Source organism: Benincasa hispida, chromosome 3, assembly GCF_027475165.1.
Source record: "Benincasa hispida cultivar pf3 chromosome 3, pf3_genome.v1.1, whole genome shotgun sequence".
NCBI lineage: Eukaryota > Viridiplantae > Streptophyta > Magnoliopsida > Cucurbitales > Cucurbitaceae > Benincasa > Benincasa hispida.
In genome coordinates, this window is record NC_143480.1 from 14,218,915 (window position 1) to 14,291,003 (window position 72,089).

Consider the following 72,089-nt stretch of genomic DNA (forward strand, 5'->3'; position numbering starts at 1 on the left):
GATTTGTTGATTGACTTTATATTTTTCCTAAGGCAATTTCTAGTGGTTTTCACAGTTGTCACAAATGTTGTCTTAACATCTGCCTCCGACAAGTCATTATCTTGTAGAATATTTTTCTTTCATAATATGAAATTTATTTGTAGAATTTTTTTATTTCCTAAATTGGGAAATCTCAGCAGAAGTATTTTGATGGATATTTTCCTTTTCATGGTGGATCTTGTTTTGTCAAGAAGGGACATATTTTCTAAACATCCTTTACTTATTTGGCTACAGTTTTATAAGAAGTTTTATGGCTCTCTCTTAGGGCCGCCGCTTTTGTTCATTAAGCAAGACATGTTTTTTGTTCTATGGACATATTGTGCATCATTGTGTTCTTGCTTGTTGCTCACTATTCCACCGTGCAAGTTCTTCATCTGTTGAGTGCAACATATTGAAGATTAGCACTGTCTAAGGGGGAGCCTAAGATTTAGTTTCGGAGAAGGAGTTATTCATCTTAGGGGGATCCTAAGATTCATCGGTGAAGGCAGTTCGCTAACTAAAAGGAAAATATCTCAGTGAGAAGAATCTCACACACTGTTCGAAGTCAAAGTGTCAAAATACTAATATTATCAAACTTAGGGGGAGCCTAAGTACACTTAGAGTCTCACATCTAGGGGAGCCTAAGTGGTTAGTGAGTTGAGCTCTATGTGAGTCACTGTAGTGATCGTGTATTATAGATAAGTACTATGTTGTAAACTGCTTTAATTCTTTAATATTAGTGGATTATCTTTCCTTGGCACACTGCCCCTAGATATAAGCGGATTATCACCAAACTGGGTTACCAACTTCTGTGTGTCTTTATTTGTTTACTTGTTGTTAATATTTTTATTGCTATAGAGCTTGTCAATGCTTTCTGTTTAACATTCATATTTCGAGTAAGCAGTCATCCTATTGCTTTGTCAACAACTATTTTAAAACCACTATTTTACGAGCTTTTAGATTCTCATATTGGTTTAAATTAATATTTAAATTTAAATTTTATCCTTTAAAATAAGATTTATTTTATATGTCTATCTCTTTCTCACCTAATCCAATCTATCTACTAATTTTCTTAGGTTGAATGCATCCATTTTTAAAAAATTTATACCATGTTATTTTTTTAGAAGGAAAGCTATTCCTTAATATTTACAAATTAATCTAGAGAAAACAAAATATATTCTTCCATATAATTATTTAAAATTATAAATTATAAGATTTTTTTAATAAAGAGGTTAATATTAGGTCTATTTAGTTATTATATCAATACAAAAATATTTTAATATTTATTTACCAAATACTATAACCTATGTCAACAATTATTTTAAAAGCTATAAGTTGTAGCAATCCAAATTAAGTTTTGGTCTCTTTTATACTCATTATTCTTTTCCGTTCTATTTTTTTTTTTAAGAAAAAAAACTTTGATTATAGGACAAAGGAGTTGAGGTACATAGTTGATTGTACTATATCTAAATATACCTTCGAAGCAAACTAACATAAGTGAAGTGAAAATTGAAATTCATTTTTTAAAAAAATAAAAGTTAAATATTGAAATTCACGCTAATTCATAAACAATCCACAATTAAATGTATACAAAATGGAAATATTCCATAGAGTTTCTCCGACAATTAAGGACTCACATGGATCTCTATAGCGATAACAAAGAAAAAAATCTATATATGTACAAATTACTTTGACGATGATGTGAAATTAAGAGGAATGAAAACTAATGTTGAATAAAGAACCAAGCGTATTAAAAAAAAAATAATAAATAAATAAAGAACATAGCCAATGGTTCGGTTTTTAATCGGTTTAGTTCCAATTTAGTTTTCAATTTTGGCCATAATATGTACCGTGTAAACTCTTACATATAAATTAATTGGGTCTATATATATAACGAAAAAACAAATCCCTTTTCTAACTTGGCCATAATATTATGCACTGTGTAAAGTTTACAAATTGATGCTTTGATTACATTAATCCTTAAAAGTGATTACTTTTTGAAATCCTTGACATCTCCTCTATTCAAACCCTCTCTTAATCTCAACATTGTGTACATTATATATTTGTATATATTTGTAACTCATTGGAGTATTAGTTTAAATGGGAGATTATTTGGAATGTCCTAAAACTCGCAGTTGGAAACATATTCTATTTATCAATAAAAGTATTATCGAGTTGTTCATTCAATAAAAATGTTATTGATATTGCATTTTGTTATAAAAATCCAATAAATGAAATTCATGGTTATAGTATGAATACTTTAACTTTATGTGGAGACATAAAACTGGATCAAGTTTTAGTATATAGCCAAAATGGTTTATAAGTATATGGATAAGATTAGATACCTCGTCCTAGTGACACTATTGGATGCAACCCACTTTATATATTGATATAAATGATGTGATCCCAAAATCATTCACGTAGAGACATGCAAGTAGGGACATCATATGCAAAGGATGTCTGCATAAGACCGGACCACGAAATAGTCATTTTTCCTTATAACGTCCGTTTACTATTAAAACTGAATATTTCAAAATTCAATGACCTAGGGTAACTCGATCTTAATCCTCTCCCTCTTTCTATTGTGGTTGAATTTGACTCTCGAAAGGTGGTTAATCTGATAAACAACTGTTCGTCAGACTTTACTAAGGTGAAGAATGCAGTTGATGAGATTGGTGTAATTACGAGGTGCCTACGATTTGTCTCTTTTTCTTTTTACCCTTGTGTTTGTAATCGAGTTGCTCATCGTATAACTCGTTTTGTTGTTGGTTACTTGAATTCTTCTTCTTTTGTTAGGCGTTGGGATTCTTGCTTCCCTAACTCAGTTAAGGATGTAATTACTGACGATCTTTGTCCTTTGATTTTCGTGGGATTTAATGTGTATTTAACCTTGATTTTTATTTTCTCTTTGAAAAATGATTCTTTTTCTCATTTCCAATCAAAACAATGTCAACAAGCTCGTGACATGACATTTATTTCACTAATGTGGCTTAACTAATCCTTAAATCATTAGTATAACAAAACTCATTTGTGTTATAACTACAAATAATTTGTTAAGTTTGATTTATGTTAGTCATCACCAACATTATTTAATATGAATAAAGAAAAATAAAGTTTGATTCCTAATTCATATATGTCGTTGAATGAAAATATATGATATCATATTTTAATTGAATTTTATTCTATTTTCCATAATTCTACTTCTCATAATTTTTTTTCCCTCTTTAGAGAATAGCATTACATGTATGGTGGAAATTCAATGATTTGACATATATATTCAAACTTGAAGGAAAAAAAAATAAGAGAAAAGATTACATTTATATACGTAAATGTAACTTGTATGTATTGTCATGTTTATGATCGAGGAAAACTATTAATATGATAAAATAAAATGATTTTAGTTGAACATAGTGAATCTTAATTAGCACAACATAAAGCTTATACCAAAAAAGATAGAAGTTCAAAAGACCTTAGCCATGCTTATCCAATAAATATATAATTATTAAAAAGAAAAAAAAAAAGGTCAACATCATGTGGCTTTGAAGCGTTGGATAAATAAGAAAACAATGGTAAAAATAGAAATGGTTGAAATTTGTCTTAAAGTGGCTATTAGAGAAGATGTATATTTTAGAATCCACACATCCAACGGTTATTACGTAGTGGTGTCAGGCAACAACTTCAGATCTACATCGCTCTATAGACTCACATCCTCTGTTATAAGGGTTGGCTGGATCTCCGAGTGTTTTACAGTGACCATGATGACAGTCTCCTCCTCCATCCTGAGCAATAGCACCATAATCAATAGAGCTTGCGTTTGATGAGTTTACCATAAATGAACAAACTATCATCATAGTAATGAAAATGGAAAAGGTTTTGGTGGAGGCTGCCATTTTTGTATCAGTTGACCTTTACTTGGAATTGGTTGAATGAATTGGAGGCTATGAGAATTTCAATTTATATTGCTTTTTGAGCCAACCATCCATGAATTGATTTTACTTTTATTTTTAGCACTGTTGGGTTTTGCTTAATTTAGTGCCTTCTTTGTGGTTGTCATCTCATTACGATTTGGAGGAAATTGGTTGTCGGAAAATGAAGGGATGTGCCAATTGTTTTGTTCTCTATTTTTATCTACTAGTTAAGGAACATAGGTAATACATTAGAAATCTCCAAGTTTACCAAATTTTTTTTTTTCAAACTAGTTTTAAATGTACTAACTGCATCAATATAGCACCCCAGTATTTTCGTTTGTATATATATAACTTTAAATCCACGGGTAGCAGGTAGAGATGTCCATTTTCTCTAAGTGGCCATTTTTTTTTAGAATGTAATAATCAGAATCTTAGATGTCCAGAATTATGGATATTAGGAATTATAGATGTTTGGCATCTTTAGATTAGTATGTTTGTTTTGTAGGAATATTTTTGCAAATATCTGAGAGTATTTTGATAATTGTATTTGTTTCGTATGATTTTCTACTCGATAATGTCTTACATAAAGTTCAAGAATGTTCTTACGACTTTTTATTAATTTTTAATTAATTTGATATAATTTGAACTTATATAACATATTTATTTTTATCAATTTAAATTTCTTTCAAAATTAATACAATTTATACCATTTTGTATGTTATTTTTCTCAACAAAATAATGTATCATACTTTAATAATTTTGATAAAATAAATATAAATTTGAATATATTGCTAAAAAAAAAATAAGAATCACGATATAATTAAAAATATATGATATATAATATTGACATTATTTATTTTAATTATATAATGCAAATGAAGATATATATATTGTTCGACAGGTTTTACAGAGAAATTCAATTCACTGGATTCGAACTTTGTATTTGTATTTATTTGTGGTACATAAAGGTACAATCTCTAATATATTCCTTTGATTCTTTCTCTCAAGCGTTACAATAAGTTTAAATCTTTCAAATCTTCTAGCAAGTTTACTTTTGAAGTTTTTAGGAGCTTGGAGCCTTAGTCTTCCAAGTCTTCAGTCTTAGATCTTTAGGTCTTGGGAGCTTTAGTCTTCAAAGCTTGAGAGCTTGAGAGCTTTGATCTTTCGGGTTTGAGAAATTTGGAGCTTTAATCCTTTGGAGCTTGAGAACTTAAGAGCTTCATAATTCAATTATGCAGAACTTCAATCTTCAGAGCTTTTGATCTTCAGAGACTTCAATCTCCCTCCTCTTCTGCCTCCTCTTCTGCCTCCTCTTCTCCCCCCACCCCCTTTAAATGAAAGGGAATGTCCTCTATTTATAGAGGATTTCTATGGGTTTTAGGTGCGTTTGGGCCCATTTACCTTTGGGCTTTTGGGCTTGGGCTCAACTACTTCCTGAGCCTGAGCCAAAGTTGGGTTTGGGCCCAACCACTTTTCTGTGGCCCAAAATTTCCACTGAAGGCTTGAATTGAGTCGAATTTTGGTCCCAAACAATTTTAAATACTCAAACTGATCCGATTTATGGTCCAAAGCCCAATCGGTCATTATCCAACCAAATTTGTTGGACTAGGTTTTACCATCTGATGAGCCTATTATTGTGATCAAATGACCAAATAGATGACACGTGGCATTTTGTGATTGGACGAAATTTCTTCTTCAACAAAAGCTTCCTTTTCGAGATTTATGCACGTTTATGCGGTAGATGAATCTCGAAAAGGATAATTTGAGACCAATGTATGATTTTGACTCCTTTAATTTAATGTATGATCTTGATCAAAATGTGAGAATTTAGCGCAAGATTTTGGTTTGAATTTTCTTTGCTCGAAATTACAGGCTATGCATAAATCGAAATTACAGCATGTTTTTCTATAGATCAAGGGATAAAACTAATATATCTTTGAAGACTCATCTTCAACACCCTTGATCACGAACGCTCAAACAACCCGCAAGACTGCAAGACTCGAACGCTTGTACACCACAACTGCAACACAGCACGATCAACAAAGAACTCGAACACTGCAATCTCCAAGATCACGAACACAGCGGACTCCACACGAACACCACGAACGGCCTCCAAATAACCTCGACAATGTCAAGTTGAGTATGACACCACCACAATGGCTACCTTGGTATTCTCAGTGTGAGAACTCAGAAGTGTGGGTTTTGTGTGGACTTGGTTAGAGGCAGAAAACGGAGGAAGAACAATTATGTAAACGATTGAGCAAGTGGGAGATGACAGTGTCTATCATATAGATGATGCCCAATCGTTTAACAAAAGCTACGCGATCATTTAACAAAAGCTGAACGATCGTTTAGCTCATCGGCCAGCTGAGTGTCTATTGTATAGAAACACTCCACGATCATCTAGTCTCTCCTAGTTATCATTTAGTAAAACATATTTACTTGACAACCTTTTCGTGAGAAATTTTCGAAAATGGAAATCTCAATTCAACAACTTACTAAAATTAGGAAAACATTTTTCCTTTTATCTCACAGTTACCATGAAACTACCAATAACCTCCCACTCAATTGGTTATTAGAGAAAAAGAGATAATTATCAAATAATTAATATTATTATAAATATAAATGATAACCAGCTTACCATACTATATTTATAACCTATAGTTTTGATATTTCATCTCATGAAACATATAAACCATAGCTCTTTTTCTATTCCATGGTACTTAATGTAAATCTCATTTGCATTAATCCTCCAGTTGATGTATCTCGTACATCATATCGATCATATCATATATAATCGAATTACCTCTTGTCAATTTGAACATTTCGAAACAACACCAAGACCTTATCGTACTCTTGAATCTGTTAAGCTACCAAAGGGACCTTATGAACCTATAGCTCGAAGTTCCAATGGTACGTGAATAACTAACTAAACTCTTTAGTAATAGGATCCACCATCCGTTAACTATCAGCCACTCCACTAAAGACCGACAACTGAACTCTCCTTACTACAGATATGTTATGTGTCCATCTTAACTAATCAATAGTGTGATAACCCTTCACAGATCGTTGGTAAGTATAGCTAGGCGAATAAACATTATGTCCCTGTAGTTACATCTAACTCCTTAAGTACCACTGATCTCTCTAATGAATATAAGTCATAGCCCTACTATAACTGAGTCCTCTCTTCCAAAGAAAAGTTGTAACCACTATGTTCAAGCCCCAGAATCAGTTCTTAAAGGAGCAATCTATCTACTTACCCCTGCTTTAGAGAAGGAGTGAATTCTATCTTGTGTAACTAAGTTCCCAGCCCCCAAATCAGACAAGTCCCTAAAAAGGTAGGCATGTTGAGTTGGCAATCTGGTCACTCTCACCCATACTAATCAAAGGACCACCCTCTAAGGCAGAAGTTTCCAAAACACTCAAGATTAAGGTCATGTCACCTATGGTCGTTTAGGTGAGATGTAAGTCTTCAGTATCAATGACGTTATATACAGAGACGAATCATCTCGTGGTCCGTTCTTATACAAACTCTTTGTATAGGACACCCTCGCTGGCATGTCTCCACATGAATGGTCAGGATCTATCATCTGTAGTAGTTCACAACACTTACAAACCTCTATAAAGCGAGTCGTATTCGTAGTGTCACCAGGATTAGGCATCCCACCTTAATCCTTATAATACAAACCTATTTAGGTTATCACTTAAGGCATGATCCACTTGTATATCTCATATACATGCTTAAGTTTACATACGATAACCAGGAGCTTTGTTTATTGAATATGAGTAAATGCCAGAATGAAATAACTCTTATTTTATTCATAACAATGTGTATATATTATAAACAACGAGACTCCGAGAGAATTAAGACACCAATCCCAACAATCTCCCATTTGTCCTAATGCCTCGAGAGACTAATGTACAATACAAGATAAATACATGTACAATATATAATAAACTAGGGCATACCCCAGTATCATCTCCCACTTTCCCTAGACAAGATGCCATATGTCTGCAGGCCCAGACTCTCAAGGTGAACCTCGAACACTTTAGCCGTGAGAGCCTTTGTAAAGGGATCAGCAACATTGTGCTCCAACCCGATCTTCATGACTATCACATCACCCCAATGCATAATCTCTCTGATCAAGTGGTATTTCCACCTATATGCTTGCCTCGACAATAGCTTCGAAGCTCCTTCGAATTTGCCACAGCCCCACTGTTATCACAATAAAGAGTGATAGGAAAATTCATATTTGGAACAACTTCCAAATCTATAAGGAATCTCCTTAGCCAAACAGCCTCTTTAGCTGCTTCACAAGCGGCCACATATTCGGCTTCCATAGTGGAGTCCGACATGCATCATTGCTTGATACTTCGCCATACTACAACCCCTCCATTCAGAGTGAACACTGACCCCGATGTCGATTTACATGAATCTCTATCGGTTTAAAAGTCAGAATCTTTGTATCCTGTAAGGATCAGATCCTTGTCTTCATACACGAGCATGTAGTCCCTCATTCTCTGAAGATACTTGAGGATTGTCTTGACCGCCATTCAGTGATCAAATCCTGGATTCGACTGATACCGACTGACAATCCTACTGCATAACATATGTCGGGTCTGGTACACAACATTGCATACATTAAGCTTTCTACAGCTGAAATATAGGGAATCTGTCTCATCTTCTCAACCTTTTGAGGTGTCTTAGGACACTGATCCTTAGACAAAAAGATTCCATGTCTGAAGGGTAATAAACCCCTCTTGAAATCTTACATCTTGTACCTGATCAACATTTGATCGATGTACGATGCTTGAGACAAGGATAACCTCTTGTTTTTACGATCCCAAATGATCTAGATCCTTAGAATATATTGTGCCTTACCCAAATCTTTCATTTGGAACTAAGCAACTAGCCACTTCTTAATGTCAGTCAGATACCCTACATCATTCCCAATGAGTAGGTTATCATCGACATACAGTACCAGAAAAGTTACTGAGTTGTTGATGATCTTCTTGTAAACACAAGGCTCATCAACGTTCTGATCAAAGCAAAATGACTTGACTGCAGTGTCAAATCTAATGTTCCACGATCAAGACGCTTGTTTCACCCATAAATGGATCTATTAAGCTTGCAAACTTTTTGCTCTTGATCTAGAACTACGAACCCCTCTGGTTAAGTCATATAGATGGTCTTCTCAAGATTACCATTAAGTAAGGCAGTCTTGACGTCCATTTGCCATATCTCATAATAATAAAATGTGGCTATGGACAGGAGGATCCTAATAGACTTGAGTATGATAATAGGTGAGAAAGTTTCCTCATAGTCAACTCTCTTGACCTGGGTATAACCCTTTGCCACAAGTCTAGCCTTAAAGGTTTGTACCTTTCCATCTACACCTCTCTTTCACTTATAGATCCACTTACACCCAATAAGTCTTACCCCATCAGGCGAATCCACAAGCTCCCAGACGTTATTGAAGTACATAGACTCCATCTCTTTGTTCATGACTTTAATCCATTCATCCTTGTCAACATCCTTCATCTCTTTCTTAAAAGACAATGGATCATCGACCCCATCTTTAGAAATGATATTCTAGGCTTCAGTCAAACCAATGTAGCGATCCGGTGGGTTCATAACCCTCCCACTACATGGAGGCAGTCTCAACTCTTGAGTTGGTTGACTAGATGCACCGACCTCAACAACTCTTGTTGATCTATCAGTCTATTCAACAACTCTTGTTGAACCCTCAATAGTCTCAATCTCACTAGAAATCTCATGTAAAATGAGCTTACTTCGTAGCTTATGACCCATCATGTGGTCTTCTTCCAAGAAGATAGCATTTGTAGAAACAACACTCTGTTCTCACTCGGATCATAAAAGTATCCACCCCTCGTTTCCCTGGGGTAGCCTACAAAGAGGCAAACTTTTAAACGTGGTTCCAACTTCTTCGGGTTAGTCACAAGCACGTGTGTTGGACACCCTCAAATCCTGAAGTGGCATAAACTACCTTTACAACCTCTCCACAACTCAAAAGGTGTTTCAGAACCACTTTTCGAAGGAACATTGTTCAGAATATAGCATGTAGTCTCCACTACAAAACCCAAAAACGGGTTTGGAAGATGAGCATAACTCATCATAGACCAAACCATGTCCAACAAGGTTATATTTCTTCTTTCTGATACACCATTCTGCTGAGGTGTACCTAGGGTCAAGAGTTGGGACGTTATCCTATGTTCTATCATATAGTTCTGGAATTGGAGATCCATATACTCTCCACCACGATCAGATCGTAGTGTTTTTATCTTCTTATCTAACAAGTTTTTAACCTCAGCCTTATATTCCTTAAACTTGTCAAGGGCTTCAGACTTACGTTACATTAGGTAGAGATACCCATACTTTGAATAATCACCTATGAAAGAGATGAAATATTCATGCCCACCTCGAGCCCCAACACTCAACCAACCACAGAGGTCTGAATGTACAAGCTCTAAGGTTTCCTTGGCTCTGTAACCTTTTCCAGTAAAAGGTTGTTTGGTCATCTTGCCTTCGAGGCATGATTCACACACCGGCAAGAAGTTTTTTTTCTAAACTCCGTAGAAGTCCCCTTTTCACCAACTGCTCAATCCTATTGAGGTTGATGTTTCTACAAATGCTATCTTCTTGGACTTTGTTAAATAAAGCTTTTATGACTAATGGCCTTAGTACATATAAGTTACTTTCCATTGAACTAAAACCAATCTCCATTCTATTTTTAAAAATAAACACTTTATTCTCAGAAAAGGAGACAGTATACCCTTGTTTAATGAGACAAGAAACCAAGATTAAGTTCCTCTTAATATGAGGAACTACGAAAACATTATCCAGTAACAGATAACGTTTCTTATCCAAAAATAACTTCAGCTTGCTTACAACAACAATTGAAACAACCTCACGAGTACCGACGCGAAGAGTCATCTCTTCCTGTGGCAACGTTTTCAGGAAACTGAATCCTTGGTAAGAGGAACTGACATGATTAATAGCGTCCGAATCTAGGATCCAGGCAGAATCATCATTCTCTACTAAACACGTCTCTAAGACCAATAAATTAGATTTACTGTCTGTAGACATCCTCCTCTTTTGAAGAGTAGTGGGTTTCATATCATAACCTAAATAATCTCCAAGTTCCATGTCAGAGAACACTTCTCTTTTAAGAACCTCAATAGAGTAAAAAACAATTGCTTCCTCTTCCTAGAGTTTAACTTGGGAACTGACGCTACTGGTTTTGTCATCCATCCCTTTGTGCTCGAAAAGTCTGAACTGGTGTTCAAACAAATCTTGCAACGAGTCCATGATCTCGCGTGCAATGACTATGTTCTCAACCCTTTTAGCCAAAACATTAGGTATGCTAGCCAAAACGTGAAGTCGGGCCAATGAATTAGACTTCATCCACAACTCATATGCATTGCGAACACTTCGCGGTACATCAAGGATCTGAACTTGAGGACACTCCTCAACCATGACAAATTCGAGGTCGTTTACAACGAAATACATTTTACAAGACTCTTTCCACTGTATGTAATTGGTCAAATTACAGACATCCAATGAAAATACAAACAAGTTGCTGAAAACAAAAACACATTGACCTACGTTAGGTTTTAAGCAAATACCTGTTAAAAAACAAACAACATCCAATAGGGTTTAGCAAAAGTAACATGAACCCCGTGTGACATCTAGTTTCGCAATGACGTCACAAAGGTTTAGGACAAAAACCGTCGAAGGGAGGCCAGTTATCCTTCCTCTGAATTTAGAAATTCTCAACCAGACATTAAACCAGAACAACTCTTGCTCCTATAACGACTAGCCATCATTGATTTGGTCAAGAGATCATTAACTTACTTAACAATCTCCCGTAAGTGTGACCCGCCATTTTAGGCCCTAGAGATCCGCCCCAAGCAGCCAATTCGAAGGGAAAAAATTTGATCGGGGCAAAACCTAAAGCGACCCTATCCATTTCTAGAGTTCACCTTCATCTTGACCAACTACGCAAAACACATCCAAAGGGGGACGCACCTAAGGCGCCATGAAGGAGTACATAATGATCTCACAGTGTGAACCAATGACAAAGACCATAGGATGTGTTGACACAAACCCTTCACCCACTTACTATAAACACTCTTTCCGTCTACCTTAATATTGACTCATGTAAACACCATCTAAAGGGGGATGCTCCCAGGGCACCACGAGGCCAAGCATGAATCTCATAGTGTGAACATTCAGGGAGAAACGTGAGTGGAATCATTGACATCCCACTGAGTATTTTATAATCTAGGGTTTAGTTTATTTAGAAAAAATACGGCTAAGAATTTTAACTAAGTGACTTTTTAGGTTTGCCCAAGAGTAACATTTACCTTGGATAGTTGAAACAACTTTTAATCATCATCCATTAAACTCTTTAATGGAGTATTTGACCAACTGTTGCATGCTTGCAAAAAATCTGTCTAATTCACCTTTCCAAGTAGGTTTGCAAGTAACGATGTTCCGTTTCCATCAGCTTAAGAACCCCAGCCTAGAAAGAACCCGCCTTAGATAAAAGGTACCTTATAGATAGATTTAATACAATTTTAATCTTTTATGCCAATCAATTTAATCCAATTAAACCGATTTAAAAAGATTGAATTAGGTTACTAATCTCATTAGAACCTATGAACTTAGGTCTATCTCAATCCAACTTTAAAACCCTTTTAAAAACATAAGTTCACCTTAAGTCCGCATGCAACTCTTTCTTATTGATTTTAGTTCTAATTTCTATTATAACACTTACAACAGAAATAACTAAAACCAACCACAATATGAAGCTAACACATAGAAGGCATTCATAACGTTTATAAACAACCTAAGTGCCATGCTTCATGCATTGTTCATTCATTTCTGCTTTTTTATATAAAACTTATACAAACAAGCAACGAACCAAGCACAACATGCTTCCATTCATCCTTATACTATAACGCTTATGATATAAAGATAATGCATGATAATCCTCATTGCATGCAAAAAAAATATCACTCTTATATTTTCATGATGCATGTACATGCTCTCTTGTAATTTCTTCATGCAATATTATAACACTTATAATACATGATGCATGAGTGATTGCACAACCTAAGGTGGGTTTCAAATCTATATGTCAAACACTTTGCTATATAAACCACATACATCTCATGTATAAAAAAGAAATGTTGATGAATCGGGAAAAATTGCCTTAAATCCTTAAAAAAAAACAAACTAACTATTACAAAATAAGGAGTCTCCAGTTCAAACAAACGAATCGGGTCATGAACCATCTGGGCAAAGCAACGCGTCTCCACTGATCGTGCACCAAACTCTCTACAATCGTCTACACGAAAGAACAAATGCTTTGCTCAATCGTTTACCTACACTTCTAGAGCTAAACAATCATTTAGCAATGATTGTGTACCTTTTCCTATGCGATGAAGCACGAGGTACGTGATCGTGCAACGTGCTCTGCATAACGCAAGCCTTATATGATGGTCTAAACGACAACGATGCGGTGAAGCACTATTGTCTAAACGATCGCTGAGCGAGCGCCTTCATATCGTATACTGCGTGATTATGAAGTCAGTGACTATGCGATGAGGCATGTTAACTACACAGTCGTTTAGCGCGCATCTTATTCTAAACAGTGAGCATTATATGCTCCCAATACAATTATCTACCTCCAGCGTCTTCGTGATTGGGCAACCAACGCTACGCGATAGAGTAAACGATGAGCATCATATGCTCCAACGATATGTGAATAACTGATTAAACTTTTTAGTCACGGGATCCACCATCCATTAAGTGCCAGGCAATCCACAAAAGACTGACAACTGAACTCTCTTTACTACAGTACGATAACCCTTCACAGATCGCTCGTAAGTACAACTCAGCCAATAACCATTATGCCCCTGTAGTTACATCTAACTCCTTAAGTACCACTGATCCCTCTAATGAACATAAGTCATAGTCCTACTATGACTGAGTCCTCTCTTCCAAAGAGAAGTTGTGGCCACTATGTTCAAGCCCCAGAATCAGCCCTTAAAGGAGCAATCTATTAACTAACCCTTGTTTCGGGGAAGGAGTGAATTCCATCTTGTGTAACTGGGTTCCCATCTCCTAAATCAGACAAGTCCCTAAAAAGGTAGGCATGTTGAGTTGGCAATCTGGACACTCTCATTCATACTAATCAAAGGACCGCCTCTAAGGCAGGAGTTCCCAAAATACTCAGGATTGAGGTCATGTCACCTATGGTCATTTAGGTGAGATGTAAGTCTCCAGTATCAACGACGTTATATACAGAGACGAATCATCTCATGGTTCAGTCTTATACAAGCTCTTTGTATAGGACACCCCTGCTCGTATGTCTCCACATGAATGGTCAGGATCTACCATCTATAGTAGTTCACAACACTTGCAAACCTTTATAAAGCAGGTCGTATCCGTAGTGTCACCAGGATCAGGTATCCTACCTTAGTTCTTATACTACATAACTATTTAGGTTATCACTTAAGGCATGATCTACTTGTATATCTCATATACATGATTAAGTTTACATACGATAACCATGTAGCTTTGTTTATTGGATGTGAGCAAATGCCAGAATGAAATAACTCTTATTTTATTAATAACAATGTGTATATATTACAAACAACGAGACTCCAAGAGAATTAGGACACCGATCCCAACACGACCAAGCAAAGACGTCTTTATATGTTGTGAGTAAGCTCACATACTCCTTTTCTTCGTCATCAGTAAGTTGTGCACTTATGAAGGTTGAACGAGGCTCTTCTATCAGTCCCAAGTTGACTTCCTTCAGCTCATCAACCGTTGATTGACCGTCATCCTCCAGTGATAAAAAAGCTCTTCTTGTGTCCTCTTCAAGTATGTCAGAACTGATGCTTCCTCTATTGTGAGATGGCAATAACTTGTTGCATCCTCTTCATCATCTGAGTCATTCTCTTTCGATCAAATGAAAACAACATCATGTCGTTTTACTTTTAACGAGCCCTTTGTATTTACGGAAAAAAACAACTTCCTTTTCAATCTTGAGGGAACAACGCTGCGAATTTTTTCGTCACTTTTCGCCTCACATGCTTTGCTTGAGAACGTTATGGGAGATCGCTTCTGGCTTCTTGTTGCGGTCACGCTTAATCTCTCGAAAGCAGATGTCCGGATGGTCGGAGTCGAACACAGATTATTTATCTTATTTGATTTTGCATTGAGCCTCCGAAAGGCTGAAAATAGAGTGGACCCAGAGGTTGAATGTTGATTTTCATTTTCAACTGCAAGTGTGCTTAATCTTTGAAAAATTGAAGGATGTGTTACTGAAGGGGTAATGCGACTAAAGACCGAAGTCCTCTGACTTTCGCTTCTCGCATCCTCTTTAGAGTCGTGGCTCTCTTCTATAGTAATGTGACATGTGTCTACTATTTTTGTTTTCCCTTTTCTAGTTATGTGAATTGGCTCAGTGGACTTATATCTAAGTCCAAACCTTGATAAAGATATAGAGTATCCTTGTTTCTTAAGCTTCTTTTGAGTTAGAGAAAGACCGGGCCTTTCATCAAATATTTTTAGGCTTTTAAGCTCAGTGTGAGTTGTAAAGTCATACCCTGCCTTTGCCAGTAGCTTATATGTCTTTGGATCAAAGCCATCTTTTGTTCGTTTTTCTGGAAGAACTGCTCTTGTCTTTTCTTTCCCAACCCTTTCCACTTCTCCCTTATCAATCTTTGTAAGTGGTATGGTGAAGTTCTCTTTCAAAATTTCAATGTCTCAGACCGTTAGACTTTTTTAGCATTCTACAAATAATGATTCGCCTTTCTTGCATCGAGAAAGAGGAATATAGCATAGGACAGGCGGGTTTGAGACCTTTTTTGTGGGCTAATCATCTTTTCGTTCTTTAACACCTCAGATTTGTTTTCGGTGGTCGGTTCATCATTTCCTTGGTTACTGGAAGCATTTACTTCATTCAACTTCGTTGTTGTGATCGCTCGTTGCTCAGGCTTATAAGTGCCTTTAGCCACAGAAACCTCTTTCGTTATAACTGCATTGATATTATCGATTTTTAGATAGAATTTTGCATCAGCAAAGTGAGATTCAGCCTCCAAGAATGGCTTCGAGTCAATGTCAACTTTTTTATGTCGTGTTGATAGAATTTAAAACATTGGTGGAGTGTGGAGGTTACTACTCCATTTTCATGAATTCAGGGATGCCTTAGCAATAACCAATAGGTGGTTCTTGCATCGATCACATGAAATGTGGCACTTGCTTACAAATCCCCTATGGTGATTTCTAGACGAATTGTGTGTCTCTCTACACTCCTTGATTGAAGCTTTGAATTACTAGTTTACTACCCGAAAACTCCTCCACTAATATACCCAATTCATTCATGGTTGATTTTGGCAATATATTGACAATCGAGCCACTATCGATGATGATTCAACAGAGGTTCTGCTCTCAAACATATCTCGACACAAATAGAGGTCTATTATGGAGCTTTGACCCAAGTAGTAAATCTTCATAGGTGAATGATATCGATATACAACATGAAGCACATATATTTGTTTGGGTTGCCGAAGTAGTCGGAATTTCATTTCCTTTTAATATTTCAACAAGTGCATCCTTGGTCTTCCGTGGGAGTGACAGTAGATCATTTATGTTGAAAGAAGGTAGTTTCTCTAGCTTGACCGTCGCTTCTGCACACTTTGAAGGGGTTTCATCATCTTCAGTTGTACTGATGACGTGACACGAAACTGTTTCGACTGGAAAAAAAGTCTTTCAAGGTTATTGGTTGTCGAGGTCGAGGAATATCCTTGTTTTTTTTATAACTAAACGAAGTCTTCTCGTATTCTTCATTACTTTTCTTCTTTGAGACATACTTTTCCTTTTATGGACTCAATACACACAAGATTCTTTCGGAACAAAATTTGGTTCGCGCCTCTTTCGACAAGTTACTAATGTCCATCCCTCATCTCCATCTTCCACCTTTTCCTCTTTTTTCCAAGAGTCAACTTTCTGGAAGTCGGTCTTTCGAGAGTGGTCCAGTAAAGAATATATAATGACAGGCTCAAAAGATCCAAATTGGATCAAACTCCCTGTCGTAAGTAGTCGAGTATCAGGATGAATCGTTATTGCGGCGTGATTTGTTTATGCCACATCGTCAAGGATTTTCTGCTTTTGAGCTAATTTCAAAATTAACTCCGTCAGTACGAAACACTTTTCTACCGGATGACTAACAACTCGATGATAATTGCAGTAATTGGGATCATTTAGTCTCCCCATTTCTACAGGTCGTTTACATTCGGGAAGCTCAATGAGTTGATTTTCCAGTAGTTGCTCTAACATATCAGGAAGATCAAAGTCTAAAAAAGGGTAGACTTTTTCTTGTCTTTCTTTCAATGTCGGGTGTTTTTTCTCGCCCCCATCTTAGCATTTTTCAGTCTTTTTCTCCTTGGAGATGAACTTCAAAATGGTGGTATTGACGACCATGGCTTCTTTAGGAGCACCTTTTGATACCTTTCAAATGCTTTTCACTTCTTTCTTATATTTTTTACCTCTGGGACTAGTAAATCATTGCTTCCTCTCTTAGCAATGCTTAACTCCATATCATGAACTCGGGTCGCCAACTCTTCAAAGGTGCAGGATTTTATCCTTTGCATAATATACAAAAGTTCCCTGTGCATTCCTTAAGTGCACATTTCCACTGCTGATAATTCAGTTAATCTATCTTTGTAATCAAGGCTAATGTCATCCAACAATTGATGTAGCCAACGACTGGCTCCCCTTTTTCTTGTTTGGTGACCGTGAGCTCTATCATGCTGACGATACGCCTTGTGCTATAAAAGTAGTTGAGGAATTCTCTTTCAAGCTGCTCCCAGCTATCAATAGTTTTGCTCCCAGCTATCAATAGTTTCAAGTTTAAGGTCAGTGTACCAGTTGAAGGCTTTTCCCTTCAGAGTTTGAATGAACTGTTTGACCATTAAATCTCCTCACATACCAGCATTCTCATATGTTTCGGTGAAATGAACAATGTATTGAGGCAATTGAAAAGCTTCCACCTCCAGTGAACGTGAAGGATGTCAGGAGCTTCTCAGGCCATGCAGGCTTTTATCGACATTTTGTGAAGGAATTTTCAAAGATTGCACGACCATTAAGTGCGTTGCTGGAGGCAGAAAGAACGTTTGACTTTGATGACCAATGCCTCAATGCATTTAAGATACTAAAGAATGCATTAATAATCGCACCTGTGTTGATTGCACCAAACTGGACACAGCCCTTTAAACTAATGTGCAACGCAAGCGGTTATACGATGAGGGCGGTGCTAGCGTAATAGAAGAAAACAATGCTACACCCCATCGTATATGCGAGTAAAACCTTGAACCTTGCTCAAACAAATTACATTACCACAAAAAAAGAATTACTTGCGGTGATATTTGCATTGGAAAAATTCAGAGCTTACCTGTTGGGATCCAAAGTGATCGTTCACACTGACCACTCGGCAATCAAGTACTTAATGACAAAGAAATATTCGAAGCTGAGATTGATTCGATGGGTTCTCCTCCTCCAAGAATTCAACATGGAAATCATTGATCGCAAAGGGACGGAGATCCAGGTTGCGGACCATTTTTCAATATTAGAAAATCCAGAAGTCGACCGCAATTAGTTAGAGGTGAAATCAACCTTCCCAGATAAGCAGCTGTTTAAAATTGAAGAGTTACGATGGTATGCGGATGAGGTTAATTTTCTGGTTTGCGAACAATTTCCTAAGGACTACACAGCCCACCCAAAGAGGTGGCTCAGACATGAATATAAATCATATTATTGGGATGAGTCAAATCTTTATAAGAGGGGATCAGACCAGATTTTGCGCCTATGCATACCAGATGCTGCTCACCCGCGCATACTATCACAATGCCATGACTCGCCATATAGAGGACACTTTGGAGGCCAACGCAAAGTAGCAAAGGTGTTACAAAATGGATATTTTTTGCCTTCTTTATTCAAGGGCGCAAAAGACTATGCAATGAAATGTGACCGGTGCCAACGCACGGGAAACATTGGCACCGGTCACATTTCATGGGAGCATGTTATGCCCATGAACATCATCTTAGAATTGGAACTATTCGACGTCTAGGGGATAGACTTCATGGGACCATTACTACCATCAAATAGTCACAAATACATTCTATTGGCCGTCGATTACGTTTCCAAATGGGTAGAAGCGATATCGTGCGTCGCAAGCGATGCGGTGGTAGTCCCCAAGTTCTTGAGGAAGAATATTTTCACTCGTTTTAGCACTCCATGTGCCATAATAAGTGATGAAGGCTCTCACTTTGTTAATCACATCATAAAAAAATTGCTGCTCGAGTATAATATCCTTCATAAGGTGGTCACCACATACCACCCATAAACAAATGGTCAAGCTGAAGTGTCCAATAGGGAAATCAAGCTGATATTAGAGAAGTTGGTAAAACCTTCGCGCAAAGATTTGGCAATGAAGCTGGACGATGCCTTGTGGGCATATAGGACCGCCTATAAGACACCTACAGGCATGTCCCCGTATGCGCTGGTGTTCATAAAGGCATGTCATTTACCGCTTGAGCTGGAGCATAAAGCAATGTGGGCAGTAAAAAAGCTCAATTTTGATTTAAAGGCCGCAGAGGAAACAAGGAAACCTCAGTTGGTCGAGCTTGATGAATGAAGAACTCACGCATATGAGAATGCCAAAATTTACAAGGAGCGCGCAAAACATTGTCATGATAAACAACTATGTGAGAAGAATCTCCAAGTCGAACAAAAGGTTTTATTGTACAATTCTCGGCTATGACTCTTTCCCGGCAAGTTAAAATCACAATGGTCTGGTCCTTTCATAATCAGAGAGGTGTTCCCGCATGGAACGATTGAGTTATCCAATGAGGATAGGACCAACGCATTCAAAGTCAACGGGCAAAGAGTCAAAATATATCACGGAGGAGACTTGCATCGCGAGAACACCTCCATGTACCTGCGGAATTCTGACTAAAAAAGAAGTGGGCAGTCCCTACACAATCATGCGATTCAAATTCATCAGGGATGCAATTTTTGTGAAATATCCTTTGAAACCTTCAATTCATGAACTCAAGTCTACCTCTTTATATCCATTATCATTTCTATATCCTTTTACTCATTTTGCCTCTAAAAAAAATACATTTTAACTTTGCCTTTTATTTTATCCTCTCGATGTTTTTTTGCAACGGTTATGGTGAACGATTGTAGGGGAGCTACATGATAACCGAAAGACGTGACTAGTTCGGACAGCCAACATAATCGAAGAAATCGGCTCACTACAAAGAATGATGCGATCATAAATAATGTGGCGACATAGCAAATTTGGGGGTTGTATCTTTCCTTGACTTTGTTTATTCAAAATTTTACACTCTCGCATCTCATTTTAACTTTGATAATTTTATCATCGCATCCTCTTTAGTCGGCGCAATCATTAAATATTGGTTAATTTAGTAAGTCGCCGCATTGTTTTTCTTTGCCAATTATGATTTCAATGACGAATCGCATGCCTCTATTTTTCGTCACATGCACAAGAGTCAACTTAATTTTAGGACAGTTAATTCATGAAATATTTCTAAAAGTTAGTGGTTCACCAACTTTCTTTCCAACTAACTTTTACGAAACCTCCTAAGAGCATCGCATGAATTCTTTCAATTTTTCAGCAATGAGAACATTGTTGCATTTAAATTTAGGGGTGCGGTATTTATTTTCAACCTTGCTACTTTTAGATCTCTAACCTTGATACTTTTAGATCTTTAATATATATATATTAGATCATAATGTTGTGATTAGATCCTACTCGTAGTTGGATGTCCACATGACACACGTGGGGGCAAGCCAAAACAAAGGTAGGAATCGTGATCAACGCATAAATAAAATGATCGCAACTCCGCTGCCAAATGGGCATGAGTTTAGACTGAGAAAGAGCGTCTTGCTCGTAGTTGGATGCTCGCATGACACACGTGGGGGCAAGCCAAAACGAAGGCTAGGCACTTGGATCAGCGCAAGGTCATAGAAAGAATATCTAAACCACGCAAGGATAAAAATCATTTGAAAACACCTCAATTGCAAAAGCATTTTTTTTATGAAATAAATCATGCGACGCCTTGGAAACAAGTAAAGTCTTTTTTTTAAGGTTAAACTTGCGGTCCCTAAATTTTAGAAATATTTTAAGAAAAGACCTGGATAGGAATTAAGGTGATTTTGGTACATAGGATTTGAATAAGGCATCTCGAGAAATCTAGGAAAGAAAAAGGTGGTCGACTTTCTAGAGAAAATCTTTAGTTTATGCTTGAGGACAAGCATTGTTTTAAATTTGAGGATGATATAACGGGCAGAAATGCATGTTATACAACGCAAAGATATAAAACAATGTAGGATTGCGACGGTAAAAATATGTAAAATCGTGACCAAAAGCATTAAGTTGAGAACATTGCGATCGCATGCGTCCATCGCATTAAAGTAGTTAATTTACATATTTTGTGCAGAAAAATGCGTTGGCGCAAGGTAGAATTACGATCCAAGGAATTCGGCGTCCAAGTGCATTAAGAGATTGCGGCTGTAAGACTATGCAATCGTATACGTTCGCGAGATCTGCTCAAAGAGGTGGTCGCATAGAGACGGCGCATCAAGGTGAAACCTTAATAAATCACGATGGGACAGAAAAGTTGATGACGATTGAATCCGAATTTAGTTGACAAGCCATTAACGACACACTGTAGTAAGTACACTCAACTTTTCAATGACAATTAATCAGTGCATTAGAAAGAGATTTAATGACATCTCATCAGTGCAATCATTTGAGAGAAAAGCTTCTTCACCTTGATCTCTATAAATACCCAGGGCCACCACCGAAAAAAGAGCTTAGCCATATAGAGAGTTCACCATACAGAAGATAGTTAGCCGTTGTTCATAGTTTTCTTACACTTAGAAGACGGAGGCGAGCGAAGAGAGAAGACGTCGGAAGATCATTCCTGGTCAGTGATGCGTTAATTTTATTAAGTAGAAATATGGATGATATACGTTGATGGATTGCGTTGTACACTCAAGTTTTCCCAGTGGAATTCAAGTGTAAATTCCTCTGAGATTCCTAGTAAGTCCAGGGTCGAACACAGGGACTTGTGAAAATAGTTGCGTTGGTGATTTTTATGAAGACTTGCGGTAACCAGTTAAATAAATAAATCGTTGGGTTTGTTGTTTGTGTTGATGAAAATAAATAACGAATGCGGCAGAGTTTGAAAAGAGTTGGTAAATGAAAAATACGATAAATATGCGATGAATGGGTTGAGAAAAGTTTCGGCTAACACTCCCTAGAATGCGTTCATGCTTTGCGATCATGCAACATGCATACAATAGTAAACCACCTCTCGACGTGAATGCTACGGCTTCTAAGGCTAGAATGCATGCGATAAATATGCGATAAGTCTCAGAGTTTACACATAAAACCTCTATCTCTATTTATGCGATTACAACATGACATTCACACAAATATGCAACCACATAATATCATTCCCATTCCTAGGATGCATGCGATGCAAGTTGACAAACAGAGCTTATCTCTAAGTCCCTATCTCTTGTTTACGCAAGCCTAATCTTGCTTTTTCGAGTCCAAATTCTAGCCTAGCTCTCTCAAGACATTAGGTTCTTTCTTATATTCTCTCTCGAGTAACTCTAAAGGGTATTTTGCATAGCATAAAACAAGATAATCGCAAGCAATAAACTTCCTAGGTCATGTTAGCTTAGTTCTTCTCAACCCATTCAACTAGTTTAGCTTTCATGCATATTAAGAGAGTGAGTAGATGTAGAAATAGAACTTCCATTGAATAGATATGAGATGAAGTACAAAATAACAATGCAAGTATAGTAAAGAGCCTGGTAGCAATTTCTTGCTGCCAGGCGTTTACACTGTTTCTACTCGTGCTCTAAAGATATTCTCACTCTCGCGAGAGTCGGTCCTTTCTCTACTCTTATGCCCCAAGGTTCTCTCTCGAGCTACCCTGGACGATCTCCGATGCCACCACTCTTATCTTGCTCTGCCATAAAATGGAAAAGAAAACTATGAACAAAAGCAACTGGTGAACTTGTTAACTAATCAACCCCTTTTTTTAAGAATGCACTTGGTATTTATAGGGTATCAATGGTGAAAGGTGGCTTCTCTCTCCCGGTTGTACAGATGGGACAACTTTAATTCTTGATTGCCACGCTGGATGATTGTTACCGATAAAGCTGAATGTACTTGGTGACCGTTATCGGCTATCAACTTAATTTAGATCCAACTGTCATCAGCTTTCTGTCTCATCGCTCTTAATCATCCTTTCACCTGGATGTGCCCACCATGTTGTGTTGACCAAGTTGCGATGATTCTTCTTGGGCGAATGTTTGTGAGCACGATCAACGCAAAGTTTTGCGATGAAGTTGCGCTCGATCAATGTATTCCTATGATCACAATCTCTGCATTGCGTTAACGCATATTCTGCACAAAAATGTAAAGATCAACTGCTCTAATGCGTTGGACGCATGCAACTGCAATATTATAGAATTTATGCTTAATGGATGCAATTTATCATATTTCATCAACGCAATCCAACATTGTTTAAGAATTTGGTACTATGATAATGTGCATTTCTGTCCGTTATCAGTCAACTCGAGAGAGTATCGAGAAGCGTTGAGAACGGAGAGAGGGTCGACTCTTGCGAAAGCAAGAATATTCTTTTGGACAGAGTAGAGAAAAACGCAGTGTAAAAGCCTTGGGAAGCAAGAAATTGCTACCAGGCTCCCTATCTTTATTTCCCATTTTCATTCTGTATTCTGGTTTTATTTATAGAATGGAACTTGCATCTTTACATCTGTTCACTCTCTTTACATTACGCATGAGTAACTAAACCTCTGAATGGGTTGAGAAGCACTTAGTTGGCATGCCTAAGAACTTCATTGTATGCGATCATCTTGTCTTATGTATACGTCCATCACCTCTTTAGAGCTACTCAAGAGAGAGTCTAAAGAAAGAACCTAGACTTGAGAGAGCTAGGTTAGAATCTAGGCTTGAGAAAGTTAGATTAGAACTGCATAAGCAAGAGATAGAGACTTAGAGATAAACTCTATTTGCTAACATGCATCGCATGCACCCTAGAAATAGGTTAAGGTAGTATGCAGTCACCTTGTGTATGTGTGTGTCATTCATCATCGCATAGACAAGAGTAGAGGCTTAGACATAAGTCCTATAGACATCTTCGTATACATCGCATGCGTCCTAAAACTAGGAGCTATAGCATTTGCATTGAGAGATGACTTGTTGTTGTATGTATGTAGCATGATCACATAACGTGAATGCAATCTTAGGAAGTGTTAGTTAAATCCCTTCTCAACCCGTTCCCCTGCATACTCATTGTAACTTTCGTGTTATTAACTCTTTTCTCAATTCTGCCGCATAGAATCTATACCTTAAACAAACATACCAACTAACTCATTGTTTTATTTGTCACCGTAAAGAAATCTGAAATCATCGTCGCATACTGTCTTCATAGTCCCTGTGTTCGACCCTGGGTTTACTAGGCAACCTAGTGGGATTTATACTTAAATCTTGCTAAGAAAACTTGCATGCACAATGTATACACCACTATCGCAATATACACCATAATTTCATCATATTCATAATGCATCAAGTTTTTGGCACCGTTGTCGGGGACTACGGCAGTATAGATTGTGCTAACGGTAAATTTTTTATTTTATTTGCAGCTTTCCATCTCTGTGCACTGCCTCTCCTTAGGTAAGGGAAGAAGCGGGCGTCGTATGAGCGAAGGACAAACTCCTAATCCCAATTACGACCAAAATATTGAGAGAACTTTTCGAAGAAGAAGAAAAAACAGACGCCAACAACAACAACAAGAGAAAAATCCCAACATGGTAGAGCAACTAAAAGACAGAGCACCAAACGCAAATAATATCATGGTAGAGCCCATCCTTTTGGCGAACGACCGCAATAGGCCCATTCGAGACTATGCGTCGCCCAACCTTTATGATTTCTGACCAGGAATCATGAGGCCAGCTCTGGACGGATCAAGGTTCGAGATGAAACTGGTGATGCTGCAAATGATTTAAACTGCCGGACAGTTTGGCAGTAGGCGTGGCGAGGATCCGCACGCCCACCTCCGGAGTTTTATTGAAATCTGCAATACGTTTGTGTTCCCAAACATCTCCGCTAAGAAGGTTCGACTAACCTTGTTCCCATTTTCACTATATGACCAAGCACGGAAATGGGCTTATTCTCTCGAACCGGGGAGATTACATCATAGGAACAGGTAGTGGAAAAGTTCATGAAAAAGTACTTCCCCCTGACAAAAAACGCCAGAAGGAGGAAGCTGATTACCAATTTTAAACAAGATATCGATGAATCGCTTAGTGTCGCCTGGACGAGGTTTAAAAGACTGGTGTGAGATTGTCCGCACAATGGCTTACCAGATTGTCTACAAATGAAAATTTTCTACCACGGTTTAAACCCTACATCGCAAATGGCTGCCAATGCGGCAGCAGCTGAAGGTCTGCTCGACAAGACATACGACGAGGCTAAGAACATACTTGATCGCATTTCAAAGAACCATGAAAACTGTAGAGAAAGCGATCAACGATTGAGAATTAAAGACAGTGACGCAAATAATGAGACCATCGCATCCCTACAAACCAAATGACTGCAATGATGAATTTAATACAAGGAATCGCAATCAGCAGCCCAAGAATGCATAAGGGGCAGGTCAACGCAATCGACCAAACGAGCGCAAGTTGTGCCACTTGCGGAGAAGGCCATCTAATGGAAAAGCGTCCGAGGAACCCACAGTCTGTCTATTTCATGAAGAATAAATCTTTTTCCAATACTTACAAACCTGGGTGGAGAAACTACCCTAACTTCGTGTGGAAAAATCAACAACAAAATTTTCAATCAATGACACAAAAAGAGGGGCCACCAGGATTTTTCCCGCGAACAAACGGTCAAATGCAAAATCAAGTTAGTAGTTCGCAGGCGCCGCAATCTTCATCTCTGGAGAGCTTACTAAAGTAGTATATTGAAAAAAAATGAAACAGTACTCCAGAATCAAGCAACGTCTATCCGCAATCTTGAAATTCAGATAGGACAGATTGCGGGCGAACTCAAAAGTAGACCACAAGAGGCACTGCCGAGTTCAACAGAGCTCCCACGCAACCCAGGGAGTATAGGAAAGAAGCAATGTCAAGTTGTGACTTTGCAAAGCAGAAAGACAATGGCAGAGGAGAAGAAAGAACCAAGCCGGACTATTCTAGTTGCGATGGAACCACAGACCCCGTTGACTCAAGAATACTTAGTAATTGTTTATGCAACTATAAATACTTGGTAATTGTTTATGTCTAAGTTCTCCACTTTTTCTCTAATCGATTCATTTAAAAAAAACTAAAAATAACCACCTTTTCTGATTTTCCTCACCTAACATAATGCAAATTTTTTTATTATTTCAAATTAATTTTACTTGAACTAAATATTCAAATTTTTCTACCAATTTTATATTTTAAATATTGATAATACATATTTCATATTTAGTCACTATTTTATTTAAAGTTTTACCTTATGATATTATTTTAATGATTTGAAAAAAAAACACTATCTTAAAATAATTTTTATAATTGACACAAGTGACTATCAATTTTTGGTTTGTTGTGGTTTTCTTCCCAACCTATTGTTTTTGCTATGGCTCTACAACGAATTAGACTTCTATTTGACGATCGATGGATGAGAATTCTTATTATCATGATTTTCAAGCTGTTGAGGTGCATATTCTGTCAAATTCATCGTTCCAACCATTTGTTAAATATATCCAAGGTAAGCTTTTTCCCTCAGGTGAGTTAACTATATCTCGTTTGACAATGTACCGAATTAGTTCCACCAATTCAAATCTTATTAGGATTGTTTAAGATGAAGATATTTTGTGCTCGATGTCCGTTTTATATTAGTCTCCCCCAATTTTATTTATGTATAGTGGTTAATAACATCTCATTTGTTGCCCTGAACACTGGAAATACACGGTATTTGAATAATGAATTAGCAAAAATTGATCATTCTTCCCAACCTCATGAAGGCAACACTTAAATCAATAATTTCCAAGATTTTGAGTCTTTCAATTTGGTATTCTCATTAAAGTAGGTTCACTTTTTAGGAGCAAGTCTTTATTGAAGAAAGCAGTTTATTTGTTTGATCTTAAAAACAGTTTTGAGCTAATACTACTAGGTCAAACAAAACTACATTTAAAATTCATTGCAAGGATCTGACTTGCTTGACTCTCCACTGGATGGTTTTTTTTTTTTTTTTTATAGTGTTGTTTTGCCATGACTTAGTAGCTTTTTTTTATTGTCTTTGCTTTCATCTTGCACATTTTCACGTCTCTTCAAGGTTCTCTTCTCTTTCTTCATACTCATTATTGTCTTAAAATCCCTAATTTGATTTTGTTGGCAATAGATTTGATTGGGTTTTTGATTCAAATGAATGTCTTGTTTAGGATGCTAATAATTTGGTGTAAGTGTAGATTAGAGATACTTATCGGTATATTTGTTGTTTTAAAATGATTTTTGAAACCTTAACCTTTAAAATTTATGTATTGGGTTGACTGAGGGGCAATTTTGACAATCACTGATTATTACTTTCTAATATTGTAATCGTTTTCCCATTTTCACTATTTTGAGAATTTTTTGCTATTTTTCTAAATGAGGCCCATAATAGTTTGGCAAAAACAAACGTATTTTCTTTCTAATTTTTTTTTAAAAAATAAATATGAACTTTTTTAAATATATAGAAACAAACCCTATCTCGACTCCTTTAAAGATCAACGGTCACGATCTCCTGTACCCATCAACATTTGCTCCACTAAAAATTTCTATTAAATGGCCTCGCTAGGGTTCATACTCATCGTTCTTCAGTCCTCACCGCAGCCCCTTCAACAACTTCGCCGTCTCATCGATTCCGTTCAGTCATCATTCAACAGTTTTGTTGCTCTCAAAAGATTTTTGTTCTTGCATCTGAATTTAGTTTCTTATGATCTGTTTTTTTGAGGCTGTATTGTACCAAGAGCAGGGCGATGCCCTTGTTCTTGACCTGCCGATGAGGCTGCAGCTAAATCAAACCAGAGAAGTTTACTGGCCGGTCGTTGTTTCAGATTTAATCTGATCTTCGTCGACGAATCTGCTTACCGATCTTCTTATATTTTCTTATATGTTCTCTGTTTTCGTTTTTTTTTTCCTTTAATCTCTGGTTTTGCTTTTGATTATGAGAAGGAGAGATGAGTGAAATGGCATAGTTTTAGCCTTTTTCATGAGAACCTTCTCTCACATTAAGTTTATCTGTCACCTTCCAGGCAAGCTGCTTTGATTTCCCAGTAGTTTGCGTCTATCGGTGCCTACAATTTCTTCTATTTTCTCTGATTTTAAGATTTTAAAGGAAGAAGAGGTTGAAAAATTGAGGTCAAGATCGAGATCATAATTCTTCGATTTACCTAACAAGAACACTCATCAAGATATAGATTCTACAATTGGGTCTGCCCTAAATTTTGTAGCTAAGATCAAGCTAAAGCCCCCATTTGAAAACCTGTACAGACTGCTCTGAACTTGGGTGGAACTTTGGACCAAAAAAAAAGCACAAGGACATAAAGAATCAAACACTAATTATACAAACAATCAATATGAGCTAATTTTATATACAATTTATCGACCTATTAAGGCTACAGAAGCAACTCATTGCCACCAAAAACAGCGGTTAAATTCCCAACTCTGATACCTGCATTCTGGTCGAAATCTCCCCTGCAGTGGTAGGCCTTAAAACACGGTAAACTAATTTCCGGCGGCGAAGTTTCTTCTTCAGCCGATCCTGAGACTTTCTGGTTCGTGGTTCGCTTGTAAGAACCAAACCATTTTGCTTGCATGTACCCGTTTCTTCTCCATGGAGGCACATGCATATTTCTTTTTTTCATGGACTCTTTCATGGCAGAGCACATTAGTTTTACCACCTGCTTCAACTCTTCCAAATTTCCGACGAAAATCTCTGGAAATATGTTGAGTAACGATATGTATTTACTGGTTGGACGGGCAATTTCAAATTCTCTAGCTAAAAAGATTTCTACAATGTACCGATTTCCTCCAAAATTGACGTCGATATACTCATGGTCACCTGCCGGAAATGACCGAAGTTTCTCCATCTTCGATTTGCAAAGACCTGCATGCATTCAACGAGTCAATTGAAAAATGAACTAAACTATTGTTTGAATTTTGAAGAAAGAAAAAGGAAACCTCACCGGCATCGAAGCCTTTTCTACGCAAATGTGCCATCAATTGTCGTTTAATCCCAGGGAACGATCTTCCACCAACGGGCTTCAGAGCTTGTTCTGCTTCAATTCTGATTTCCCCATTCTTATCGTCCAAGGAACCAAACAGATTCCGTAACTTGATTGCCTCTGCATCTGAATCAAAGGAAAAACCGTCTGATTCTTCTGTATAGCTGTCTTCCTTCTCCCCTTCCTTAATTTTAATATCACCCTTTTCAATGAAGGACTTAACGAGGTCGAAGAGGTCGGCGGTGGAATTTTCCGACGAATGGTCGCTGCCGCTGTCCCAGAGGGCGGTATCAGCACCGCGGCGGAAGACTGCGGCTAATCTGTCCATTTCGTACAGCACAGAATTGGGAAATCTGTAATGGGTTTTGTTTATATTGTAATTTTATTCGTTGGTTGAGATTGGGAAAAAGAAGAAGGTGGTGTGGAAAAAGGGAAGAATGTGGTCATGGTGTGGAGAAGATGGAGTAATGGTGTTGTGTACGGAACAGGGTTTGTGCATATATACATGGCGGTGACGGCGTTTTTGCGCAAAAATCCAATTTCTGTTTGGAAAAATTGTGAAGTTGCTCTGACCAAATACTTTTCCTTCACGGGAAATAAAACATCGGACTACGTATCTGCATTTCGTACTCTAAAGTCTAACCTACTTTTAATTAAATTCGTCCATGTAAATATCATTCAAAGTAATCACTTTAATTTACGATAATTGACGTAATACAAAGTTTAAATGTTCATTCTTAATTGTTGATGAGGAGAACAGTAACAGTACATGCTCGATTTGAGAGCAAACTTGGTAGACAAGACACTTTTCATCTTGTGTGAGGTTCTTTATTCAAAATAGTGGCCAAGAATTCAAAAAGATTTTTTTGTTTTTAAAATTTGATTAAAAATTCAATAATTATATATTTCTACCTTTTTTAATTTTTACCTTAGAGTTAGATTAGTGTTGCAATATATATGCATGTATTGGTTAATTCTCCAACTTTTTATAATTAAATTCATTCATGTATGGATTATTTTATAGCGAGTGGCTCAACGGTAATTGACATATATTTTCTTGAAGGTTTAAAAATCCAATCTTCAATTTGAAAGCATAATTTGATAATTTTCAACCATTTAAGAGATGAATTTGGAATATATTTTCAAGTATCTATTTAAAAATAAAAAAAAAATTACAGTATTTGATAACAATTCAAAATAAGAGGTATATTTTAATCAATTTCTATATTTTAATTTTAGAAAATATTTATTCTCGAGTCAATGTAGAACTGTTGACATAAGTTAAGGGCGTAGGGTGAAAAGAGAGGTGAGTGAGGGTGGCAGGCAGAATGCATTTGAATGAATGACTTATGATGACATGCAACCCTCATATGTATCCACGTGTTTCCCACGAGCGTCATGTTTACTCTCCACACTGTACTTAACACGTCACCTCCTAGTTAGCTTATTACGCTAACTTTCTTTTCCTTTTTCTGTCGTCTTCTACACGTCATCTCCCTGCGGAAATTTGGCGCTGCCTTCACTTAAAACGCATATTCTTTTACCATTTTTTTTCTAATGCTAGTTTTTTATATTATTAATTAATAAATTTGGCTTATCCATCTTGGAGATGGCCACATTCTCATTGAATCTGTGTTTTCCCTTCTCTGGATTTTTCTCATTAATTTGAGGCCGCGTCTTTTAAGAGTAGTGAATACTTACTTTTATATAATATTATATACGGCAATCGTAGATAAAATTGAATTACTTTTTATCATGTTTACTTAACATTATAATGATCTACATAAATTTTAAAGTGAATTATGTTTCATTTATATGGCTTACAACTCATTAAATACATAACTTTAATCAAGTTTCAAACAAAACCTTATCAAAACCAATACTTGAAACATCTTTATTGAGTTTAAGATATAATTTGATGGAAATGAAGTTGAAAGTAAAAATGTATATCCTTGAGAATTTGATGGAGTGAAATGGCATAATTTGACACACAAGAGCAAATTTAGTATGGGCCTAGGAGGGTTTGAGATAAATAATTTCTTAACGCAGTAATGGTATGGTTATACATGAGTTGGGTAAAAAATAGGGGTATACATGGATTGGGTTAGAGGGTGTTTTTTCGACCAACCCGTAAATTCAACTCTTAAATTTCGGGTTAGGTTTAGTGAGTTTTTGGACTATAACTTATTTTTTCTCAAATTTAAAATACGTAAATTTATTTACAACATATTAACTAAAATCTCCTAGAATGCAAATGTTTAAAACAACACATGAGAGGAATATTTCAACTTTTTTTTTTTAAGGAATTAGCTAGATAGCTCGAGCAAAGTGCAATGAAAAGTATTTTTTCTTTTACCATAAAAAAACCTTTATTTTCAACAAACTACAAATTTTCTCAAATATTTTTCATTGAATTTTCACTTCATTTTACCTAAAACTTGAATTAATGTGAGCGTTATAATATTCCTCTCATTTTCTCTCAAGGAGTTTTCTTTTTTTTCTTTCTTTTCCATATGCAAATATTTTACGTGCTTTAGATTTGTAATTAATTTCCAATATTTCATTTTTTTCATTTTGTAATTACTTTTTCATTTCTTTTTAAAGTTCTCGTTCTCGCAGACATTTACATAGATATTTTATAATATACATCTAAATATTGTTTTATTTATAGAAATGATGATTAATATGGTCTAACATAATCTAATTAAACTACCAACAAAGTTTTATTAGCCAATTATAATAATTTCCATCAATTTTCATAAAATTTCTCGAAATATCTATCAATATCGATATTTACATTGATATCTCCAAAAAATCGGAACCTCGAAATTTTTATTGAGGTCGATATTTCGAACCTTGATCATAATACTAAACATAAAATCAATGTATCATTTTCAGTTCAATTTTAAGTTTATTTTTATTATATATGCTGGAAATTTAGAAATATCATCAATGCTAAATCCTCCTTCGATATTAAAGTTTTTTATTCAGCAAATTGTAGAGTATAGATAATAACTTTTAAAACTTATGATAGAGAAATAAATTTCTTTTTATTTTATCCCCATTTAGCCAGTGAAAAATTTTTCGATCAAGTTTGAATCCAATATTTAATAGGGCTAACAAGAGAAACAACAAATTTTAAAATTTCATTTAGAAAAATGGCAAAAAAGTTTCAAAATTATAAAAATAACAAAAATGAATTTATATATTAAAAAAAATGAAAATGCAGAGATACCAAAAACAAGACGAATACCATAAATACACCCTACCTTGACATTCTAGAAGCACAAGTTGAGAAAGAGCAACAAAGTTGATTTTACCAGTATGATTTCGTTTGACACCAAACTAGTTGTAGGAAGTCTGGTCATCTACATTATATGTAACCATTTTGCTCATTGGATTTTGAAAGCCAACTTTAAACACTATCAATCCTATGTTGAAAATGATGTTCAAAGTTTACAAAACTATCAATCCTAGAATGTCATTGTTGAAAATGATGTTCAAAGTTTACAAAAGCAAAAAAACATGTGTGCAAGCAAAAAAGTCGACAACCTGGTGAGGGTAGTCATTAAAATCTAGCCAAGATGATGGAATTCAAGAAACAGTTGCTGAACCAACTATCAAAGAGGAGAAAATGAGATTTTGGGGCGGCTGAATAAAGAAGATGAAGAATATGAGATTTAGGGTTTTTTGTTATCTTCTTTTAATAAATAATAATAATGATGATGATAATAATAAGAAGAAAGAAAAAGAATGCTACTACTAATAATAATAAACTGAAATATATATATATACACACCACGTGTTATCAAACATTTAAAATTTAATTCCTATTTATATGTTTCTTTTTAGGTTCAACAAGCCATTTTTACATGTTTGTATATGAAAAATCGAAAACATCGAAAATATAAAGAAAAAAAAGATCAAACTAATTTGATAACAATATGTATAAAATAAAATAAAATATTTATATATAATTGAATTTGTAACAAACATATAAACAAATCAAAAGTTAGTTGGATATAATCAAATTTGATCATAAAAAATAAATTCAAATATAAATTGGATTGAAAAAACAGTAAGTTTTTGTTTATTATGATTAAAAAAAATTGATAAGTAGTTAGATAAAATCTAATTTGATAATAAAATATAAATTCAAATATAATTCGGGGAGAAAAATCAGGGAGTTCGTTTATTTACAATTACACTATATTCATAATTCTATTTTCATAATACTATTTATAACTTCATCAACCACAAAAACCTATGAAAAAGCCTGTTCGTTGGAGAGGCATAGCAAAAACAACAAGATTGTAAATATGAATACTTATTTCACTTATTTGTTTGTCAAAAAGATAAATCAATGATATAATAATATTATAAGATGATAATATGTATAAAATATTCCGTAAAATCCTAATTAAAATAAAAATTTAATCCGAATTTAGAATAATAAAAAATGAAAAAATGAACATAAAATCTAAAAATATATCATAAATTAAAATCCAAATGGTGATAAATAAATTAAATATTGATTAATTCTAACTATTTCGAAAAGTGGTTAAATCAAATCAAAACAAATAGTGAATCATTAGGGGATAAAAATGAGGAAGAGATTGGTTTGTTTTAAATCAATTCATAGAGTAGTTATCAAAATCTAATTTTTATATTAAAAATAAATTTAAATTTCAAAGAAAGGAAAAATGAGGAAGAAATTGGTTTATTTTAAATCAAATCAAAAGTTATAGAAAAAACAGTAACTTGTTAAAGAAACCACAAAAAAACCTAAATCGATGAAACCTTTGTGTCAGTAACAAAAGTTATGTATAGAGCAACAATCCAATTGATTCTTGTGCAATCAACACATGACCATTTTTTTTGAAGTGATATTTCTTTTCCCTTAAAATAATATAAAAAATAGCATATACAACTAATTTATTGAAAATGTGAGAAATATATAATGAATTCATTAAAAATGTATGTATACAATTATGAAAAATAATATTAGAGATTTAAATAAAATATATGGATAAACGAAGTTTTAATAATATATGGATTTTTCAAATATAAATTTGTTAGAAAATTTGGATATTCTATTAGGATGAGATAAATTTGAAAAGTGGTTAAATAGAATCTCAAATAATAATAAAATATAGTGATTATGTTAACTACATTAGCAAAATAAGGAAGACAGTTGTCTTTTGATAAATATCAACAATTATCCTTATATATACTTTGACCCTGTTTTCTATTTTAGAATTATATGGTATTTATAGTTTTATCAACAACATCTACGAACAAGAAAATGACAAATCAGGCATTTAGAAAGAGTTGTCATAATTCTTTGCCATTTTTCAGAATGAAACCTGAAATTCTGCCATACACTCCAACATCCACCATTTTCGTAATTTTAACCATACAGAATCTTTAGTTGGGCTCGGTTGCCTGCTTGGATTAGACAGAGCTGGGCCTGCTCGTCTTCTGGTCCTAGAATGGGTTGGGCCTTGTTGGCCCAGTTGGGCCAATACTGTCGGCAAAGACCGGCCCAGCTGAAGGCTGGAAACTCCCCATTCTTCCATTTAATAAAATCAAAAGAAGACACGGAAAAAAGTCGAAATGAACACGAAGTACGAACGAACGGTCAAAGGAAAGGGGGAGGATTCACATTCGATGACGAAGAATTGAACAAAAGTATATAAATCAATTTCAGAAAAGAGGGAGAAAAACTATTTTTAAATTCCAAGCTCCATTAAAAGAAATTAGCAGCTGCTGGTCTTCGTCCCCCTTCTTCCTTTGAAGGCGAAGACAAATTATCCGCCGTCATCCGTTTCCCGGTCAAATCTGAGAATGAACACCAACAACAAACTCGTCTTCATCAGCTAAAACGGTTCGTTTTTTCTCCCCCATCATCAATGGAATCTTGAGCTTACGATATTTCCTTATTTCCTTCGCTATTGATTGATTTTGCGTCATTTTTTTCCGTTTCCCCCCCTTCGATTCAAGTATTCAAAGCTAGAAAGAACTGGGGTTGGGTGAATCGTTGATTGTCTTTGATATTAACTTGATTCCGAATACAAACATCTGGTAGTGGCCTGCGGGCTATCGTTCATGAATCATAATAGATCTTGTTGTTTGCGTGATTTATTGTATTCCACCGATGAACAGGGCTACCCCAATCCAGGAAATGGGTATGCAATCTGGGATCTGCTTCTGCTGTTCTACATTTTGGGTTGTGAGTGGATTAACGCCTTAAATGGAATCCATGACATTTTGATATAGGAGTATTGTTAATTAGAGCCATTTTTAGGATATAGGATGAAAATGAATTGTGGTTTGTATATTCAGTTGTATCAAAATCTGAGAGAACCTGGTGAGCCAATATATTCCAAGTAGTAGAACATTTAGCTCGTTTTGTTCAGGCACTTGGTTTAGTATTTGATGATTATATCAAAACCTTCTACTTCAGGATCTTTTGGTGAATATTAACAATTATCTAAGGCGACGTGGTTGAGGATGGCCGATGGAATATCAAGTTTCTGGGGTCCTGTCACATCTACAACAGAGTGCTGCGAGAAGAATTATGCTTCTTCTTCTTATATTGCTGAGTTTTATAACACAGTGTCAAACATCCCAACCATTCTTTTGGCTCTGATCGGTCTCACAAATGCCTTGCGACAGCGTTTCGAGAAGAGATTTAGTGTACTTCATATATCAAATATGATACTGGCCATTGGTAGTATGTTCTACCACGCCACATTGCAAAAAGTGTAAGTTCAAATAGAAACACAATTCATAATGTGATTTGATATACTACTTCCATAATTTAGGTGCTCTAGTCGTTGGTTTATATTCATTTCTTGTGGCTGTTGGAATCTTGGATATGCTTGTGAAATTTGTTGTTCTGAATGTTTTTTTTACAACAATCATTGATAAACATTTTGTTTTCTAACCAGGCAACAGCAAGGTGATGAAACACCAATGATCTGGGAGATGCTTCTTTACATGTACATTCTCTATTCACCAGATTGGCATTACCGAAGTACGATGCCAACATTTCTCTTCCTGTATGGAGCCATGTTCGCCGTGGCTCACTCGATTCTTCGTTATGACATTGGTTTCAAGGTGCATTATGTGATTCTCTGTCTCCTATGCATGCCTCGGATGTACAAATATTATATATATACAAAAGATGCCTCGGCTAAACGACTAGCGAGGCTGTACTCGTTGACTCTTCTCTTAGGCATTTTCTGTTGGGTTATGGATCAAGGTTTCTGTGAGAAGATATCACATTGGATTATCAATCCTCAAGGACATGCCCTGTGGCATGTAATCATGGGTTTGAGTTCCTATTATGCAAACACATTCTTAATGTTTTGCCGGGCGCAGCAAAGAGGATGGGCCCCTAAAGTACTTCATTTAATGGGAGTTCTCCCCTACGTGAAGATTGAGAAACCAAAAACCCAGTAAGAAGACAGGAATGTGAAGACAGACAAATTTTGACCTATGTTGAGTGTTTCCATGGAGGTAGACAGAGAGATTTTTTTTTTTTTTTTTTTTTAAAAAAAAGCAATCTTTTTGGCAATGTTGTTTCTTTTCCAATTTTCATTAAGGAATTAATAGAAACTTAGATTTTTGTAACAGCATTTACGTATTTTTGTTGATTGACATGAGGCATGATTCTTGAGGATTTATCGTCAAAAACTATAACTTAGAAGCGACTAAGCGACATCTGTAAACTTTTCTACCTTCGTTTGTTTTTGTTTTCTTTTCTTATTTCAGAAAATATATTGATTTAAACCCTTAGATTTCAACTGTTCAATTAAACTGAAAGCGTTGTTACACTGTAATGGGTAGACAATAATTCAACTTTTCCCATTTTCTTCCCTTTTTCTTAAATTGTGGACAGCTAAGTTCATAATAAAATTTCAATGACACATTGCATATTCTCTTTAATCAATGAATGTAAAAGTTATACAAATATTGCACAGCTAAAATTAAAAAACAACCCTTATTCAGGCTATCGAACAAGATTATTAGGGTTATCATTTATGATTAATCGCTAAGGCATGTAATTGTAGAGTATGTAAGGTGAGAGGAGAAGAATAAATCATAACATGATATATTCATTCATTTCACAAAGGTGCAATGTCTGAACTTTCTGAAACGAGAGAATGAAGGAATCAGACCAGATTCTAGCCAACTATCCGCTGTTGCAAGATTTGCCCAAGCTTCATGTAAAGAGCTGCTTGTTCCTCGATTGTGAGATTCATTAGTATCTACAAATGCAGTAAGCTTAGTATATGTGATTTTACAAATTATGGATGAAAAACTTAAGGAGGCATTTGAAACAATGAGTTGGTTATTATAGTCAGTGATTATTATAGTTGGGTTATAATAGCTTGCGTTTAGGGTGTAGATTATTTTAGTTCGGGTTATAATAGTATGTGTTTGAAGTGTAAATTATTTTAATTTGAGAAAATAGTAAACATTGTAGCAAAGAATAAAAAATGATGAATAAAATAGTAAAAACTATATCATTAGTAAATACGGTAGCAAAGTGGATTTTTAAATAATATTGACGGTAGCTAATTGGGAATTACAAAATAGTATTTACTGTAAAAACATGTCGTTTTAATAGTTGGAACCTAATTGAAGCCCAAACAACCCCTAAGAGTTTGTTTGGATTGATTTTTTAAATGCTTAAAATTACCTGGTCCAAGATTGTGTCAACAGATATGTTCTGAGCCACAATGAAGGATTGATGATATATGTAGGCGAATACAGCCATCACCATCTGCATAAAGTATCAAGCAATTATGGCAGTGAACAAATAAGGAAAGCAGCACTATCTGAATAAGCAACAAATAGAACCATGTTGATAGGCAGCACAAAACAATTCACGCTTTCAAAACCAGCTAGAACCTCCTTACATAGAGGACAAAGCACGAAACTACTCATTCCCATTCTCCAAGGGGTAAGGATTTCACATAGGAAGGGAAAGAAAAGACCTAAATTATGGCAGCCTTAAACTAAAGTATGTGAACCCGCACTCAAAAAAGTAATTGTGTTAAATATCAAATGGATGAGAAATTGGAAACTTTCAAACAAAAATGTAACCAATCTGATAATAGCTATTAGCCACAGCATAAAGGGTTTAACCTTTATAAGGTTGGTGTGGTTAGATGGACAATCTTTGGAAATAATTTCTTCACGTTTTTGGTACTCTTAACCCTTGAAGATTCGGAGTAAATCATTTGAAATAGAATTGCAGACTTGCAATTAACTCTTAAGAATCACTATCAAGTTCCAATTAGAGAACCTGTAAAAATCATCCAAATGATCCACCCAATGACTGCAATATAATGCATGCATCTATGGTTTCATTTCCAGATATATTGTTGATTAAAAGGTTTGCATGAGTAAACTTAATTAAAGGTAGCAATGTCCTAATTCTCAGTGGTTCACCTGGCAATCCATTCTATCTGTAATTCCACCATGTCCAGGAATACTATCACCGAAATCCTGCATCAAACAGAGAAATGATATACAATAGCTGATCTCAAAATTGAGACTTTGCAAAGCTACACAAGGATGGTATTCAGAGTGAACCTTGACTTTGAAAGCTCTTTTGAAACCACTCGCAAAGAAGCCTCCAAAAGGAGCAATTATTGATGCAAATAAACCAAGGCATAATGCATGTCCTTGAACTGGCAATATGCTTACCTTCTTCCATGGAAACTGAGGGAGAACATAGAAATATAAGTTCCTCACAGATTTGGAACAACTTCATGAAGTTACTGTAAGCTAAACAGTGTTGAAAAAAAAAAAAAAAAGGAAAAAGTAATAGATGAACGCCAGATCAAGGTTGCCAAAAAGGCCTTCCAAGTTCCACAGCATCAAGAGACATGTTTACGAAATATTCTATATAAGTCATTAATTAAATTTTGATCTCTAACATAGCCAAATTTTGCAGGAAAATGGTGAGTGCACATCAACTTTAAAGCGCCAAAGAAAGTAGTACAATATACATGCCATGCAGCCATATAGAAAAAAAATAATTATGCCTCATGGTTCTTTACCAAGTAAGAATAGACAATTTTGTAGGGGCACAACAGATTTAGCTCTAATACCCGTTGTATTATTTTGAATGAGAACCCATTTCTGTAATTTTCTTTTCTAGCTCCTTTTAGCCTGACCTTTCTTTTTATGAATTGTCCTGTAGTATTGTTTCGGTCAATTGAATTGTCCTCTAGTGTTCTCTCAGTTGTTCACAACAAAAGCTACTCTCTTCATTATAATAATAATAATAATAATAATAATAACAACACATAGAAAGAAAGAAACATGCGAGGGCCAATATAGGCTAATAAAATTTCCAGGGTTCGCCTTTGCTCTCTTATGTAAACTAAATGGGTGGTGGAGAACTAATTGATGCCAACAACTCACTTACACAATCCTCAAAAGAAAAAAATCATAACAACAAAATCTGTATAGATATTCCACTATAAATATCTAAAAGATACGCATCAAGGGGATACAATATTCTCTTAGATACTCTCTTTACAGTACACATTGTACATATCTCACTCACTTCTCTCATCTCTATATCCAACTCAGCGAGAGTCCCTCAAAAAATTCTCTCTTCTCCTTCTCCCTCTCTAAAGCACAAATGGCTTCAAGACGTCTCTCTTTTTAATGTAGCTCAAATGGCTCAATCCTCTCAAATAAAACTCGAAATGGCTCATAGACTTGCTGATTTTTCCAATAATTCTAAGTTCGAACAAACCAAGTGATCTCCAACCAAAAATAAAATACAAGAAGATGGGAGATCAACAATATAACTCACCCAAAGTCAGGTAGAGACATACATAGAATACAGATGCACATATTGGAGACAATTTTACGATAAGGTTAGAAGAATGCCAGAATATGAAGCGATTGAAGAGTTACACTGTTCATATTAAATAAGATTCAATTTATAGTCATTACTGACCCAATCAGGAACCCATTCTGGTAGAGTGAAATATTCGGGTTTAAACAAAGGACCAGGATCACAGTGAAGCCAACCAGTTGATAAATCCTGAGATTATTGAACCATGTGACAGCAAAAGCTTCAAAATGAGAACAAGCCTCTTCAAAAGCAAGAGAGTTGAATTAGCAAAACAAGTACCGTTCTTGGACAAGTAAGCCACTGATAACGACCCATGACATTAGCAAGCTGCAAAACAGACGAATATGCAGTGTTAAGTACAAATGTCATTAGCAATATGCCAATGTTCATTAAGTACAAATGTCAAACTCGAACTGCAGATAGAATGTTAACAAGTAATCATTACCAAAAGAAACCATCTATGAGAGACATACATAACCTAGTTATTGCTAATGTAGCAAATTGACATGGAAATACTAATTCATTCAATGATCACTGATCAGTGTACAACTTTGCCAGTACAATTAAATTAAGCACTATTTAGGCAATATCAAGCAATCCAAACATGTTATTTATGCTTCATATATGCTTCAAACAGTAAATTAAGCACTATCAAATGAAGCTCTATTATGACCAGTCAAGCAACTTCAATAACAGGTTGACATAAGAAACTCACTAAATCCTATGATGAAAATAAAAAAGGAAGGAAAGATTTGCTCACAAAAAAAGCTGATATGATAGTCATAATAGATGCTCCTATAAATCCCTCCCAAGTTTTCTTTGGAGATAACTTGATCAATGGTGTTCTTCCAAAGAAGAAACCAAATATATAGGCAGCAATGTCATTGATAACAATAAGTGATGCTGGTAGGAGAAACCTGTAGAAATATTACTCATTCGTAAGGGAAAAGTGAAAGTCCAGGGTAAACTGCAAGCTACAGAAGATTTGATTTCCAATAACCTAACATTTTTTTTTCACTTTTAAGAAGGTTGAATTACCAGATGATTCCTTCAAAAATATTAGCTACCGTGAAAGAGGACTGTGTAAAAACAACAATTAGAATCATATGCGTCCATGCATACTGGCCAAATTGATATTTGTACATCTTCTTCTTTAAAGTAAGAATGAACCACATAAAACCTGAGCCAAACCAGAAGTGGAGAAATAATGAGGGAATCAACTTACAATGCTGCCATGAAATTTAAATTTTCCAGATAATTGAAAAAACTAATATAATCACGGAAAAGAAAATTTTGAAAGTGAAAGAATAAAAAGAAATTAAACGAAAGCTCCATGAAATTTACACGCATAGAGTTGCAGTAGTAAACTGCACCCCAAGAAATGATATTGATGGCCAGGTTAAAGTTTTAAGGACAGATATTAAACAGGAACGCTAAAAAAAGGATCACTAACCTGCAATGTATAAGGAATAGCAAATAACCATATGATACTTGATGAGACTGCTCACTAGCTGATATAAAAATTTATCTGAAGTGACAGTATTAACAAGCCGCTGACTTAAAATGCGACCATACACAAATAGCATTGCTGTGAAAAAGAAGTGCCTGCACTTGAGTTCTAATCAATTAGAAAATACAAAATGCAAGTTCCTAAAAAAAGAAAAGTAAAAGCATGCTGCTCAAAATCAGAATGTAACGGGTACTGTAGATAAGAGGCTAGAGGATTGACCAAAGAAAAAAATACAAACAAGCCTTGACATTACCAATTTAATAGTCGAAACCCTGGTAGACGAGTATCCTCACGAGCTCTCCTGAGTAGGTTGAACAGTTCCTTTGCCATGAAAACTTGAATAACCACAACCATGGCAGTAATATAGAGATGCCCAAAGTATATAATTAATGCAAAACCCCCAATCATCCAAATTGTTGAGTATGCACGAACCAACATCGATTTGTATTTACTCCGGTCATTTACTAGTAAATTTCTTTCATTTGGCTTGCTGTCCTCCGAAGTTCCCTAAAAAACAATTAAAAAATAAATTACTAAAAATTATATAATGTAAAACAGCCAATATCCTGATGCATACAAATGAAGTACAAGTACAGGATTTGCGTTGACAGAAATAGGGACGAAGCTCTTGACACAAGTAAGCATTCCTGTTATTACTCCTATTAAAAATTTAAGAGCCGAAGTGAATTTTAAATTGACTATTTCTGAGGAATATTTTGATGTGGAAAAGAGGTAATAGTGAATAAAACGTAATAAAAATGATATGCATCAAACGGGAAGAACACACATCACTTAGACGCCTGCGATGCCGAGTCCGGCCACTTGGAGTCGATGGACTATTGGTATTATTGTCGTTTAACATGGTCAGAATTCAGAAATGCAATTCACCGGATCCTAAAATCATTAGCTGCACAAGAACTATTCCCTGAAACATCAATTCAAAACAAGATCATAAGTTCAAAACTCGAAGTATTGATTTCAACGTACAAAAATGTGTATAACACACATAATGTATTATAGCAAGTCGATGCATACAAACACCTAACATTAACACAAATAAGTTCCGGAAAATCAGACTTATGCAATTCTCAGCTCGAAAGTTGTATATCCGAAAAGGTCGAATTCAAAAAAGGATAAACCAAAAACCGAATACTCCATAACATTTCCAAAAAATAAACAGAAACTACCGAACAGTCCTGAAAACATGTAGTTAAACTCTAAAGCTTACGAATACTTCAAAGCTTACTATCAGTTCAGTTGTAACTACAGGAGATAAATCCAAGACAATTAAGTTTAGTACCAGACAGTTCCGAATCAAAGAAAAATTCAAAAAAAAAAAAAAAAAAGTCGACAGTACCTGCAAATTCGAAGATGAACTCTCCACAGAAAATTCCGAACCCCAGCAGAAACCAGTACAGAAAATCGAATAGAGAAAAAGAGTTGAGAGAGAAACCTGGTGTGGTTCTTGCTTAATATGAAAACGATGGAAGGGAAAACTAAGGAGAGGAAGAAAAAAAGAAGAACTGTATACGAATAATTTGAGGATGAGAAAGCAACGCAAATCGATTTCTTGTCTAAAGACGGTTGGAATTCGAATCCTAATTTTTATTTTTATTTTTTCCTTTTCTTTTTCTTAATTACTTTTTTATGTTTATAAAATTACATTAATTATTTATTTATATCTCCCTTTGTGTTGGGATGACATATATTCGTCGCACAGTGGCCGTTAGATCTTTCTCATCTTTACACGTGGCTTGCTATTCTCGACCCCTGCCCTGCTCGTAAGCTTTTTAACAGGTTTTGTTTAATTGTTTAAATTTTGGATTTTTAACGTGCACTCCTTTTTTTTTTCTTCTCTCGTCTGGAAAGATTCCAGTGATGATTTTAAAATATTTCCTTTTCAACGCCTTTTTAAGTTTTTCATCCATTTGTTAAATATAGAACTTTAACTCAAGGGATTAAATGTCATTGATGTTTTTAATAAAGTCCATAAACTACGACCTTTTAGTCATTGTGTTAGACAAAAAGTGACCTATGATTCTTTTGTTGGTCAGACTAACATAAGTGTCAAAATTCACAAGATGGAAATAATATTGTAGGAATTTAAATACATATCTAATTTCTCGTCAGGAGGCACAAATATATATAGAGACACTTGCACAAATATCAAATTGATTTGTTAAAATTAGGCCTGTAGCCCACGTTTTATGATTTTGTAAAAATGGTAGAATCTTTAAGTCCAGCTCAATTGAAATATCCGGATGACCAAAATGCCCCTTACAGATAACGATTATCTTCTGATTGCCAATAATACCGATTGTTATTTGATTGTTGTCTTATTATTGTCTGATTGTTATTTGATTGCTATCTTATACAAATTGCTAATGATATTGATTTTCTATCTTATTGTTTTTTATTTTGTATTGATTATTATCTAATTATCAATTGTTTGTGTACTATATGATATTGGTTGTAAATGATACCGATTATTATCTGATTGTTATATGATTACTCTCGGTGTAGATATCACCTTGATGCGCGTAGCTATTGCCTTGATCCCATGACACTGATTGCTATTTAATTGTTATGATTACTATCTGATATAGTTTGTCAATGATACTACTTGATATCTGATTATTGTATGATTACTATTTGGTAATGATTATTAATGATACTGACAATCATCTAGTTGCTATCTAATACTGATTATTATTTGATACTAAATAGTTTGTGATTGTCATATGATTTTTATGTAATTTCTATTCCACAGTAAATGGTTTTTTTTCTCTTTATTTCCATCTTATTAATAACTAAAATTTATTTAATAAAATGTAATTTGTGATTTATATCTTATTATTATGTTGGTAAACCATTCTCAATTTTTTCAGATTGTTGAGAACAAAATGCAAATAAGGACCCTTCTCAACATCAAAATTGCTATTTGATATTGCTAATGATAATGATTTTCCTTCTAATTTTTATTTGGTATTAATTGTTATATAATTGTTAATGATATCGATTGTTATATAATTATTATTTGATATTGATTCTCAATGATATTGAATGTTATTTGATCGATATTTATTCGATTTTGATTGTTATTCAATTGTTATCTTATACCGATTGCTAATGATACTAATTTACTATATGATTGCTCTCTGATGGCTATTTAATATTAATTGTTATTTGATTACCAAGGATACTAATTACTATCTAATTGTTGAAAATATATGACTATGATTACAATCGGACTATTCTCTGATTACAATCTAATGGTTGTATAATTGCTTTTGACTCTTTTAAAAAGCACCCTGAAAGGATTATTATAAAAATCTAAGACCTAAACCATCTACTCAAAGATTTTCTCTAATGGCATTCTCGATAAATACACACAGAAGGTACAAATAGATCCACAAAGCAATAATGTCCTTAACCTTATAGCTAGCATTCGTATCACTCTCATCAAAATCATAAATTCAATCCATTCTTCTTCGTTCGTCTCTACAACCTAATTTTAATTTCTCAAAATCCACATCAAACTAAAGAAGAAAGACATGGAGAACTTGTCATAAATCGATCGATCGATCAACTCACCTTGTTCGGAATCGGAGGTTGCAAACCTGACAACACGTAAAACGCCTTCATGCAACCGCCATGACGTCGGTTGTATCAATTCCATTGTTGCAGTTGTTTGATGAATCAAACAGCAAATGAGAAAATATGTTGCCGTAAATAGCGGCTAAAATCTCTATCTCTGCCGTAGAGAAGCCATGGTTGAACTTACCACTACCTGTTTGTGATTTTAGGGTTAAAGCTGTAACAAGCAAAGGGAGAAAATGGGGAGAAAAAGATGGACTTTTTATTATAAGAGTAATTTTGGAATAAGAAAATTTTAAATGTCAGAACCCTATTGGGTTCTTAATTAATAACGTGGTTTTAGTCTTCAAAATAATTTTTAAGATTCTGCCCTTTTTGAAAAAATTTAAAAGTTGAAGAAACATTGCTAAACCTTATTCATAATTTGTTATCCATTGTAATTTCTCATATATATATATATATATATATGTATGTATGTATGTATTTAGGGGAATTGGAACAAAATGACAAAACCGTCTAGGAATAAGATTTATTACAACTTACCATGCCACAAATTTCTAAATATTTGATTTGCCCTTGTCTAGTTTGTACTTGTTGTTATTGACAAACTATAAATGTGATGTAAAATAAAACATACACTGTAATTGTTGATTTTTTTTCAAGAACAAATGCGATTTAACATAGAATTAATATCATCTGAACTAAAATATCTAGATTTTTCTACCAAAATAATATTTTAAATATCCATATATTATTAAATTTTATTTTATCTAATCAAATTTCAAATTTACTCAAATCTTTGAATGGTTTTTCATTACTTTTTACATACTCAAATTTATTCAAATTTTGAATTGTTTTCATAATTTTATACATATATTCTTGATAAATTAGTTGTATATTTCTCATATCCTCGAAGGATTAAATTATTTTATATACTATTTTTGCTACTATTTTAACGATTTTCATAATTTTATATATTCTTTATAAATTAGCTGTGTATTTCTCATATTCTTGAATGACCATTTTTTTACGAAATGATATTTCTTTTTTTCAAATCGTTAAAATATTCTTCAAATTTTTTTAATCAATTTTAGCACTAATCATATTATTATAGTTATGTTTATATAAGATTTCACCAATTAACTAACATATAGTTACACATAAGTTAGTAATATGAAGCTATGAGATTTAATTATTTTACATTTGCACATATAGCGTAATTGTAATGTAAACTCATGAGATTTTAACCATAATTTTTTCTTGTGATCCATTATTATAACAAAGTTTTGTATCAGACTGATTTTTTTTCCATAATTATCTATCAAAATCTATCTTTTGTCATCAAATTTAATTTTATCTTATTCATTGTCGATTTATTTATACATTTTTCTTATCAAATGTGGTTTTATCTTTCCTTTTAACTTATTTATACATTTTGTCTTCAAATTCAGTTTTTTGTTACCTTCTTTTTTTCAAATTGATTAAGTTTTATCTAATTCTTTTTCAAACATTTTTTTTATATATATTTAAGGATTTGTATTCTTATCATGTTTAACTATTTTTTTATTTCATACATTTTTTCTTTTATATTACTACTATTTATATAATTTTTTTAAAAAAGTAATATAATAATATATCATTGGTATATAAACTGTAATATCCAGAAATCTCGTGAATTTAAATTAATTATCTCAAATTATTGGATTTTGTTTTCTTTTAATTTTGTATTTTAGTGTCAAAACTAATACAATTGAGAAGATAATCCATTTAAATTTATTTGATATGAGATAGAGTTTGAAATGTCTAGATTTTGTTTTACAATTCAATTTTAATATAATTCAAATCAATAAAAAGAAAAAATAATGAATAGAAGAAAAAATAAAATAAAAAATATAACCCGATGGGCTACAACTTCTTTCTCTTTTCCCATTTTTGTTGTTCTACCATTATTGTAGTTGCATACCATATCATACCACGAGGAGGTTAAGGTGTGTTTTTTTTTCCTTTTCTCACTTTTTTTTGTTCGTTCATGAACCTGTAATTGGCAGCTATACAACTTCAATATATGATTTTTCTTTCCTTCAATTGTTTCTTATTCTCTGTGACAGTGTGTATTGTGATCACCTAACTAAAAGAAAAGTCGGAGGAAGAGACGTTGTGGTTGCGTGAAGAAATTCTCAAATCCCTAATTTCTATTTTAGAGGAAAACCGAAGGAAGTAGAATTTTTTCAAATCCCTTTTTTTTTTTTTTTTTTTTTTTTTTTTTTTTTTTTTTTTCTTTTCATTTGAGTTGTTGGTGATTTTGGTTTTAATTATGTTTTATTTCCTATGAATGCTTAGAATTGTATTATTCATATCATGCAGGTGTTGATAGGACTTTTGGTAGGCTACATGGGTTACTGGTAATTGTTTAGTTACAGTGTATCTGAAGTTTTTTGCTTCAACTAATGAATGTTAGGTATTTATTTGTAAGTGAGGGTAGTTTTGACAATTTATCATTATTATTTTTCATTATTTAGTTCGATTTTGCCATGTTCACAATTTTGAAATTCTTTTGCTATTTTTCCAAATGGAACCTCTAAATTTTCTATTTATCTAGCTAGTCCTTATATTTATGTATAATTTCGAAACTTTAAAAAAATGTCAAATTGATCCTTAAATTTTTTATTTTTATGTTTGATGAATTCATAAAATATCAATTTTGCATCTACTACGTTTCTTACACATTTGAAAATGGGAAAATTAAAAGAATATTGTCCTTTTAGAAACTATTTAGGAAAATATTGTTGTTTTCAAACTATTTGTAAAAATATTATTTTTTTTAATAACTCGAGGGTTCAAAATTCGACCAAGGTAAGTCGAATTTTGAACCCTCGACCTTGTCCAAAATGAGTAAGGAAGAGGAAGAGTAAGAGAGAGAGCGAGATTATGAGAGAGAGCGAGATTTTGAGAGAGAGTGAGATTTTGAGAGCGAGATAGCGAGATTTTGATAGAGAGTGAGAGTACACTTCAATTTTTGAGTCATCCGTACAATTTTTTTTTTTTTAATTATTACACATTCCACCTTCTTCTTTCTTTCTTCTTTTTTTTTTTTTAATTTTCCATTTTATAAAAATAATCTCTAAAGATATTTTATTATTTTATTTAAACTCTAAAAAGAATGAGATTTTGAGAGCGAGAGCGAGAGCGAGATAGCGAGATTTTGATAGAGAGCGAGAGTACACTTCAATTTTTGGGTTATCCGTACAAATTTTTCTCTTTTTTTTTCTTTTTTAATTATTACACATTCCACCTTCTTCTTTCTTTCTTCCTTTCTTTTTTTTTTTAATTTTTTTATTTTATAAAAACAATTTCTAAAAATATTTTATTATTTTATTTAAATTCTAAAAAGAATAAATTAAAAAAATAATATCTCATAAAAATAAAAAAAAATGTAAATTAAATATCTCATTTATATAAAAATAATTACAAAAATTAATGTGTCCCACAAGGCGGACATCGTCGATTTCAAGCTGATTGTCGTTATCAACTTCGAACTTGAGGTTGCTCGGGTTCTTCTTGATGTTGCTCTGGTACCTCTGCAGGCGCTTCATAATATAAATATTCATTATGCTCTCCATGACCCCGACCATGTCCATGCACGTATGAAGACGAAGGACCAGTCTCTGAATCATAATGTCCTGAACAAAATGCTGGCATCATCATCATCGGACTAACATAATCAGTTTGACTCTGTGTCTGCATCATAAGGGACAACTTTTCCACATTATGTGTAACCTCATCAAACTCATCCTCTTCCCGAACAGGTCCTCTACGTCTAGGAGCTGATGGAGGAACAATAGGTATATCGTACATATAATGAATTTCCTCCAGATAGCTTTGGTTGTCACTACATATAGCAATAACCTGGTTTGGATCATTCACAACCTCACGGAGTCTACTATTGTTCAATTTCTGTGAATTATAAAACAATTAAACAATATTTAAAATAAATTTAAATTAAAAATAATTAGATAATATTCATTCATTTACTAGATGACCCACAGCTGCTCCGGGACGAGTGGCGTAGCACCTTGTGATATTATTATACCAATGAATATATTCTGGAGTGACATCTGTGTCAAACTGTTCAAGAGAAACCCAATGCAATAAACCTTGCACGATAGTGCCATCGCACTACCAAATGTGCAACTTTTTCGGACCAATCTCCAGTCCTTAGGTCAATATCATGCAGTACGGGTTTAGTATTACAAGGCGATGGGACATCTTGCTGAAAACCGAATTGTCTCATCATCCTATGAGGAAGATGCCACTCACCAATGTGAAAACATATGAGAGGACTCATCGTCCGCCATATGTTTTGACCATTCATACAAAAATTTGGCAATGTATGCATAATAATTTTATACGGCTCCCAAATAACCTGAAACACAAAATATTATATTAGAGAGTATTGGCTGACTACATGTGTGGCTGTCCTAGTCAAACAAATTTTGTCTCTCCACCTAAATTTTTAAATTGATAATTTAGAATTTAAATTAACTAGATCAATGATATAAAAATTAAATTGAATTAAAAAAACATACCGAGAACCGTAGGCTCGTCCAACTAACTGAGCATCATTAACATGTTGTAGCTGTGGAGCCATTGTTGGAAATCCAAACCCATAGTTGCAAAAGTATGAGAGGCCAGCTATCGCTCGAACCTCAGGTCTTGTTGCTTTACATAGTTGTCTATACAATCATGCCAAGCATGCTCCACCCCACGAATACCGCACCGCATCATGGAGGTTAGCTAACAGTGGCAGGAACATCAAGTGAACAAAATGACTTGATTTATCTGAAAACAGACTTCCACCCATCATTTGTAGTATATATGCTCACGCATATCTTATGACGGTTTCCTTGTCTGTATCATCTGTGAGTTCACGAAATTGTGTTCCTAACCATATTAAACTTAACCTCGATCCTTTAATCTTGTCAGCAGGTGGGGTCGCACCGAGGTACCGTTGACAAACTTTTGACCAGTCATCGTACATCACTCCGGTGACGGGCTCACCGTCAACAGGTAATCCCAACAACATTTCTATGTCTTGTAGAGTGATAGTGCACTTTCCAACAAACATATGAAATGTATGCATCTCGGGCCTCCATCTCTCGACCAAGGCTGTGATCAGATACCAGTCCAACTGAATAAATCCTAATCTGGCAACCCATAGAATCCAGATGTGCGCAGTACCGATAGTATTCGAGGGTGGAGGGGATAGTGCGTTGGAGAACTGACTCTCGACGCCTGCAAGATATTTCTCTAGTAGTACGATCTCACCATACAACAGATGATCGATGAATGGACTGGTCGTACAAAACATCAGGATCAACAGGTCCTAGATTTAAAGTCATGATCTGAAAAAAAAAAATTATTTCTCAATTAAAAAGATATTTGTTTCTCAATTAGAAGAATAATGTACAACTTAATTAAAAGAATAATGTACAACTTAATTAGAAGAATAATGTACAACTTAATTAAAAAAATAACGTACAACTTACTTAAAAGAATATTTTAATAATGTTCTTTTGAGGCTAGTAAATTCCACATTGTTAAGTAAATTCTTTTGAGGCTAGTAAATTCCACAACTTAATTAAAAGAATATTTTAATAAAGGAAATTGAATATACAATAAAAAAAATGAGGATCTCCTCATGAGCGAGATCCTCCTCATGAGCGAGATCTTCAAGCATTTCTTTAATAAACTGTCTTCCTAGCGATGCTCACGAGATTCAACCCACATTTCTAGCGAGATTCTCAAGATCCTCATCACAAAATTAGCGAGATTTCTTTCTAGAGCGAGATCCTCATCACAAAATTAGCGAGATTTCCTTCACCCACTTATCTTCCTTGTCGAGGGTTGAAGTTTCGATCGAAACTTTAACCTTCGACAACTTAATATACATCATTTCCTTTTCCTTGTCGAGGGTTGAAGTTTCGACTTATGTATGTCGAAACTTCAACCTTCGACAACCTTAATATCATATTATTTACAAGTTTTTCTTTGTTTGTCGAGTACTCAACGTTCGACCTCTACATTAATCGAATCCTCAACCCTCGACTTCTAGCCTCGAACTCCCAAAACAACAATATTTCTCTAATAAGTTTTGAAAACAACAATATTATTATTAAAGGTCATTTAAAAACATTAAAAATTAAATATTACAATAGACATTAAATTTCTGCTTAATAAATACAATTAGACATCTTTTTAAAATTAATGTATTGATTAGCTACAAAATTTTAAAATTAAGATTTAAATAAACACAAAACTTTTTTTTTTCTCTTACAAAACGATTACCTTTTAACCGTTTCTAATATTTTAAAGATTAATTAGATATAAAAGTGATGCAATTTATATAAATTTATCATACAATTTTAAGGGACTATAGTCAAAATTGAAAATTTAGGGATCTATAGGTCAAAATGTTTAAAATTTGAGGACTAAATTTGTAGTTTAAAATTCATATAAATGTAATTTTAAATTCACCGATATATAATATTTATATTAAATAATATTAATCATAAACTCATTATAAACCTTTAGAGAATACCCAGAAAGCAAAAAATCAATCCATCAATATTTGGAAAATAATTTTATAAACATCCAAAAGCATATATATTATGAGAAAAATTAAAATGGAATTAAGTTTTCAATATATTGATTTTATTTTTATTCAATTTCATTATTTTTTAAATAATTTATCATCTAACAACTCTTAAAAATAGTTTCTTGGTACTTTGAAAGAAAATTTTCATTATATAAATTAAGATTGAGTTGTTAATCTTAATTTAATACATGAAGATGATTGAGATTTTTACGTATTTACATTTTATTTCTTTTTAGAACAAAAATTTAAATAAATGATCTAACCCGAACTAACCTAACTCAAATATTTCATGGTTGGATTGGATTCAATTTTTTAATAATGATTATTTGGGTTGAAGAAATTTACGACTCGAACAATTGGGTTGGGTCTAAAAAGTCTTTTAACCCAACCGAACCCAACTCATGAATACCCCTACGTAACGCTACGCTACTCACAGTGTTGCAATGCTTCGCGCAACGTTGCAACGTTGTGGCTGGAGCATAGTGACGTTGTGCTTTCTGCCTTACGACGTAAGCGAGTGTCTCTATACTCTAGGACAGAAAGGTTGCTCTGCTACGCCTGTTCATCCGAATTGTACCGTTCTTGCTCAAACTTTCTCCAAATCAAAGTCGGAACACCATCATGAACGACACAGACTTAAATACAGACTCGATTGCAAGAAAATAATGCCCAAAAAACATCGAGTTCTTACAATTCATTTCATTAAAGTAGTAAATTCTAATGCCAATTTCGTAAGCATCCAAGTTGCAAAAACCCAGAACATACATCACAATGCAAATCTAATACCTAACATAAACACTAATTTAATGTTCAAAAAAATGAAAAATAGAGACTCGAAATGGCTCTAATATCAATTGAAGGATTTCAAATACCCACAGAAGTACTTGAACGCGATCGAGTTTCAATTTCATTTTACAGAATAAATCAAAGGATAGAAAATGATAAACAAAATTTATCAAGCATGTTATCTAGGGGTGTTATAAAACCCGATCACCCAAAAAAATCAATCAACCCAATCCAACCCGTATGGTTGGGTTGGGTTATCCATTCATTTGGGGTGAGTTGGTTCAAATAAATAAAAAAAAATTGGGTTGGGTTGGTTCATGGGTTCTCCTAATATAACCTAAACCAACCCGAACATATTGTTAAAATTAAAAAATATATTTTTTATTATTTTTTGAATAATTTATTCTCCAACAACTTTTAAAGGTAGTTTCTGGAAAGAAAAATTTCATTATATAAATTGAAATTGAATTGTTAATCTTAACTCAATATATGAAAATAATTAAATTAGATTTTTACATATTTAAGATGTATTTCTTTTTAGAACAAAATTTAAATAAATGACCCGAGTAACCCGAACCAACCCAACCCAAATATTTCATGGATGGGTTGGATTCATTTTTTAACAAGGGTTATTTGGGTTGAAGAAATTTACAATTCTAACAATTGAGTTGGGTCTAAAAAGTCCTTCAACTCACCCCAACCCAACCCACGAACACCCCTACGTAACGCCATGTTATTCATAATATCGCGATGCTTTATGCAGCATTGCAACGCTGCAACTGGAGCATAGCAACACATTGCTTTCTACCTTATAGCGTAAGACGAGTGTCGCTAGGCTCTAGCCTTACACTCTAGGACAAAAAGATTGTTTTGTTTCGCCTGTTCATCCGAATTGCTCTATTCTTGCTCCAAATTTCTCCAAATCAAAGCTAGAATACCATCATGAACGACACATACTTAAATACAGAATCGTTGCAAGAAAATAATGACCAAAAAATAATGGGTTCTTACAATTTAATTCTTTAAATTAGTAAATTCTAATGCCAATTTCATAAACATCCAAAGTTACAAAAACCTACAACATATATCAAAATGCAGACCTAATATCCAACATAAACTATGATTTAATGTTAAAAAAAAAATGAATAGAGACTCGAAATGGCTCTGATACCAATTGAAGAGTTTCGAATACCCACAGCGAAAGCATGTGAATGCGATCTAGTCTCATTTTCATTTTACAGAACACATAATAAATCAGAGGACATAAAATAATGAACAAAATTTAGCATGCTATCTAGAGGTGTTCGAAAAACCTAATGACCCCAAAAAAAAAAACGATCAACCCAACCTAATCCATATGGTTTGAGTTGGGTTCAAATAAATAAAATTTTTATGGGTTGGGTTGGTTCATAGGTTCACCTAATATAATTCGAACCAACCCGAACATATTATTAACTTTAAAATATATATTTTTTGTTACTTATAATATTATTATTTATACATATATTGATTTTATTTTATTTCATTTCATTATTTATTTTTTGAATAATCTATCCTCCAACAATTCTTACAAATAGTTTCTTTATCACTTTGAAAAGAAAATTTTCATTATATAAATTAAAATTGATTTATTAATCGTAATTCAATACATGAAAATAATTAAATCAGATTTCTATGTCTTTATGTTTTATTTCTTTTTAGAACAAAATTTGAATAAATGACCTGCATAACCTGAACCAACCCAACCCAACCCAACCCAAGTATTTTATGGTTGGGTTGAGTTCATTTTTTAATAAAAATTACTTGGGTTGAAGAAATTTACAGTCTGAACAATTGGATTGAGTATAAAAAATTCTTCAACTGAATCGAGCCCAATCTATAGACACCCCTATGTAACGCTACGCTTCGCGCAGTATTGCTACGTTGCAGTTGGAGCGTAGCGACGCTGTGCTTTCTGCCTTACAGTGTAAGAGTGTCTCTACGCTCTAGGACAGAAAAATTGCTCTAATTCGCTTGTTCATCCGAATTGCTCTGTTTTTGCTCCAAATTTCTCCCAATCAAAGTCGGAACTCTATTACGAACGACACGAACTTAAATACAGACTCAAGTGCAATAAAATAATGCCCAAAAAACACCGAGTCCTTATAACTCAACTCATTAAAGTAGTAAATCCTAACACCAATTTCATAAACATCCAAGTTACAAAAACCTAGAGCATACATCACAATGCAGATCTAATACCCAACATAAACTCTAATTTAATGTTCAAGAAAATGAAAAATAGAGACTCGAGATGGCTCTAATACCAATTGAAGAGCTTCAAATACCCACATCAGAAGCACCTGAATGTGATAGAATTCATCAAGCATGCTATCTAGGGGTGTTCAGAAAAATCCGATAACCCAAAAAAGTCGATCAACCCAACCCAGTCTGTATAGTTTGAGTTGAGTTATCAGCTCATTTAGGTTGTGTTGGGTTGGTTCAAATGAATGAAAATTTTATAGTTTGGGTTAGTTCATCGGTTCACCTAATATAACTCGAACCAAACCCAAACATATTATTAACTTTAAAATATATATTTGTTGTTATTTATAATACAATTATTTATACACATATTGATTTTATTTTTATTTAATTTCATTATCTTTTTAATAGTTTATTCTCCAACAACTCTTAAAAATAGTTTCTTAGCATTTTGGAAAGAAAATTTTCATTATATAAATTGAAATTTAGTTGTTAAGATTAATTCAATACATGAAAATAATTAAATCAGATTTTTACGCATTTACATTGTATTTCTTTTTAGAACAAAAATTTGAATAAATGACTCGAGTAACCCGAACCAACCCAACCCAAATATTTCATGGTTGGGTTGAGTTGGGTTCATCTTTTTAATAAGGGTTATTTGTGTTGAAGAAATTTATAATCCGAATAATTGGATAGGGTTTATAAAATCCTTCAACCCAATCCAACTCAACCCATAAATATACGTGTTAAAAATGTTAAAAATAAATATGGTGAATAATTCGTGTTATATTTGTTAAATTAATTATCTAAATATGAAATATTTGTTAGTAATGAAAATAAATGTGAAGTATTTATTTGCAACTTGGTTGCAGTTTAAATGTTGAAAATTAAAATAATGTATTTAAGATTTATCATTAAATGAAACAAAAAAGGAAGTGCCTAAGTGAAGACTTCAACTTAGGGCGAATGATGTGCCCCTTGAACTACTAAAACAAGTGATTTATTCAAAAAGTAAGTCATTTAAAAAAAATTAAGTGTTTGATAACCATTTAAAATGAATTTGGGAAAAATTAGATTATAAAATAAATTAATTTAGGATAACACTTGAAACCAACTTTTATAAAAATGATTTTGAGTACAATGGTTAATTTCTCCCTAATTTAAAAAGCTTCGGCCACAATCTCTGGTAATCACCGCGGGCAAACCTCTGGCCACTACTTCTGGCAATCGTCCCGGGAGGCTACAACTCTCCGGGCACCTCCTCTAGCCCTCGTTGTTGGCCATCTTTGACCACACCTTCAACGTTCGTTGCTGGCCAACTTCAACCACTACCACCATCGAAAAATTCCTTTGTAGAAATATGACATTAATTAAAACGTTTTTAGGGTAAGAAACCAAATATTAAAATATTTTTTAAAAAGAGTTTCCAAACACATGTGTTTTTATTTTAAGGAGTTTTTATAAGAAAATGTTTAAATGTTATGATTTTTTGAAAAAAAAAATCCTATGTTATTCCAAACAAATCCTAAATGTATAACATCACCCGTTGATATGGGGTGTCTCCCTGACCCCTTTACAAATTTGTCCTCAATCATGAGTGAAAATAAATTTAGGGCCCATTTGGATTGACGAGAGAAAATAATGTTTTTTTCAATAGAAAAAATGTCATATTTATTTAAACTCTTGTGACAAAGATTATTTAAAATAAAATTTGAAAATGTTTCAAAAACTATTTTGAGTGGTTGAAAGAACAATTCAAAATTAAACACGTGGAAAGTTAAAGCAAACACACCATTAATCTTATATTATCTAACATGTTTGCTTAATGTTTGTTGTTTAATGCGATCAGAGATTTTAGAAAACACTTGTATAAAACTTCTTTTTCTTTTTGAACGGAAATGCACGCATATGAATACAACTATATTAATTAACGAAATACATATCATCTAACCAAAATAATGGTTACAAAAACCTCAACATACTCTCATTGAAATTAGAGATTCGATCTTCTATTTTTACCATTGTTATCCTATTTTATCCAAACTCCAATGCAATAATATTAAATACATGAAAAGTATAAAAACAAAAATAAATGAACATAGCATTAAAAAAAACAAACTTAATAAGAATAAATGAAATAATAACAATATTAATTATAAAGTAACTTAATGGATGTTCGAGATAATGCCACATTTTTAGATACAATGACATGTAATCTTGAATCACACCTTATAAAATTCAACGTGTATACGAAAGCTCCTCTACTATTGTCCATTATGCAACACTATAAATTCAATGGACAATGTTGAATGATATATAAATTTTGGCAACCATAAATTGCCACGTAATAATGATAAAATTAGATGTCATTAAAATTTGACCAATCAAAATTTAACAACTATCTCTGAATTAAATTAAAAGTGGACTAATTAAATAGCCTCACAAACTATATTGGGTAATTTCGAAATAGTTAATTTTTTTTTTCATGTCTAAAATGATTAATATAGTAGTTATTTTGTTATTTCCATCTTATTATTAGTTATTTTGTTATACCTTCATTGTCATTGATTTTAAACCCACATTTGAAAATGATTTTAAAATTGTCAAAATCATTTTTATTATTTTTAAAATACTCTAAAATACATTTTTAATCTTTAGGAAATAATTTTATATTAAATTTTACACATTTAAATATAATTTTATATCATTAAATTTCATTTTAAAGGATTAAAAATAGATTTCATAATAATTATATAAACGACAAAAGTGATTTTTAACAATTTTATAATTGGTTGAATCAAATAATGATATAAGTGATTCAACCAGATAGTAGATCATCAATTCAACTACATACAGGGATCAAATGAGATTGTCACGAGTTTGTTCAACAACTAGATTGCTCCATGGTCATATGATGATAGATAGATAAAGCAATATCAATATGATGACCTGAGTTGTTCATATCTTATTGCTCCTAATTTTTTATTTGAAAGTTGGTCCAATTAGATTGCTGATTTGGTCATCTAATGACATAATAAGGTCATAAAAAAATAGGCCACAAGACCAATTTGATTCATGGAGAAATGAATGAAGTTAAGGAGCCATAAAACCAAAGAAATCGATAACCCCGAAAGTTAATATCAAAGATTATTTTTTTTTTAAAAAAAAAGAAAGAAACCATTTTACTATTTTTTTTTCATTAAAAAAATATCAAAATTTAAAGGGTTGTTTTTAAACCTATACTATCTAAAAGGTACTATGGGGAGAAACATTTGTTTTCCCCATTTGCCCTTTTTAGTGATTGATTATAGGGTTACATACTGTAATTTTACATCAAAGTCACGTAAATTAAATTTATCCCTAATTTTGATTAAAAATTGGTTTAAATTTTGGTTATCTCTAATATTTGATTATTTTATTTAGTTGAAGATTTAATTTTTATCATTAAAATATTTGATTCTAATATTTGATTTAAGATCCAAAATTTATCATTAAAAAATAAAAATTATACATAAATTAAATTGGTTTAAAATTTGTTTATCTCTAATATTTGATATTTGATTCTAATATTTCATTTAAGATCTAGAATTTATCATTAAGAAAACTAATATCTGTAATTTTAGTTTAAAATTTGTTTATTTATAATATAACAGGTAAATTAAATTAGTTTAAAATTTAGTTAATTTAATATTGAATTAAAGATCCAAAATTTTTCATTACAAAAGCAAAAGTTACACGTAACTTAACAATCTCTAAATCACATAAATAATAATAATAATAATAATAATAATAATAATAATCATAATAACAATAATAATAAGTTATCTCTCAATCACGCTAATTTTTTTTTTTTGAGATATCTCGTTAGGTAATTATAGTAATAGAGATTAATTAAATAATTTATTTAGTTCAAAATAATATAATTATTATCTTTTTTTTTTTTTTTTTTAAAGAAACATCACTTTAAAATAATAAATCTAAATTAATTTTGTAAAATTAAAATAAGATTTCAAATCTAAATTTGATCTATAAATATTTAAAAGATAAATCTTCACTTTTCATAAGGTATCTTTTCTTCCCTTTCTTGTTCTTCTTTATTTATTATTATTATTTTGTTAGTTTTGGTTTTAATTTTGTTAACCTTTTTTTTTTCCTTCCTTTTTTTGGTTATGGTTTTAATTTTGTTGACTTGTTCTCTCTAATTTTTTAATTTTTTTATAGAATTTTTTTTGTTCACCATTATTGCTACATTTTTGTGTTTTTCCCTTATTCTTAAACATCGCGTACAATTTTTCTACTTCCAGTATGTATCTTTTTCAATACTTTTCTTTCTTTTTTTTCTTTATTCATTTTATCTCTAATAATTTCTACTTCACTTTAAAAAAAAATTGAGGTTAATTATCTTAAATTGTTGGGTTTTAATTTCCTTTAGTTTTTGGATTTTGGAACCAATTAAAAAGATAATTAATTTTATTTTATGTGGTTTTAAATTGGCTTAAATATTTGTAAGGATTTAATTTGTATCAAATTGATAGATTTTATGCATTTAATTTTAGTTTTTGGACCCTAAATTAAGTTTATTAATTTGATAGAATCTTTGGAGATTTTGAAGATATTGTGATAAAATATTTGATTTATCTTTTTAAAATTTGAAAAAAATGAAAGAATTGTGATATTTGAAATTAAAGGGAGTGAAGAGAGATAGAAAATCGAAGAGAAAGACATCAGTTCTGTTTTTTAGCAACAATTTCCACAAAAATTGACAATAGGCCGACGTTGGATTGTGCTAAAATTTGGTCCGTTTATTCAAAACATGGTCTTGTTTTGAACGGTTGGATTGTTGTTTGAAACTTTGGTTTGTTTGCTAAATAGAATTTGGAAACTCCCTTCTCTCTCACTCTTGCAAATCCTCCTCATGCAAGAGGCAAATCCTCGTGTGATCGCCTTGCAATTTTGTTTTTGATTTTACATAAAAAAAATATGTTACAAAATTATAACATAATGGATAAACAATCAAGATTAGCATGCATTTAAGAGAATAGGGAAGAGCTAAAACATACCTTTGTAGATTCCCAAATTCCCAAATTCTTCACGCGTGTTAACTTGTTATTCTCTATGATCCCAATAATTGGATGTGTTGAGAGAAATAGTAGTAGACTAGAATTCAGAATTCACAATTCAACTGTGTCACAAATATTGGTCATGAAGACCTATTTATAGAGAGGAGGGGTGACCCTCTTCTCCTAGTCTTTCCTATTCATATTTTAGTTCTAATTTAATTACATAACTTTTATTAATTAATTAGTCCAATGATTAAATAACCATATATATTGAATCTAATTTAATAAATATAATTAATTAATAAATTAATAAACATCACATGTTTATTTATCTCTACTTCTCAAAAATTAATTAATTAATTAACCATTAATAAATCAATTAAACGACTATATTAAATCATATTTAATATAGAATTAATCAACATATAATTATCACATATTTATATGTATACATCTCTTTAATATTTGAATCTTATTCAAATATTTCTCTCTCTTAACTATAGATCACATCTATAATTAACCATATTATATTAATCTCATTAATATGCAATTGATTTATACAATTCAAACCATTCCTCTTATATATAGTTAACAAGGGACTTTATGGACCTATAGATTAGAAGCTTCAATGATATAAGATTAACTAATTAAACTCTTTAATTAAATTAATCAATTTTCATTAACAAAAGGTCACTCCACTACAGACCGATAGCTGCACTAATCGCATTGTAGAATTATTTCTGTGTCCACGGATATAACCAATCCCTCTAATGAACTATAGCACAGTCAAAATACCTTTTTATCCTTGTAGTTACATCTAACTTCTTAAATACCACTGATCCCTCTAATGAACAAACAGTTTATAGTCCAACTATAAACTAACACCTCTCGGCAGTGTGAGGTTGAGGTTTCACTATTCAATACTTGGAATTAACTATTAAAAGAGCAATTTATTTACTTTCCCAAAGAAGTGAATTCCATCTTGTATAGTTGTGTTCCCAACTCCCTACTCGGACAAGTCCCCAAAATGGTATGCTTGTTGAGTTGGCTAACAAAGCTACTTTCACCCATATAAATCAAATGATTGCCTTCATAGACAGGAGTTCACAACTCACTCAGAATGGAGGTCAAGTTACTTATAATCATCCTAGTGAAATGTAAGTCTCTTTTAGCAATGGTGTTATATAGAGAGACTATTCATTTCGCAGACCGGTCTTATACAAACTCTTTGTATAGAATACCCCTTGCTTGCATGTCTCTACATGAACGATCAGGATCAAATCATTTGTAGCATTTTACTATTGGGGTTGACGCCCTAAATCTTGTAGGGTTCTGTAGTTTGTAAATGTATTATACAAATATTTTATTTATTTAATCTAATATCAAATGTTTTATTTGACATTTAGTAGCATTAAACCCACAAACCAATAAACTAACATCCAAAGTTATTATTTATAGCTTACACATGTATGTAGAGACATACAGGTAGATCATGTTTAAGTGATAACCTAAATGGTCTGTAGTAGATGGATAAGGTTGGATACCTTATCATGGTGATACTACGAATACGACCCATTTTGTAGATGTTACAATTGTTGTAAAGTGCTACAAATGATCCGATCCTGATCATTCATGTGGAGACATGTGAGCGAGAGTATTCTATACCAAGGAGTTTGTATAAGATTGGACCATGAAATGACTAGTCCCAGTATATAACGTCGTTCATAATTGAGACTTACATTTCACCAGGATGACCGTAGGTGACATGACCTGAATCCTGAGTGAGTCGTGAACTCTTACCTATAAAAGCGGTCCTTCGATTTGTATGGGTGAGAGTGGCCATACCGCCGACTCAACAAACCTACCATTTTGGGGATTTGTTTGGTTAGGGAGCTAGGAACACAGCTATACAAGACGAAATTCACTCATTTCCCGAGATCGGGGTAAGTAGATAAATTGCTCCCTAAGGGATGATTCTGAGCTTGAACAATGTGGCGTCACACCCTCTTCTGGTTCATGAGGGGTTTGGTTATAGTTGGACTATGACTTATTCATTCTATCAGTGGTACTTAAGGAGTTAGATGTAACTACAGGGGCAAAACGGTAATTTTGACCTAGCTGTACTACGAGCAATTTGTTAAGGGTCATCGCCTTGTTGACTAGTTATATCCAATGGACACATAAATATACATGTAGTGCGAACAGTGCAGCTGTCGGTCTTTAGTGAAGTGTCCGACAGTTAAGATGTTGAATAGTTTAATTAAAGGAGTTTAATTGATTATTCAAGTACCATTGGAGCTTCAAGCTACAGGTCCATGAGGTCCCATCTCTAGCTCAACAGGGATTAAATGATAATTAATTTTGGATTAATTTGAATTGTTCAAATTAATTGAGGAAATTAATTATATGTGATATAATTAATTTAATTTAATTATATATATGATATAATTACTATGTATTTGATACATTATAATATAAGGTTTATTTGAGAGGAAATAAATATTTGAATATGATTCAAATATTAATTATGCGAATTTGATTCATATGATTAAATTTAGTATAAATGGGATTTACATTAAATATCATGCATTAGTGAGAGAATGAAAACTATAGGTTATATTGTATATGATACAATATTAAACTATAGGTTATATGTTTTATTTGATATAACATAAAGTTTAATATATATTATATGATAAAGTGATGGGCTGGCCTTATGGTGTCGCTCCCAAAAGACAGATGTACAAATAAATTTATATGCTCCGAACTAACCCTTTATACTAACTAGTAGTACAAGTAGCAAGTTTGGGATCGAACCACAGAGAGCCAAATATGGATTCCTCAAAAGTTGAAACTTGTAGGAAGTAACAAAGGGGAGGGGATTTGTGAAAATTGTTAAAATAAATTGTGAAAGCTAAAATTGTGCAACGCAAACAATTGAGAAAATTTATTTATTGAACAAATACTTAGCTTGGATAATTATAATTTAATTCATTTCTCATTAATTCTATCATAGACTACTCAAAAGATACATGAGATTATTTGAATTAAAAACTTAGTCTACTTGATTAGAATCCTAAAGGGTAGTCCATAAAATCAAGTTGATTAAGAGAAAAACAAGAATCCTTAACCAATCAATTAATCAATAGGCATTAAGATTCAAGGCAAAACTAAGCCAATTAATTAGTTTCCATCGTCTAACTAATTAATTGAGCAAAATTTATCTAAGTTAGAAAGTAAATGTTTGCTAATTGGAATCCCAAATTAACACAACAAACCTACTTAACTCATGCTTCTAGGTTACGACTACCTAACAATTACAAATTAGGGCTAAAAAAAGTAATCAATTAAACATGCATAGCTAATTTTTCCGATATACACGAAAATTGAAGAATATGCTCAAGATAAATTTCATAAATTCATAATAAAACTCATGGAATTACAAAACCAGTCTCAAGAATTAAATTGGAATGAAATTAAACTAACAAACCCAAGCTAAGTTCTTACCCTTTAGCCACTAAACATACTCAAACTCAATACAATTGGCAAGGAGAAGAATTCTTTTCAGAGTTTTGGTGTAAAAGTGGGCTAAAACTAGGCAGAGATAGAGTAACGGTGTTCAAAATCGGGTGTACTAGATCTGATGATATCGACTGAACCCAAATTGTTCTTTTATAAAACTGTCGCAGCATTGTAATGCTAGAAAAAGCATTGCAACACTGTGGCGCATAATGGCTGAGCATCAGGCAGGCGTTGCAGCGCTGGCCCAACACTGCCCCTGCGTCCGAGCAATTTGTCCAATAGCGTCAAGCTAGCGTTGGACTCAAGCTTAATCAGAGCGCTGCAACGCTTGGCAATGCAGCAACCTTCTTACTTCGTCATTTAAACGATTTAGCTTCTAACTTCGTCATTTTAGTGCCTTTTAGTTATGAACGTTTAATCTGACTGCTTGTACACTCGAGTCCCACAAAATAATCAATTAAACCAAATTAAGTAGCTAAACAACCCTAAGTTAAGCGAAAGAAGATAACACATTTCAACGCTGCAAGATGAAAAGAACAAACGGGTTCGTGCTCGATTAGTTTGTAGCCTGGCTGTTCGTGTTCGGTTCGGTTGGTTTGAGCGAATCATGGTCGATTCGAGTGCTAGCCAATCCGATTTGTGCGGTTCAAGACTCGATTCGCTTGTTTTGAGTTCTTTTTTATTAATAAAATTAATATAAGTTTTATATTAATTTAATTAATTTTTTATGAGTCTAATCTCGGTCCAATAATTGTTTTTAAACTATATATTTGATGTATGCTTTATGTTTAATTTTTTATATATCATAATGTATGTCATATAGTGAAAATCCCACCATAGGTTATGCATTATTCATGCATCAATTATATTATAGATATTATAATATATTTGCATGACTTAATTTTTATAGCATGCTCATACATCATATAATATAAGTGCTATTGTATATGTTTGCATGCATTAATAACATAGTCATGCATCATTTATATTATAAGTGTTATAATATATAGTTGAATGTATGTTATTAAATAAATCATTACTTTATTATATAAGTGTTATATATGGTTAGTAATGAAATGAAATTGCATGAAGCATGATACTGCTCAGGTAATTTATAATTGTTATAACTTTACTAATTGTGTCAATGAATGCAATTGTATGATTTTAATTTATTACATTTATTTTATAAAAGTTATAATTAAATGAAATTAGAAATTAAAATCAATAATTCAGAATTGCATGCAAACTTTAGGTTAAAATCATTTTTAAAAATAGTTTTTAAAATATGATTCACATAGACCTAAGATCACATTTCTAATAAGATTAGAAATTAACTTTAATATTTTAATCAGTTTAATAGGATTAAATTGGTACTTGATTAAAAGATTAAATTTGTAGCAAATGTATCTATAAGGGACCTTTTGTCTAAGGTTAATTCTGTCTAGGCTGAGGTATTTAAGTTGATGGAAACGTAACACCCCTACCTGGGAACTCACTTAGAAAGGTGAATTAAATAGATTTGCTACAAGCATGGAATAATTGATTTGAAGTTTATTAAAGTGTTTAATAAACTTTAATGAAAGTTGTTTAACCATCCAAAGTAAGTATTACTTTTGAGCAAATTAAGCAAACACTTGGTTAAAGTCAGTAGTCGAATTTTTCTAAGTTAAATAACCTTAGGTAAAACACTCAGTGGGAGAAAAATGGGGTATATGATACTTCACTTTACCTTTTTAACGTTTCTCCCTAAAAGTTCACATTATGAGATCTATAATTGGCCTCGAGGCACCTTTGCTTGTGTCCCCCTACAAATGATATTTGTATAGATCAATATCAAGGTAAATGAAGAGGGTGTTTATAGTAAGTGGGAGTGGGAGTTTATAGTAAAGTTTCATGCTTGACTTTGAGGTACCTTTGCTTGTGCCCCCCTACGGATGACATTTGCATGACTCTTTATCTCAAACTACAGAAATGGATAGGGTTACTTTAGTTTTTGCCCCAATCAATTTTTCCTACGGTTGGCTCATTGGGGCGGAATTCTAGAATCTAAAAGGAAGGGTTATACTTACAAGAAAATGTTAAGCGAGTTTAACAATTTCTGAACTGAACAATGGTGATTGATAGTTACAGTAACAGGGAGTTGTTCTGTGTATCGGTTGAGATAGTCTCATTTCAGTGTAGGGGCCCCTGATTACCCTATAGTTACTTTTGTCCTGTCTCACTGAAACATCATTGCAAAATAGATGTCACTTAGGGTGCATTAGATTATTTTTCTAAATTTGATTGGTTTTATGTATAGATTACTAATATAAATAAATTGTATGGTTTCAACAAATTAAATCATGACTTCCGCGACACTAAACTTACCACTGCCGATAAACTTACCGAAAAAAACTATATGACATGGAAAAACACAATTAATACAATACTATTCATCGATGAACTTCGTTTTGTCCTTATGGAGGATTGTCCTTTTGTTCCTGCTCAAAATGTCACTCAAAACGTTCGAGTGGATACGAGCGTTTGATAAAAGAAATTGAAAAAGACCCGAGCATATATCTTGGCTAGCCTTTCTGAAGTTTTGACCAAGAAGCTTGAACCCATAATCACTGCTCGTGAGACCATGGAGTCCCTATGAGGGATGTTCGAAAACCGTCCGCACAACTAAGGCATGATGCTCTAAAACACATCTTCAATGCCTGTATGCAAGAGGGAGCATCTGTTAGAGAACATGTTCTCAATCTGTTAGCTTCATTTTGGAATCTTTGCCTGAAAGTTTCCTACAGTTTCGCAGCAATGCTGTTATGAAGAGGATTAACTATAACCTGACCACTTTGCTCAATGAGCTTCAGACATTTCAGTCCTTGATGAAAAGCAAGGAACAAAAGGGAGAGGCAAATGTTGCCTCATCCTTTAAGAAGTTCTATAGAGGATCGTCCTGTGGAACTAAATCTGTGCCTTCTTCTTCCGACACCAAAAGGTAGAAGAAGAAGAAAGGTGGAAATGGGAAAGCTAACCCACCAGCTGCTGTTTAGAAGGGCAAGAAAGCCAAGGCTGCAAAAAGAATCTATTTCCATTGCAACTATGAGGGACATTGGAAGAGGAACTGTCCCAAATACTTAGTAGAAATGAAGAAGGCTAAGCAAGGTAAATATAATTTACTTGTATTGGAGACTTTTTTAGTGGAGAATGATGATTCAACTTGGATAATTGATTCAGGCGCCACTAACCATGTTTGTTCTTCATTTCAGGGAATTAGTTCCTGGTAGCAACTGGAGGCTAGGGAGATAATGAATCGTGTTGGAACTGGACACATCGCCTTAGCTGTGGTAGTGGGAGGACTCCGACTTACTTTAGAGAATAAATATATTTTGTTAAAAAATGTATTTGTTGTTCTTTAATTAAGGAGGAACTTAATTTTTGTATAGTGTTTATTGGAACATAATTATACTATTTGTTTTCATGTAAATAAAGCGTTTATTTGCAAAGATGGTATCAATGTTTGTTCTACTAAGATGGACTACATACTCATGTATGGTTTTAAGAATTGGATCCTTACGGGATACATGGACTCTGATTTTCAGACTGATAAGGATTCTAGGAAATCCACATCAGGATCAGTGTTCACTCTTAACTGAAAGGCAGTAGTCTAGAGAAGCATCAAGCAAGGGTGCATCGTTGACTCCACTAATGGAGGCTGAGTATGTAGCGACTTGTAAAGCTGCTAAGGAAGTTGTTTGGCTCAGAAAATTCTTGACTGATCTAGAATTCATTCCAGACATGTCAAAGTCCATCACACTTTATTGTGATAATAGTGGTGTTATGGTTAATTCCTGAGAGCCGAGGAGTCACAAGCGCGGGAAGCATATAGAATGGAAGTATCATCTCATCTGAGAGATTATGCATCGAGGGGACGTGATCGTCAATCATATAGCTTCGACATTGCTGATCTATTTACAAAGGCCCTCACGGCTAAGGTGTTCGAAGGTCATATGCAGAGTATGGGTCTATGGGACAGACCATGTCTAGACTAAGGCAAGTGGGAGATTTGTACTGGGCACATGTTATGTCCTAGTTTATTTTTTGTGTACTTTGTATTTTGACTATATTGTACACTTCACTAGTTTTAGGTCAAGTGGGAGATTGTTGGGGTTGATGCCCTAGATCTCGTAGGGTCCTATAGTTTGTAAATGTTTTGAACAAACTCATTGTTTATTTAATAAAATATATGATATTTTATTCCATTTTTTAGTTGCATTAACCACAAACTAATAAACTAACATTCAAGATTAACTTGTAACTTAAACATATATGTAGAGACATACGAGTGGATCATGCTTAAGTTGTTGGGATTGGTGTCCTAATTCTCCCGGAGTCTCATTGTTTGTAAAGATACACATTGTTTGATGAATAAAATAAATGTTATTTCATTTTGGCATTTACTCATATCCAATAAACAAAGCTCCTTGGTTATCTTATGTGAACTTAAGCATGTATATGTGATATACAAGTGAATCATGCCTTGAGTGATAACCTAAATAAGTCTGTAGTATAAGGATTAAGGTGGGATACCTGATCCTGGTGACACTACGAATACGACCCGCTTTGTAGAGGTTTGCAAGTGTTGTAAACTACTACAAATGGTAGATCTTGACCATTCATGTGGAAAATTACGAGCGGGGGTGTCCTATACAAAGAGTTTGTATAAGACCCGGACTACGAGATGACTAGACTCTGTATATAACGCTGTTGATACTAGAGACTTACATATCACCTAAATGACTAGGTGACATGACCTCAATCCTGAGTGTTTGGGAACTCCTGCCTTTGAGGGCGATCCTTTGATTAGTATGGGTGAGAATGGCCAGATTACCAACTCAATATGCCTACCTTTTTGGGGACTTGTCTGATCTGGGAGCTGGGCACTCAATACACAAGATGGAATTCACTTCTTTCTCGAAGCAAGAATAAGTAGAGAGATTGCTCCCTTCAGAGCTGATTCCGAGGCTTGAATATAGTGGCCACAACTTCTCTTTGGAAGAGAGAACTCAGTCATAGTAGAACTATGACTTATGTTCATTAGAGGGATCAATGGTACTTAAGGAGTTAGATGTAACTATAGAGACAAAACGATAAAATAGCCCAGATGTACTTACGAGCGATCTATGAAGGGTTGTCGCACTTCTGATTGGTTAAGATGGACACATAATATATCTGTGGTAATGAGAGTTCAGCTGTCGGTCTTTAGTGGAGTGTCTGGTAGTTAACGGATGGTGGATCCCATGAATAAAGAGTTTAGTCAGTTATTCACGTACCGTTGGAGCTTCGAGCTACAAGTCCATAAGGTCCCCTTGGTAGCTTAATGGATTTAGTTGAGGATCAGTTCTTGGTGTTGATTTGAAATGTTCAAATTGACAAGAGGTAATTCGATTATATATGATATGATCGGTATGATGTATGAGATATATCTAGTGGAGGATTAATGTAAATGAGATTTAAATTAAGTACCATGGAATAGAAAAATAGCTATGGTTTATATGTTTCATAATATGAAATATTAAAACTATAGGTTATAAATATAGTATGATAAGTTGGTTATCAATTATATTTATAATAATATTAATTATTGGATAATTAAATCTTTTTCTTTAATAACCAATTGAGTGGGAGGTTATTGGTGGTTCATGGTAACCGTGAGATAAAAGGAAAATTGTTTTCCTAATTTTAATAACGTTGAATTTGTGAATTTTCTCTCAGAAAAGAAGTTGTCAAGTAAATACGATTTACTAAGCGACAACTTGAAAAAGGTAAACGATCGTGTAGTGTTTGTAAGCGACAGATACGTAACTAAGCGATGAGCTAAACGATCATTTAGCTTTTGCTAGACAATCTCTTAGCTTTTGCTAAACGATTGGGCATCAACCTATATGATAGGATCAGCCTTCTCCCACTTGCTCGATCATTTACACGATTATGATTCCTCCTTCGTCATCCTCAAACCAAGTCCAAACAGAGCCCACCCTCTGGATTCTCACACCGAGAATACCAAGGTAGCCTTCTTGGTGGTGTCATACTCAACTCGACACTGTCGAGGTTCTATGGAGGCTGTTCATACTGTTGAGGAGTTTTTGATTGAGGCGATCGTTGAGTTCGAGTGCGCGGTGTTCGTGCTGCGGAGTGGTCGTGTTGTTCGAGCGTTTGAGGTTGCTATGTTCGAGCGTTCGTGAGCAAAGAGTATGGAGACGATCGGCAAATGTTCGTAGCATTTCTTCTTGTTCATTTGTAGTTTCATGCTGCAATTTCTGTAATGAATGCATAACCATTTGTTCTGTTTTGTTTGTAATGTGTAATGTTCATACATGATTGTAATTTTGGAATGATCTTTTCCGCTGCTCATGGAAATCCTCGTGATCGATTTCCTTCATAAGTGATAACCTAAATGGTTTGTAGTAGATGAATAAGACTGTGTACCTTATCCCGATGACACTACGAGTATGACTCACTTTGTAGGTGTTATAATTATTGTAAAGTGCTACAAATAATTTGATCTTGATCATTCATGTATAGACATGTGAGTGGAGATATTCTATACAAATGAGTTTGTATAAGATCAGACCACAAAATGTTTAGTTTCATTATATAATGTCGTTTATAATAGAGACTTACATTTCACCAAGATGACCATAGGTAACATGACCTGAATTCTTAGTGAGTTGTGAACTCCTGTCTATGAGGGCGATCCTGTTGGGGATGATGCCCTAAAATTTCGTGCCCAGTAGTTTGTAAACACAGCTTTGAACAAACGCTTGTGATGTATAATATATAATATTTCTTCACTTTTGTCTATGAACATTGGATGTTTTATTTACTTTGCCACAAACCAATAAACTAAGATCTCTGGTTGTCGTTTATAACTTAAGCATGTATGTGGAGACATATAGGTGGATCATGTCTTAAGTGATAACCAAAATGGTATGTAGTATATGGATACAGGAGGGAAACCTTATCCTGGTAAAGCTATAGATGCGGCCCGCTTTGTAGAATAGTTACAAATGTTGTGACTTGCTACAGATGGTCTGATCCTGATCATTCATGTGGGGACATGCGAGCGAGGGTGTCCTATACAAAGAGTTTATATAAAACTGGACCACGAAGTGTTAATGTTTCGTTATATAACACCGTTCATGATAGAGACTTCACTTCGCTAGGATGACCATTAGTAACATGACCTTAATCCTAAGTGAGTTGGGAACTCCTGCCTTTGAGGGCGGTCCTTTGATTTACATGGGTGCGAGTAGCCAGATCGGCGACTTAAACCTACCACTTTGGGGATTCGTCTTATTTGGGAGCTGGGAACTCTGCTACACAAGATGGAATTCACTTCTTCCTCGAAGCAAGGGTAAGTAGATAGATTGCTCCCTTAATGGCTGATTTCAGGGCTTGAACGATGTGGCGCCACACACCTTCTCATTGCCCGAGAGGTGTTCACACATGGTAGGACTATGTTGTATTGTTCATTAGAGAGATCAGTGGTACTTAAAGAGTTAGATGCAACTACAAGGGCTAAACGGTAAATTGGCTCAGCTGTACTTATGATTATCTGTGAAGGGTTATCATACTGTTGATTGGTTATATCCGATGGACACAAAAATATATCTATGGTAAGAAGAGTTCAATCGTTGGTCTTTAGTGAAATGTCTGGCAGTTAATGGATGGTGGATCTCGTGGCTAAAGAGTTTAGTCAACTATTCACGTATCGTTGAAGCTTCAAGCCATAAGTCCATAAGGTCCCCTTGGTAGCTCAATGAATTCAAGTTGAGAATCGGTTTTTGGGTCAGTTTGAAATGTTCAAATTGACAAGAGGGAGTTCGATTATATATGATATGATCGACCTAGTTAATTATATATGATATGATTGACTTTATGTATGAGATACATTATTTGGAGGAAAATGATATAATATGATTTATATCTAGTGGAGGAGAAAAGGACTATGATTAATGTATTGCATATGATGTGATATTAAACCATAGGCTAATGAATATAATATGATTATATTTATTATTTTTAATTGGACAATTATAGGATAATTGTGTCGGTGTTTTCTCCGTAATCGTGTGATAGTGGAAGGTTGCTTGCAGTTTTCGTAACTGAAGAATAAAATGAAAATCGTTTTCATTTTGTAAAGAGATTAGAGAATTCGCTCACGAGTTGTATACTGTCTATCGTATAGCAAACTGAGAGCCTACACGATAGCTCAATGTTTCTACACGATCTTATACACGCGCGCCTCTTTCTAAACGATCGCATAGGATTTGCTAAATGATCGTCTAGCTCTTTCCTAAATGATTGCGCACATGAGCATTTACTAAACGATCGTCTATACGATTGCGACCTATTTACTAAACAATCGTGTACCTCTTTCTAAACAATCAAGCATCATCTATACGATAGACATCAGCCTTCTCTCACTTGT

General features: G+C 33.8%; 3 protein-coding genes and 1 non-coding gene across 6 annotated transcripts; 2 read left to right on the forward strand and 2 right to left on the reverse strand.

Annotated features, from left to right (window-relative positions):
- The first annotated feature begins 28,123 nt into the window (after positions 1–28,123).
- LOC120074824 (small nucleolar RNA snoR109) lies at positions 28,124–28,225 on the forward strand. The gene has a single exon (XR_005481104.1). It is a non-coding gene; the product is annotated as a small nucleolar RNA snoR109 (small nucleolar RNA).
- Positions 28,226–28,474: 249 nt separating this feature from the next.
- On the reverse strand, positions 28,475–29,822 carry LOC120072874 (phosphoenolpyruvate carboxylase, putative (DUF506)). Its single transcript, XM_039025399.2, has 2 exons — positions 29,307–29,822; positions 28,475–29,227 (listed from the first exon to the last, which is right to left on the reverse strand). The coding sequence occupies exons 1-2, from the start codon at positions 29,671–29,673 to the stop codon at positions 28,737–28,739; spliced, it is 858 nt and encodes a 285-aa protein (XP_038881327.1). The 5' UTR covers positions 29,674–29,822; the 3' UTR covers positions 28,475–28,736.
- Positions 29,823–34,953: 5,131 nt separating this feature from the next.
- On the forward strand, positions 34,954–37,067 carry ATCES1 (Alkaline phytoceramidase (aPHC)). 3 transcript variants are annotated; one of them, XM_039026521.2, is made up of 3 exons: positions 34,954–35,232; positions 35,812–36,112; positions 36,299–37,067. In XM_039026521.2, exons 2-3 carry the CDS (start codon positions 35,859–35,861, stop codon positions 36,810–36,812), a joined length of 768 nt encoding a protein of 255 aa, XP_038882449.1. In that variant the 5' UTR covers positions 34,954–35,232; positions 35,812–35,858; the 3' UTR covers positions 36,813–37,067. The 3 variants fall into 3 exon arrangements, with proteins under 3 accessions (XP_038882449.1, XP_038882450.1, XP_090168403.1); XM_039026522.2 differs by having other exon boundaries at positions 34,959–35,232; positions 35,511–36,112; XM_090312277.1 differs by lacking the exon at positions 35,812–36,112 and having other exon boundaries at positions 35,100–35,232.
- A 189-nt stretch (positions 37,068–37,256) lies between these two features.
- On the reverse strand, positions 37,257–43,395 carry CDS2 (cytidinediphosphate diacylglycerol synthase 2). The gene is made up of 12 exons (XM_039026520.2): positions 43,104–43,395; positions 42,534–42,671; positions 42,000–42,253; positions 41,690–41,841; positions 41,275–41,416; positions 40,997–41,153; positions 40,516–40,563; positions 40,339–40,425; positions 38,955–39,083; positions 38,811–38,867; positions 38,056–38,139; positions 37,257–37,621 (listed from the first exon to the last, which is right to left on the reverse strand). Exons 2-12 carry the CDS (start codon positions 42,606–42,608, stop codon positions 37,538–37,540), a joined length of 1,269 nt encoding a protein of 422 aa, XP_038882448.1. The 5' UTR covers positions 42,609–42,671; positions 43,104–43,395; the 3' UTR covers positions 37,257–37,537.
- Between the last annotated feature and the right edge of the window lie 28,694 nt (positions 43,396–72,089).

Coding starts and splice junctions, on each gene's coding strand:
- CDS2 (XM_039026520.2), bottom strand. CDS start 42,608: ATGTTAAACGACAATAATACCAATAGTCCATCGACTCCAAGTGGCCGG. Junction 41,154..41,274: donor ATTTTTGAAGGAATCATCTG/GTAATTCAACCT, acceptor ATATTTCTACAG/GTTTCTCCTACCAGCATCAC. Junction 39,084..40,338: donor CAGAATGGGTTCCTGATTGG/GTCAGTAATGAC, acceptor GTTCTCCCTCAG/TTTCCATGGAAGAAGGTAAG.
- ATCES1 (XM_039026521.2), top strand. CDS start 35,859: ATGGCCGATGGAATATCAAGTTTCTGGGGTCCTGTCACATCTACAACA. Junction 36,113..36,298: donor CACGCCACATTGCAAAAAGT/GTAAGTTCAAAT, acceptor TTTTCTAACCAG/GCAACAGCAAGGTGATGAAA.
- LOC120072874 (XM_039025399.2), bottom strand. CDS start 29,673: ATGGACAGATTAGCCGCAGTCTTCCGCCGCGGTGCTGATACCGCCCTC. Junction 29,228..29,306: donor TAGAAAAGGCTTCGATGCCG/GTGAGGTTTCCT, acceptor GAATGCATGCAG/GTCTTTGCAAATCGAAGATG.